General features: G+C 43.1%; 1 protein-coding gene across 1 annotated transcript; it reads right to left on the reverse strand.

Annotated features, from left to right (window-relative positions):
• Window positions 1–8,158: 8,158 nt before the first annotated feature.
• Window positions 8,159–25,628, reverse strand: LOC110085303 (kelch-like protein 24). The gene is made up of 4 exons (XM_020805323.3): window positions 18,981–25,628; window positions 16,723–16,801; window positions 15,744–15,971; window positions 8,159–14,021 (listed from the first exon to the last, which is right to left on the reverse strand). The coding sequence occupies exons 1-4, from the start codon at window positions 19,057–19,059 to the stop codon at window positions 12,515–12,517; spliced, it is 1,893 nt and encodes a 630-aa protein (XP_020660982.3). The 5' UTR covers window positions 19,060–25,628; the 3' UTR covers window positions 8,159–12,514.
• Between the last annotated feature and the right edge of the window lie 46,461 nt (window positions 25,629–72,089).

Here is a 72,089-nt window from a genome sequence, read left to right on the forward strand (position 1 = left end):
AAGTGAAAGACATATAGCTTCTTCTGGAAATTCCACACACTAAGCCATGGGAAATGCTCAGACTAATCTCACCAGACTCTATTTATTCCCCAGCCACTCCATTGACTTGAAAAATCAAGTCCAGACACGGCAAGAAGAAGGTGGTATGTCACTTATCAGGCTGGTCTTGTTCTAGAATTATTTTTGCTTTTTTCTATTAGGCCAGCTGCGCTAGGTCTTCATTACATTTAGGACTGACTGGGCAAAAATCCTTGTGGGTAATTTCAGAGGTACAATTCAAGTTTGTAGGATTTTGCCCATTGTGTGTGTGAATGTGGGAGTAGAGATGGGCACGAATCGCCAGTTCAGGAGTTTGTGCCAGTTTGGCAGATAGCTTAACAGGTGGTTCTGCGGTTCGGTACCCCACCCTCTTCAGTAGGCACCCACTCAGAAGCAGTGCCTGGAGGAGGTGGGCAGGGAGGCGAGGATGCTACTTCTGAGTGGTTGCCTGCTGAAGAGGGTGGGGTGCTGAACTGCAGAACATCTGCTTGGCTGTCTGCCAAACTGGCAGGTCGTGCCCATCTCTATGTGGGAGGCATGACTGACTCATAGAAACATAGAATAAGATGGTGTCGTGTTCCCCCAATGTCCCCTGTTTGTTTTCCCTCAAACACAGGTCCACCTTCAGACACGATGTACTATTTTATCCCTTCACACGCTGCCACCAGTGGATCTTTATCCACTCTGTACCGAATAAGGTTCTTAGACCCGGGCTGCCAAATATAACAGGTTTATATATTGTTTGATTGGTAAATCACAGAAGTAAAGTCACAGATGTTCTTTTATTGTTCAGTCATTAAACTTGGACAGGATTACACATTTGCTTGTTTGTATTCATTCACATTAACCACTGTATCTTATGACTGTCTATTTTCTATTACTTTTATCTCTCATCTATTCTCTAACAGACGCCAACTTTCCAATCTCCGTCTTAACCTTCCAAAACCTCTTCTCTGACTCCCCTCAGTCTCCAACTGTTCTCCTGACTCCGCCCCTCCTGTCCTGCCATAGGCTCCTGCCCTAGAGCTCCATATGATGGACAGGCGTGACTTGGGCATTCTGCCACAGATGGTTTGGAAAGGACCTATGAGTCCAATCCTTTACTCAATACAGGAATCCAAATCAAAGCAGATCTGACAGATGGCTGTCCAATTTTCTCTTGAAAATGGGCACTCACCACCTCCAGTGATAACTGATTCCATTGTTGTATTGCTCTAACAATTAGGAAGTTTTTCCTGATACTCAGCTGAAATACGGCTACCTGTAACTTGAGCCCATTATTATGTGTCCTGGAGCTGTCCTGTCAAACTGTGGGATGGGACACATTAGCAATTGGTTGCTATGACTTCCCTTTTTAATCATCATCATCCAAACTAATAGATACCTTAGGCATAACACTCCAGACATAGTGGTAATAGAACGAAGAAATGTCAGGATCATTGACAATGCAATTCCAGGAGATGCCAGTGTTGAAAATAAAGAATTGGAAAAACTAACGAAGTATAGAGACCTGGCAATCGAAACATCTTGCCTCTGGAAGAAACATACTTCAGTGGTCCCCATAGTCATTGGGGCTTTGGGAACAATATCAATACATTTCACACAGTGCTATAAGCAGTTGCAGATCTCAGAAATCATAATATCAGAGCTCCAAAAACCAGCAATATTAGGAACAGCATACATACTACGCCGATATTTAACAGATATTTGGGTTTTTGATTAAAAGTTGTATCTGATATATAGTGCCAGTCAATGTTTTTAAAATTTAGACTGTGCCTGGAGTTTTTGAATAATAATAATAATAATAATAATAATAATAATAATAATAATAATAATAATAATAATAATAATAATAATAATAACCCCAACAGGTAGGTTGGTAACTTTCCAATAGCAAAATTCTGGAACTTTGAAGTTTGGCACCCTGGCTAAAAGTCACAGTTACCCTGGCCTAATTATGTCTCTGCTGTTCATGCCCTCCTCTTCCTCCCCCCCCCCCCTGATTCCTCCCACAGTGCAGCTTAAGAGCCGGTGAGTTGCCTTGTTTCTTCTTTACTGATGGCCTGTTCATTCCGCTACTTGAGATGAGTAGAAAAAAATGGCCATGAACCCTATGGGGCCTGCCTACCTTCCCATTTGCCTCAGATATACTCAACTGAAAGAAAGAGCAGGAGGCAAGGAGCAGCGGTGCCAAAGCAGCAACAACAAATGGGCATTGTCCTAGAAGAGGTGGAGCAGGTTTCCACCAGAAGGCCCCTAGCTTCTCCAGGATGTATCATAGCCTGACCATGTCTCTGCCAGCTGTTTTAAAACTGTATGCCTCCAAGAGAGTCTTTGAGGCCAAGGCAGAGTGGGAAGCATAGCCTTCCTCTGTCTCTGGGCTAGATGTCTTGGGGGGGGGGTCTGTAGTATAGTGACAATCCCACTGCCGCCTCCAGTGCTGCACTGCCTGAGGCAACCACCTCAGCAAGGATAATGGGAGGGCCATATGAGGTCCACCACATCCTTGGCTGTAGCCAACCAACTGCCTAGAGCAGGACCCCCAAGACCTCATAGGAGGCCAGGAGCATTTTATATGGTGAGGCTCCCTCATTGTTTGGAGAAAGGGGCAAACATATTTTTATGTAAAGAAGGGCAGCCTAATTTTGTACACCTTCCTGTTTAGATTTCAGGCTGAGGTGAGGTCTTCTTGTGAGACGAGACCCGGATCAAATGTCCCCACCACCCCGGCCCTCTTATAGGGCCCTCCTGAGCTAGTTTTGATTCCGCCAGTTTAACATGGCCGCCGAAAACTTTGTGTGACTGAATAAAATCTCACCCTCTTTCTTTGCTTTGGCGATGTGGAAAAAACATACTATGAGTCCACCAAGAGCCAGAAATCTGCTTTTGTCCTTTAGATGTTTCTTAAAGATCACACTGTTTCCCCTTAATTGCAGCACGGCTCTTAATTCCCCACACTCATCTTCAGAGGATCGGAAAAAGTCTGCCAATAAAGCTGGATTTAGCTTTCCCTTTGGCAAAGTTTAACCTTTTCCCTATTGCATTGCCGGCTACGCTTGCACATAGGGGTGTCCTTTTGAAATCCAGCAACTCAATTCGGCTGATGTATGGATCAGGCAGCCAAAGAAATCAGTGAAGGTTGTGTTTGCTGAATGATTTATGATCTTCATGGCAATCCGATGAAGGCTCCTTTTGTTCATTTCCAGGACCCCCTTCCACAGGTTATAGGCATATGCAAATCATATTCTTGCTGTTCATCTCTCTCTTTCGCCATGCCTACAAATGTTGGGGAAAACTTATGCTTGTACCTGTAAATAAACTCAAGGGTTATCAGGTCAGGGGTTACCTTTAATTTTTTATACAGCAGAGAGATGAAATAGGTTAGGCCCAGAGAAGGGGAAAGTCTATGCATTTCATTTTATCTAGCATTTGATTTTTTTTAAAGACTTCCAATGGAAACTGCTGTTCTGTCCCCCTATTCTTCCCTCTCTGATTACAGTCATGGCCAAAAATATTCGCACCCTTGCCATTCTGTCAGAAAATGCAACCCTTCTCTCAGAAAATGGTAAAGGTAAAGGTTCCCCTTGACAATTTTTATCCAGTCGTATTCGACTCTAGGGGGCGGTGCTCATCCCCGTTTCCAAGCCATAGAGCCAGCGTTTGTCCAAAGACAATCTTCCGTGGTCACATGGCCAGTGTGACTTAGATACGGAATGCTGTTACCTTCCCACCGAGGTGGTTCCTATTTATCTACTTGCATTTTGCATGCTTTCGAACCGCTAGGTTGGCAGGAAGGTAGAAAATGGTAGTAGTGGCAAATGTTTTGGTACTCACATGTTCATGTCTTTGGTTTGAGTTGGAACAACACACACACACCAAAGAGAAGAAAAGTCAGATCTGATACAATCCTACACAGAAACCCAAAAATGCACTGGCCAAAATTATTGGCACCCTGTCTAAATTCTAAGAAAGAATTGCTTTTGAAGCATGCGATGCTCCTTTAATTTGTATTTGGACTCACCTGTCGCAAGTAAGAGGTGTGGGCATTATAGTAATCACACTGGCAACTAGTTAAGATAGAGAAAAGTTGACTCAACCATGTTGTTTGTGACACTGAGCATGGAGAAAAGAATGAAGTTGTCTGTGGATTTGAGAGAAAAAATTGTGGAAAAACATTGATAATCTCAAGGCTACAAGTCCATCTCCAGAGATCTTAATATTCCTGGGTCCACTGTACGCAATAGCATCAAGAGGTTTACAGCCCATGGCACTGTAGCTAACTTCCCTGGATGTGGATGGAAGAGCAAAATTAATGAAAAATTACAACGAAGGGTAATTCAAATGGTGGATGCAGAACCCAGATTAATTTCCAAACAAATTCAAGCTGATCTGCAGACACGGGATACCACAGTGTCAGCTCGCACTATCCGTCACCATCTGAATGAAAAGGGACACTATGGAAGGAGACCCAGGAGGACACCACTGCTGACACAAAGGCATAAAAAAGCAAGATTGGAGTGTGCCAAAACCTATATTACAAATCCACAATCCTTCTGGGAGAACATACTGTGGGCAGATGAGACAAAAGTAGAGCTTTTTGGTCAAGGACATCATGGCACTGTTTACAGAAAAAGAAATGAGGCATTCAAAGAAAAGAACACAGTCTCTACAGTCAAACATGGTGGAGGTTCAAAGATGTTTTGGGGTTGCTTTGCTGCTTCTGGCACTTGATTGGGTGAACGGTATCATGAAATCTGATGATTACTAAAGAATTTCAGGGCGCAACATAGTGGCCAGTGTCAGAAGCAGGACAATGACCCGAAACACACTTCAAAAAGCATTCACAGATGGTTACAAACAAAGCACTGGAGAGTTCTGAAATGGCCAGCAACGCGTCCAGATCTGAATCCCATGGAACACCTGTGGAGAGATTTCAAAACAGAAGTTGGGATAAGGCATCCTTCAAATCTGAAGGCCCTGGAGCAGTTTGCAAAAGAAGAGTGGCCCAAAATTCCAGTAGAGAGGTGTAAGAAACTAACTCATGGTTACAGGAAGTGATTGATTTCAGTTATTTTTTCCAAAGGGGGTGCTACCAAATATTAAGTTAAGGGTGCCAATAATTTTGGCCAGTGCATTTTTTGGTTTCTGTCTGGGATTGTACCAGATTTGACTTTTCTTCTCTGTTTTTCATGTGTTGTTCCAACTCAAACCAAAGACATGAACATGTGAGTACCAAAACATTTGTAACTGCAACAATTTTCTGAGAGAAGGATTGCATTTTCTGACAGAATTGCAAGGGTGTCAATATATTTGGCCATGACTGTATGTACCTGCCAAACAGCTGATCAGTGGGCTCATAGGCAGAGAAAGCAAGCTAGGCTGCCGGAACGGAAGCCAGCATTCTGGCAGCCTAAGCCTTTACTCTCTGCTTATGTGCCTGCCAAACAGCTGATCGGATGACTGGTAGGCAGAGAGGGAAGGGCTAGGCTGGCAGAACGGAAGCTGCTGCTATCTGCAAAGGTTTGTTTAATGGCTGAACAGGTGTTCAGCACTTCAAAGCCCCGACTTCTCCACTTAGGGCAGCCCCCAGAGGAGGCAGGGCAGGGAAACCAGGCTGCTGCATCCGAATGGGTACCTGCTGGAGGAGGCAAAGCTTTGAAGCACTGAATGCCTGTTCAGCTGATAAACAAACCAGCACGAACCACCGAACTGGCAGTTTGTACCCATCTCTAGCGAGGAGTTTGTTAGGAAAAAGAGATGGCAGTAAAATTGTTGAATGTCTGGAGGTTTGGACCTAGAAGATTAAATATTTGACTATTCAACTGGTCTATAAGGATAAAAGGCAATTTCTGATCTGTTGTTTCCACACAAAGTCCACACTCCTCCCACCCACCCCCATCTCAGTTCTTTTCATACCTAATATAAATTAATTTGCAAATTTGGGTAAATTTGTATTTTTTTAAAAAAACAGAGTAAAATAAACAAAGTGATCTGCGGTTGGTGGTTGTCCTTTGTGCATCCTAGTACTGACTGTTGAATAGAAACAGTCGCAGTTCAGCAACCCTGATCATTTGTGACAACAAGGTTGGTCTAGCGTGGCCCTCTGGACATTATTGACTGTTCCTCGCTATTGACTATGCCACCTCTGACTGATGGTGACGGTATCCCTGCTACATTTGGACCGCCTATTTGTGCCTTAATTCTTTTATACATAGGGGAGATGGGAAGGTAACATAGAATAGACTCATCGTAGGGTTGGAAGGGACTTTGGAGGTCTTCTATTCCAACCCCCCACCCAGGGCAGGAGACATCATAGCATCCTGGAACTCAAACCATCCCAGATAAATGGCTGCCCAGTCTTTTCTTGATAGCCTCCAGCGATTGGGCACCTACAATATTGGGAGGCAAGCTATTCCACTGCTTCATGGTTCTCACCGTCAGGAAATTCCTCCATATTTCCAGTTTGGATCTCTTTCCTGCTTCTTCCTTATTTCCTACTTATTTCCAGGTTGAAGCTGTTTCCTGCTTCCTCCCAGGATGCATAATATCTGGCCACATGAAAAACAGCATTTTCTTCTGGGCTTCTTGAATTGTCTTAGGGCTACCTCTAAACTACCTCCCTTTTCAGGGTTTAGGGTCCAAAATATTTCAAAACATGGAGATGGCCATGGTCTGTTTCTGATCCGTTAGGTGATTCATGCCTTTGGGTTCCACTTCAAGGGATGCTGATGACATCATATCCATGTTCCTTTGTGCAGGGTGGATGTGAAGAGGAGGGAGTCTATTTGGTGGATCCTTTTTATGTTCTGTTTGTTTTTGCTGGCTGGGGAATCATGTTATATTAAATAGTGGCTTCAAAAATGAAAGTTTCTGAATAATTCATTCAGCATGGCAAGAAGCAACGAAAAGGAAGCATTCAAACTTCTGTTGCCAATCAAAACCTGGCTTGGGATTCTCTGGATTTTAAAGTTTTTCACTTTATATGTGTCACCAGAAAGTGAATAACTTTTTAAAATACCCCCCTTCATTACTCTTTGAAGGCTTCAACATCTTGGTGATGGGGACCAGCTAGTAAAAACAAATGCAATTATTTTCATCGGGTGGCACATACATTTTTAATTGGTTGACATGGCTAAATCATTGACAGAATAGGGAACTAAAACCAGCAGCAATCTTCTAGCGTACATTTGATTGCATACCCTCGTGGTGATGGGATCTCTTCCGGCTGCTGCTGTGCAGGAAGCACATCAAAGCCGACGAGCAAAGAGCAGAAGCTTCAGCTTTTCTGAGTTAAAAGCCGAAACCATGAAACCATCACAACGGGTATTCAATTAAGGTGTTTCGCTTATCAGCATACATACCAATCAGATACCTCCAGGGGATTTTTGCAAGTCTGTTGTTCAGAACAGTTGCACTGCTAGAGTCTCGTTCTTTGGGTCTTTAATAATTGTGCTGTCATTCAAACAAATTCATGTGAGGAAAAAAAAGCCATAGGACTTTTGAGGATTGTTGGGAATGATAGTGCAGGGCTCCTTCTGTATTATAGGCTCAGCTACCATTAGGCAAAGTGAGACAGCTGGCTGAAGTCACAGACAGTGGCAGCAGGATGGAAGTATTTGAGGAAAGAACTCCTCACTCAATTAAGGATGTGGTCACACCAGCAAAATGTTTTCGAGTTACTCCTTGTCAATTTTGACCCTTTTTTGCAGTTCAGATGATGCAAGGCTATTAGCAATTCTTTTGTCCCCCCTCCGTGCTATTTCTGCATCAAATCCAGCCTGCCGAGAGACTACTACTAACTCTGCCCCCAAAAGTGGAATAGTTAAAAACATATGAAGCACTATCACAGGATATATGTCACGTGCCCACAATGCACAACCATACAGAAAGCAGGAGACGTGAAAAAGAAGGGGGGGGGCATTTCTCTATTCTGATCTCAGCCTAACTTTCCTTGAAATCTGAAATAGCGGCTGAGGTCTTCTGGTGTAACCAGAATGGTTGACAATGATTTTTGGATATTAAAGTCTTTCCAGCCCTATCTTATGGCTTACAAAAACTTCTTCAGGATGAAAGGGATCCTAAAAAGCCTCAGAACCTTGGGATTGTGGTGGTGGTCAGTTTTTAATTTTGAAAAAAAAAGTACAAAAGTGAATACAAAAAAATCTCATGTCTGAAGAAGTGGGTTTGTCCATGAAAGCTCCTATTAAAATATAGCAGTGTTTAAGGTGCGACAATGTTGTGTCTTTTGTTTTTGTTTTTGTTTTGCTTTTACCTGACCCACAAAAAAATATGTGTTCTACCTGCTGTCAAGTCATCGCTGACTTCAGGCAGTTCTAAATGGATTTTCAAGATATGCAAGATATTTAAGGAGTGGTTTTACTCACAGTGAGTTTCCATAGCCAGTTGGGAATTTGAACCTATGTCTCCTGATTCCTAGTCCATCATTCTATCCACTACACCACACTGTCTGTGCACAAAGAAATACAGGTGAGTCTAGACCTCTGATCCAGCCGGAGTCATATGTCCTGCTTTACAAAAGATAGTTGTCTACGTGATGGTTGGTCAGGGGTCAGCTATGTGTTTTGATGAACTGAGAGTCATAGTGAGGTCAGAATAAATGATTTTGAATATCAAGTTGCAATTTACTTGCTAGTTCTGGTCTCAGATCATTCAGAATACATTCTCTAAAGAAAAATTCTGAGAGGTTTCCTTTGCACACTATCTTAGAAAAAAGACAGCGAGACATTTGACGAGATATTTTCTTCATTTTCCTTTCATAGAATCATAGAAAAGTGAAGTTGGAAGGGGCCTACAAGGCCATCAAGTCCAACCCCCCTGCTCAGTGCTCACAGTGTCCTAGGTCTGAAGTTTTGTGTCGGATACAAAACAATGCCCAGACTGCCTATAGATAGTCCCCTTTCCAGGAAAGTATTGGAGAATTACCAGCCTCCTGTAGTATGCTCACTGAAATATTTCCCTCTTCCCAATTTCCTCTTTGTATGAAATGAAAGGAGAGTTTTGGAAGACCATTTTCTCACAGGGCAGAATCACTGTCTTGCCACTGTACTAACTGTGGTTTCCCCACAACAGCAGAAAAGGTGGGATACATAACCTCTGCCAGGTGAAGTATACCTTTATAGGGTACACCTGCAACTTCATAATCATCCTTTGCATGTTTTGTTCCAGAGGAGAAGTAGCTCTGATTTCTTTCTGCAACATTATGATTGCAATTTTGTTCAACTGCAGGTCTTTTCAGGGAGCCCTTATTCATAAACATGCTCATCAGTGGCCAACCTTTGCTTCCCAAAGAACATTGCACACAATCAAACATTTTTGGAAATAGTCAACAAAACAAAAAACTCCCATATAATCTGTTTGTTATGCACGTTGACTAAAGCTCTATGAAAGCCTTCCTCATCCTAATTGTCTTTGGGATATTTTGCGCTATAATTCCCATTGCCCCAAGCCACTAAGGCCAATGGTTGTGGATTATGGGATGTGTACTTGACAGCATTTCAAAGGCACAAGGTTGAGAAAGCCTCCTCTATGAAATGTTTTGGTAGGATTTTTTTCTGATGTGAATAGCTTTTACCATAGTGAAAAGCTGTGATATGTGCCTACCAAAGGAAGCAAAGGAAACAAAAATACAGTGAAATCTAGTAGGATAATCTCAAATGTGACTGTTATCTGTGAAACAGGGATATAGAATCTCTCTCCTGTCTCTCCAGATTACCTTGCCTGAAACTTAATAGATTCCCATTCTAGGTAAATTCTGGACCGAATCCTAAAGCAGCGATACAAAGTAGATGGTTCGCACTCTTCCCAAAGAAACCACCATCATATCCTTTGGGGAGCTACAGAAGGTGACTTTGTTCAGACTGTGGGACGATGTGGTTCTCCAGATGTTGTTGGATTTCAGCTTCAGGCAACAGAGCCAAAAGTCAAGATGATGGGAGATCTAGTGCAACATTACCAAAGGGCATTATGTTAGTTAGCTGAATGGGTTTAATGCAGATTTTGGGCATGCCATTGATGCCCATCTAACCCATCAGATGGCCTGGATTCACAGATATAAGGTAGAACATGCAGCCACTATTTTGGACAATGGTTTTCTTTTTCTTTTCTGTACAAGAAACCGCTCCTTCCATGTGATTAGTCAACGGATGAAACCACGCTCAGTTCGACAGGATCTCCACAATATGTAAGCCAATGATTCAAGCTCTAATGGCTAAATGTTGGCAGAGATGCTTGCAAAGAGGGCAGGCAAAGCAAACAATGAAGCCACACAAATATACATTGGCTGCGGGATTACAAAAGCTGGAGTCTAAAAAAAGTCACTTTTTCATATGGTCACCATATGTTGGAGATGAAAAAAGGAACAAAAAGAAAATTTCACTCCCTAATATTATTCATATTACTGTATTTCCTGCTTCAGAGGAGCTTGGACTTTGTGACCTTTGGAATTCCTTTCAGCTCTATATTTATAGAATTATGTGAGTGCATAGTTCTAGTTTCTGGGAACGTAGGTTGAGAACTAAGCTAGGTGCTAGCCTGAGGAAAGGAAGAATTGAGGAAAACGAAAGGAAGAGAAAGAGGAATATAAATTATTAGCTGCTGCTGCTGCTTCTTCTTCACCACATTAAAATTGTTGAGATTGTGATTGCTGTCAAGCTTAAATTTCCAGGAAGAGGTTTTAAACAATGATAAGAAAATTATGATGTCCTTCTTGAAGAATTAATTCTGTATTTGTCTCGGTCTGGATTTTAAAAGTGCTTACTCAGAAATATGTTACATTAATTGGTTCCCCCCCCCCATTAAAAGTGCATAGGAGATTGATATAGCTGAACCTATTTGGAAACAGAGATGGGCAAAGTAATTATTTTGGACTATAACGTCCTTATTTTGACAGTAGTATGGACAGTGGCTATGCTGGCTGAAGGACTCTGGCTGATGAAATCCAAAAAATGAAAAAAAAAATTCTGCTATGAATTTCAACCCTTGTATCAGTGTAGTCCATAGTACTTAAAGAAAACAACATCCAATTGTTGTGAGGACTTGAAAAGGATTTATATTGAGGAGGAGTGGAAGAAAAATATCGGAGATGTTCAGTGGACTGGCACGGCCTTTAAGATAGACAGATAAAAAGCCAAATATGGCAAATAAAGGTAAATAAGGATATTTTCTGGTTTTAATAAAATATTGAATCTGCATCCCTGAAAGAAGACAAAGCATCCTTTACAATGTATTGGCGAAGGCTTTCACGGCCGGGATCTAATGGTTGTTGTGGGTTTTTCGGGCTCTTTGGCCGTGTTCTGAAGGTTGTTCTTCCTAACGTTTTGCCAGTCTCTGTGGCTGGCATCTTCAGAGGATAGCACTCTGTGCTCTGGTCCGTGCTGTCCTCTGAAGATGCCGGCCAGAGACTGGTGAAACGTTAGGAAGAACAACCTTCAGAAACTGGCCAAAGAGCCCAAGAAACCCACAACAAGCATCCTTTACACTTTGTTCTACAGATCAAATGACAGTATATCACTTGTGGGGCATTCTTATGGCATTCCCATAGGTCTGTAGAGGTCCCCCCATCAGTAAAAGCTGATAACCAAAGACAACAGCCATCCCATGAGAATATTAGCAGAAGTACCTCTGATTGGCAAAATGTCATTATTTCTATATTTGTGTAGACTAGCTATTCCATGGCTCCCTTTTCTCCATTTTAACTTGAAAACTCTCATGTAAAAAAAGGGGGGGGGAGTTAGGCAAGACATATGGAGTGGCCCAAGAACACAAAGTCAGCTTTCTGACTGCTTGGTGAGTTCAACCTGCCTTTCCTACACCAGGTGAGTGGTTACTGATTACTCTATGAATGATGGCAAGACTGATAAAATAGTGGTAGGAAAACAGTGCAACAATTGATGGAATTAATTTGTATCATATGCATTTTACATACTAAGGATACCCAGATTTGGAGACAGGGAATACATCTATCCTGGACTCACATTCTCCCCTCTTGCTTTAAATGATCCGAAGGCATCACAAAGTTTCCCTTGCTGACATTCAGCGGGTCAAGAGCCCTGTAGTGCCTCTTTGGGAGGCAGATGTTGAACTGCTTTGACTTGTATAGTGGATGGTCAGGACATAAGTGTAATGAATAAATGCACTAAAGCAATAATTTGCAGCTGAGCTAAGGAGATGGAGATAACGAGTCCAAAATTCAAGCAAAGCCTCAGCTGTTTAATAAGTGTATAGCAGAGATGCAGCTACTTTCTAATCAGTGGAGAGGATTAACAGAGGATGATGCTTATTCATGTACCTTCTCTATCCCATGAAACCCAACGATTTCAAGGATAGCATCCATCAAAGGAATGGGAGTTGGAAGCAGATGGAAGTCTTAGTTTAGGCAAAGTCATAGACTTCTTTCATTGGAAGTCCATTCCTGGAAGCAGAAGCAGAAAGATAATGACTTGGAAGTACTTTCTTATTACTTTCCACCCCAACAGCAGTTAAGGCCACAGCTCTCTCTAATGGAAGAACGCTGCTGTCCTTTTTTCTTGGCATCGTCCACCCCAACCACAGCTGAGGTTGTCGTCATGTCCAACAGAAGGGATCGGATTGGGGTTTTGGGCATCTTAAGGATTGCACAGCTGAATATTTTTGTTTCACAGCTGACGGGGATTTCCTCAAGGCACTGGGTCCAGCTCGTGTCCTCCGGTACCCAGCTGTAGTTTGTGGTGTGTAAATGCTCCTCCTCTTTGCCTGCTATCAGATAAATCTTGCCTTGCCATTCCACGGTACAAGCAAAAGCTAAAGCTACAGGCAACTCCGGTATCATGACTTCCCAGCTCACTCTGCCATTTTCACAGAGGTAAAAGCTCCCTTTGGTGCAGTAAGGAGCCTCCTCTGTAGGCAATGTGTCACGGGATAGAAAATTGCCACGACCCTCTGTGTATCCACCAAAAACATATATCCCAGTACCAAAAGAGACAGCAGCTGCTCCGTAGCAGGAAAACTCCATAGGTATCTCAGTCCACCAGTCGGTACTTGTGTCATAGATCAGGAGGCCCCGATAGGTCCTGGAAGATTTCCCCCCAATGAGGTAAAGCTTATTTCTGAGCACAGTTGAAGCAGGGTACATCAGGGCAAGGGGAAGGTTTGAAATAGGGACCCACGCATTCTCCACCACACTGAAGGCTTCAGCAGAAGAGAGAGGACCTGTGTGATTGCAGCCTCCCAGTGCATATAGCTTCTGGTTGCAGGCTAGGAACGGATGCACTGCCCGAGCTATGGACATGGAAGGGAGCTGCGTCCATTGGCCAGTCAAAGAATTGTACTCATGCAGAGTGTCGACAAAAGTGGTGTTGTCCTTCTGACCTCCGGACAGGTAAAGTCTGCAGTGAACAGCTGTACATCCAGAATAGCTCAGGTACTTCAGAGGTGGCAATTTTTCCCACTTCTCTGCCTGAGGGTCAAAACAGTGCAAGCTGAAATCTGAGTTGCCATCAAATTGGATCCCGTTTTCATCGACTTCCACGCACACAAAGTAGTCATCGTACATGCCCTTTCTGAGCCCCCCACTCTCCTGCAACCTGCCTGTCCCATCCAGCAATTTCCACCTGAGGCGCACATGCTTGTAATAGTCTGCAATGTCTGCCTGGACATCAAGGAGTTCCTCGTGAGTGAGGAGTGGAAAGCGGACATGTCCAAGGAGCTCCCTAAGCAGGGGGAGACGGTCAGAGGTTGCGGACTCCACCCAGTTGCGCACAACCTGGTATACGTCCAATTCTGATGACACCTCCAGGCTATCTGAGGAGATGAGGTCAATTAGAGCCACATATCCCAGACTAAGGAAAGCATCCTGTTTGGAAAGAGGTCCAAAATGTTGCTTGATGTAATCTGAGGATGCCCGGATCAGAACTTGGTAGTTGTATTGATGAGCCAGACCATAAAGGCTGAGACAATTACTCATGGAGATGTTCTTTTCAAGAAACCTAGAGGGAACAACACAGAAAACACAGAATCACTCATTTTAGACCGGGACTACACAGTCAAATACCTCAGGATCTGCTCAAGTTATAAAAGGATGAATTTGAATTTTGTTTACAACTGATCACACAATACAGAGGTCAATTTGAACCAGTCTGGCCCTTTTTGCTCCTGATGCATAGCTTTTTCTTTGCCACCGGAGGCTTCTACTTTTTTCAGTCTGGAATGGTTTGAATGGAATTTTCCCCCTTGTCATCATTGTTTCCTTCTGCAAAAGATTGGGACATGTCTGTGGATGATCTTGTGGTGATGTAAACAGTTGGGGTGTGATGTTTTGGAAATGCAGGAACACCCTTCCCTGCAATCTGTCTCTTGATTGTCCCCATTTTTTTAAATAAACAGATCTACTGTTGATTCATTGTACTGATATATTGATATATTCATTTAGTGCAACATCCTCCCTGAACAAATAATAACAAATATATAATTGAGAACTAGTGCATCCTTCACCAAACCAGTAGAGATATATTTCTTCCAAAGTTTTGATTATGGTGCCCCATCACCCTTCCAAAATAATATTATTTCTTGTTTGGGTAGACGTCCTTGACCTCTCAACAATACAAAGTTCAAAAAATCTTGCCACATTTCAACAAACTTATTCTCTTTTAACAATCCCTTTCAAAACGTTATATTCCATGTCAACTTATCATTCACTCCCGTTTCCCAAACTTCATTATAACATTAAGTAAACTGAGTTCAGAGGGATGTGGTGGCGCTGCAGGTTAAACCACAGAAGCCTCTGTGCTGCGAGGTCTGAAGACCAGCTGTCGTAAGATCGAATCCACGTGACGGAGTGAGCTCCCATCGCTTGTCCCAGCTCCTGGCAACCTAGCAGTTCGAAAGCATGTAAATGCGAGTAGAGAAATAGGTACCACCACAGTGGGAAGGTAACGGCGTTCCGTGTTTAGTCGCGCTGGCCACGTGACCATAGAAACTGTCTATGGACAAACGCTGGCTCTATGGCTTGGAAATGGGGATGAGCACCGCACCCTAGAGTTGGACACAACTGGACTAAATTTCAAGGGGAACCTTTACCTTTACCTAAACTGAGTTATTGGAAAAGACCCTGATGTTGGGAAAGTGTGAAGGCAAGAGGAGAAGGGGATGACACAGGATGAGATGGTTGGACAGTGTCATCGAAGCCACCAACATGAATTTGACCCAACTCCGGGAGGCAGTGGAAGACAGGAGGGCCTGACGTGCTCTGGTCCATGCGGTCACGAAGAGTCGGACAGGACTTAATGACTAAACAACAACAATAACAGCAACAACAAAACTGAGTTCTAAACATCCAGGAAGAGGTCCAGGAGACTCCCTAGCTAGGTCTGCCTTCATTTTTTGGTGGTACAAGCAGGCCCAAGAGGGCTATGGGTGCCTAAAATTGGCTCCCAGACCTGCCTACATTGCTTATCCCCATGGAAAGGTGTATGGAGCTAAGATGCATCGATTTATGTGTAACACTTCGGAAGCAGGGCTTTAGACAAAATAAGAACAGAGATGTATTTGGGTCAGGTATCTGACTAAAGCCACTTTCCCTATTCCAAATTTGGTATTTCCAAATACACTGTTCACGGCATATGTGTGTTCTGCAGTGTTTGATATGCTGAGATTGGGAACTGGAGCTTTGAGCAAAACCTGCAGGCTTCGAAGGGAGTGATTTGCATTACCTTCCTGCTGTTTCTTTTAGGGGATGGATCTGGAGTTTGCTGGCGGCAGCAAAAAGCTCCTGAGCAGTCTCCGGGGTGAATTGCAGCTCCTCCGTGTAGAGATAATCTAGCAGGCTGTGGATTGTAGAGGCAGCCACGTCCGTGAGTTGAATCTCTCCACTTTGGGATTCGTTGCTGGAATTGATGAAGACATCTCTGAAATAGGGGCTGACTGATGCCAACAGCATCCTGTATATACAAACCAGAAAGATTTTTTTTTTAAAAAAGAGGGGGAATCAGATTAGAACATTATCTGTTCAGTGACCTTCTTAAAGGACATCTCTTCAGCTCCTTTTACATGATTGACCATCACTCTAGATGATTTCAGATTTAAGGCTGAGTTGACATCGTTTTGCACAGATTCCACTTCCCCCTCTGGGTATTTTCAGAAGCTAGTGCTGGCTGATCAGTACTCTATCTGTTATTGGCTCTGTCTGTTATTGATGACATTAAGTATAAATCTGATACTTGGCATTAGGTAAAATCCAGGGATGTTGGCAAGTCTTTGGATTTGAGTCCCACATCCGAGAAAGAGAATCCTGCTACTTGAGTCCCCCTGCTACAATTCGGTATTGAGTTAGGCTGTTTTAGACTGCTTTTAGTACAGGAGACCTTCAAAGGTGGCTCATGATTAAAATAATAATAGCCATTTGACATGTAAAACAGCAACCCTGAAAAATTCCCATCTAACATAATATCCTGAACAGCAGATCAAACGAGAAACAACAACCTTCCTTAAGAAGAAGCGGCTTAGAATAGCCGTGTGTCTTTTCAAACCAGTGGGGATTGCCTGTTAAAACCAGTAAACACATGATGTGGGAGATAGCTCCGCGGGGACCATGTTCCAATTTGTTTCTCATGTTCACTGACCTAAGAGATCTTATCAATGGGCACATGAGTATAGAAAGACAGAGGCTACATGGTTTACAGAGTCAGTCACCTATGACAGGGAAAACGCCTTCCTTCAGCACACAAGGTGACATCACAGAGTTGTTGGGTCTGGTACAGATGTTTCAAGCCTAGGAAAATAAAAATAAGGGAAAAAAGAGAGATAATATCTGTTAGTGTCTTTCTTTTTTTCTTGCCCTTCTACGCAGCTAAAAACACAGAGAGAATCATAGCATTGTTGAACTACAAGAGTGCTATGATCTAAAAGCATTAAAGCCATTTCCTAAAATGATTGGTCGTCACCCAATTGTGAAAAGTACACAACGTAGGCAGCAGGCGAGTCCCTCCAGGGAGGGCATTCCTCAGATGATGATGGAGGGGCCACAACTGAAAACATCCGCGACCTCATAGCCACCCACTTCATCTTACCTGACAAGGGTACCACAAAGAAGGTTTCAGGCGTTAGTCAAGTGAGATTGCAGCTGCATTAAGTAATAGATTCCCCTTGACATATCAGAACAATTGGTGGAGCATGATTTACACTCGGAAAGTAATCAAATCGAGTTTATCTATTTAGATAAATGGGAAAGCTTGTTTTTATTATAAGAAATTCATTGTGATGGGAAAAGGAACATGAAACCTAGTTCTAATAAATGATGCTAGAGATACTGGAAGTCATCATGCTTGAGCTGGACTTCAGCAGGGCGACTTGCCTTTGCCTCCTTCCCCGGATAACGCGAGACTTGTGGTCTCATGAGAAGGACATAGGGGGAGAAGGTGGGAATGTTAGGTTATTTAAGGGACATTCCCCTTCTCCCCACCCTCTTCCTTTCCTGGCACCCACCTGCCCGTCCTTTATTCTAGTGTGAGTGTATCTGGTCGCCTATGGGGCCGGATAGGAATTTTTGACCTGCATCCTGACTGGCATTTGATTTTTCACCTATTCCACATTGGAACAGGTGCGCTGGTGTGTTAAGAGGTGGAAAATTGGTCACACTTGCAGGTAGTGAGGATATAACAGGTTTGGTTGGTGACTCCTATTGTAATCTCAGGTAAGACATAGCCCATCTGACCTCCCAGCTCTGTGGATCGTGCGATTACAGTGATTGGGGGGAAGATGCGCTGGAGCCACACCTGGACCAGCAGTCAAGAAGGAGAAGCTGGCTTGAGGCTCGGGGGTGGTCAAATTGGGGCCGGTCGGGTTGTCACTGTCTTTAGAAATGCGAAAACTTGGGGCCAGGGACTCACCCATTTGTTGCTTAAGGGGTCCTTTGAGACTCTGTTCTTAAACCTGATTCTGCATTACGGCAGGCCCTCCTTTGCCGAAGGATGGCAACATTGATTATGTTTAATAAAGTGTGGCCCATGATTAACCCATACTTCTTGTCTAGGGTCTTTATTCCGGGGTTGGGAGGGCAATGGCTGTCCATTCCTTCTCTAAAGCAAAGCTAAGAGATCTTCACTTCAAAGGAAGAGCCAGAAGAGTATGAAAAGAAGGAAGTAACAATAGCATTCCTAAGAGCATTGGTTTAGACAGAAGGAAGAACAGAAGGTGAGAGCTGGTAAAAGATAGGGCACAACCCTGGGGAGGCTCCCCCTCTATTCTTCTCCATGAAAACATGGTGTCTGTAGTGCAATGTATGTTATTGCACCCTTTCACTTCCAACGAATGTGGTGAGGTAGACATGGGAGGCAAAAGTCCGCATAGTCAAAGTTATGGTTTTTCTAGTAGTGATGTATGGAAGTGAGAGCTGGACCATAAAGAAGGCTGACTGCCGAAGAATTGATGCTTTTGAGGAGACTCACTGGAAGGACAGATCCTGAAGCTGAGGCTCCACTTTGGCCATCTCATGAGGAGAGAAGACTCACTGGAAAAGACCCTGATGTTAGGAAAGTATGAAGGCAAGAGGAGAAAGGGACGACAGAGGACAAGATGGTTGGACAGTGTCATCGAAGCTACCAACATGAATTTGACCAGACTCTGGGAGGCAGTGGAAGACAGGAGGGCCTGGCGTGCTCTGGTCCATAGGGTCACGGACACGACTTAATGACTGAACAATGACAAGACATTGGAGAAGACATTGTATGTTGTAAGCCGCCTAGAGTGGTCACAATTGACTAGATAGGCGGGGTATAAATGAAATAATAAATAAATAAATAAATAAATAAATAAATAAATAAATAAATAAATAAATAAATAAATAAATTGTTCCAGGTTACCTGGTCCTAAGCTTACTCCCCACAAAACTCGGTTTCTGACAACAACCTCTCGCAGTTACCATCAGTCCTGTCAATCTTGAGAAGACATACCTTGACATAAATGGGCTTCATGGGACTGGAGTGGTTTGTCTAGGCCATCGTCTTCATCACTGTCTCCCAGGGAATCCATTATTTCAGCCTCTAAAGTAGGCTCAGGAGCCACCTGGAAGTTTCACCATGTTCCCTTACCTGGGGAGCGAGGAATAGAACTAGAACTTCATTCAGTCTAACATAAATCTGAATTTCTGAAAATGATTTGGGGAGCTGGGCAATTGCTGCTAAAAACTGAGAAAAACGTTACCCACATCTTCTAATCTTCTGTGAGAAACTCCACATTCACTGCTGATTTGGGGTTTCTCACAGACATTTTAGTGATGATTTTGACATTCAAGCAAAATACAGTACTTGAATTTTAAAATATGTACTTCAAAATTAAAAACAGGTGTGTCCTGAGTTAAAATATGGCATTTGTTAATTGAATGTACTTTTTTCATGTTTGGGTTCTACAAAATAATCCAATGAGTGAAAAATGCTAGTATTCTCATTCTTAAAAACATTGTTCTATGCAGAAGGCAGATCAACTAAATGAGAGCTATGAAGGATAATCTAGGAAATATCCTTCTATTTTGCCACCTGTTCCTATAGCCTGGGGCAAATAGGGGATAGTCCTCTGGATGGATTGCAATACCCAGCATTCCTAATCATCAGCTGCCCTGACAAGGCCAGAAAAAAGAGGCAAGTATTCTCTGGTACCTCTTAGTGGTCAATTCTGACATTGCATCCTGGAAATATTTATAAAAATACAAAGTGACACACAAAACCCAACATCAAATAATATTTCCCACACTACTATGATTGATAAGGGAATGACATAAAACTTGAACAATTCCTGTTAAAATGCTTTTACAATTTCTTAAATGCCCTTTAAAATAAAAATTTGAAATTAACTACTCAGGTGTTACTCATTTCACCTATGTAAAGTAAGTATTACCTGTTTCACCTAAAAAAGCTACTTTGTAACCACCACTGACATTACTTATTACCCCAAACATAACTCATTACAGGTAACTATTGCTATAAGTCATTACTTCCAGGACCTGCTACCAAGGCTGGATAGCTCTGGTTTAAGTATCTAGATGTTCCATAGCATCCCTTCCAGCAGTGCAGTTCTAAGATGATGATGATAATGTGAGCTTCCTATTAAGTTGTCTCACTGAGGAGTTTGAAGGAGGTAGGTAAGATCTACTACAATATCTCTATTTCGTTTGTTGTGTTTTTAATTATGCCATTCTTTGTAGATTTAGAAAGCTTTCTTTCTTTTCCCAGTTGTCCAACAATGGTAACAATAAAACTATTTTCTCTTTCCTAAGTCAAACTACTTGGAGGATAAAAGCTAAGGGGTTTTTTTGGGGGGGGGGAAGAGATTTGGAAGCAGCATAGTTTTGATACTAGCAACATATTCCTGGGCTGAATGTGTGCTCAGAGGCACCCTTGTTCCTACGTTTCCACCCTACATTTGCTTCTTCATTCAGCATCTTGTACCTTGAATCCCAATACAGAGGATCTCAAGGTACTAGTAGAAAGCAAAGTTTATCCCACAAGCAAGTCCGTTGTCTTCCCACCTCGGTTTCCAGCTTCAGTCCCAAAGATAGGGTTCCATTTATTTCTAGACTTGCATAGTCAGGAGATGAAAGGAAGAGAATTGTTGGCTTTCTCTTAGTTCCAACTGTTCCAACTGCCAATGGGTGGTTCTTAAGGGGGCAGGCACCTCAGGTATATAAAGCTGGATGGATGATCATTACTAGCACAAAAAATTTAGAGAGGTCTTCCTTGGAGTTACAGGTTCGGTGCAATAATTCTGAATTTTAACCCTTCATCATTAAGACATTTTTTTTTTTAATTATAGGGCTTGCAGCAGTAAGAAATAAGAGGATGCTAGCCCTTGAAACTATATAGATAGGCTAGGCTAGTAGGATATCTACTTTCGCATCCTTTGAGAAAACTCTAGAAAGTGTTGACATAAGTTGGAATTGACTTGACAGCACACAGCCGATCCATCCATAGATCTATGAAGCCATTAACTAGATGAAAGCACAGAAGATGTTTTTTTCAGCTAGAGACTGAATTCGCTGTCAGAAAAGTTTGCAAGCAATTAAACACCAGTGGTGGAAGAGATGGGAAAAATGATTTTGAAAACAAAAAACAAACAAACAAAAAAACAAAGACATTTTAACTTAAAGCTGTAACGGCAAGTAATAGGAAAGCTATAGGAGAGTGATTTCAGCCTTTTAGAATCGGGGAAACGAGAATAGGGGAAAATTTGAATAATCTGAACAGTCAGGTTGCTGTTTATTATGGTTGCCCTGACTGCACAAGTAATCGGTTATGATGTACTGTCATGAGGAACAGGCCCAAAATGAGAGGAAAACACTTTCTGGTTCTCCATGGGCACCTATATTTCTATAAATTGTTGCTGTCACCATGGGCCATGAAGTTGAGACTCTGACATGTGGGTGACCTTATGAATAAGTGACCTTCAAAATCATCAACAGCCCTGATAGCTCTTGCAACTTCAAGGCTGTGTGTTCCTGTATCAGGTCAATCCATTTCATATTTGGTCTTCGTTTTTTCCCAGTGGCCTTCAATCGGTCTCCTTCATCTTAATCTCAGTCTTCGAACTGCAGAGCTGGAAGGGAGCTTATGGATCATTATTGTATTTCCCATGTCTTCTCCAGAGGTGTTCAAAGTATAACAGCTCAGTCATTTTTGCTGTTAAGATTAGCCGTGTTTGCTTGTAGAGAGAATTTTAATAAAATAAATGATTTATTTGATGTTTATTTGTTTATTCATTTAGTATCATTTCTCTTATTCCTTTTGAGAAAGGCGGCTCACAACATAATAAATTTACAAAAAAAGGGCCCTTGTTTGTGTGAAAAGCTGTTGCAGAAGAGGGTTTGAGGAGTGGGGAAGTACATAGTGGCGTCAAGGAAGATCTTGACTCCACTATATACTTATATACTCACTTATATATAGTGACATACATCACTATATACCCACCTTTGCAGCCGAGCCCCTCCAACCCTGCTCTTCCTATGGGATTGAACTGTATTTAAACACACACGGAGTGACTACTGTGTTATCTTAGTGTCTGTCTCTTTGCCAGACAGCTTTCTTTTAGTCTGATGCTGGGATGCTGCATGAAAATGGAAGAACATTTCAAAATCGGTGAACTCTGGACATTTCCAGCAACAACAAAGAAACAGTAATTGAACAGCCAAAAAATGGCAACTCATCCTTTTAGGACTGTGACAATTGGCTGAAATGTAAGATGCCACGAGGGCTCCCCATTCTTACCCCATCACCCCTCTAGGCTTTCACTAGTATATACAGTATCTCGAAAACAGTGGAAGAGATGTCCTTTACTTGCCTTTGTATCTCAAGATGTTTAAATGGAATGGGTCACAAAATCTGAACTTTGTGATTGTAAGGCTGCCGGGACTGGGGCTGAGAGATAGCATGGCTCATTGAATCAAGATGCGACCTTTGAATTATAGAGAAATTAGTTCCCTGTGGCTGAAAGTGAACATTGTGGTGTCACAAACACAACACTGCTAATAATGACTGTAGGGGACACTTAAATCAAAACAGAAAGGAGCATGGATGGGGAGCATGAAGCCTGTGAGGAAAAGCAGACTCCCCCACCCCTTCCAATCTCTACTTCTGATTTTAGGTGAATCATATTCATTTCTAGATCATTCTAAAAGAACTATCCAAGATGGATGTCACAGAAGGCAAGGGACTAGAACTGCCCTGCCATGTAATCTAAGCAGAACTTGCAAGTCATAAATTAGAAGTAACATACTTATTTTAAGTATAGTTATCTTTGAGCAACAAGTATAACTAGTAGTTACCCTATTGCTTTATAGGTGTAATGAGTAACGCTAAGTTACTTTTGGAAGTTATTTTTGAAAGGAATTTAAGACATTTGGGCAGGATTTTTTAAAAAGGTTTTATAGCATTTTTTAAAACAATCCAGTATGGCAAGGGATATATTTGGTTTTTTTGTATTTCCAAGGTTCAACATTAGATCTGGCCACTAGAGGGAACTAGACAGTCACCCCGCATATTTTTATGGCTCATTGGTAAGGAAGTCAACACTTCAACAATGGGGAATACAAGGAACTGCTTAATCAGAGTGATGTTAACAATAATGGGCATCTGGCTGCTAAGATATAAAGACTAACACAGTAAATGTCTTTTAAAATGTAATGTTCCAAACTCTGAATATGGCCACTGATTGTAGTTAGAGCAGTATAAACTAGACTGGAACAATTTCTGAGCTTTTTCACCTCAAAGCTGTTTTATTTGGCTATATTTCAAGTGAAATTCTTACAGTATTATGTTTGTCCTTGCCTGCAGAAATGCCTTTTAATGTCATTCACTTCGAACAGGCCCTATTTTTTAGCCTGTCTTGAGCCTACATTAAGGAAATTGACCAAGTGTTTCCTGGGAGTCTGAAGTCTTTATGGGAGGTGCTGTCTTGCTTCCATTAGGGCATCCTCAAAGAACTATACCTCCCACAAAGACATGTAGGCCTTGAAGGCAGTTTCTTTTTTGCATTGTATAGGAAGTAGGCCTGAGACAGCCCGGAAGATAAGGTGAGTGAAATGTAGGTGTCTTTAAGTGTGTGTCGGTGGGAAAGAGCTTCCAGAATTCTGTCTGGGTAATTCTTGGAGGATTCTGGGAGTTTGAATCCGAATTTTAAAAAAAGACATACCCCCTAAAATCTGTAGCAGTTTGCAATATTAGGCAATTGCCCTTTTCCTGGGAGTAAGCCTCAGTGAACTTTGCGGGTGGTACCTTGATGCGCAGGCAGAGTACAGAGCTTCAATGAACGATCGTGAATCCGATAACCACCGTTATTTAATTAGCCTCACAGTATCAGAAGTAAAAGATGTCAAGCCGACTGATGAGAAAGGCGGCGTAGAACGGGGTTGTGATTAGACACGGGAGCTTCGTAGTTGTATCCCAGGGGATACGAATACAGAGCTCTGCACCACAGATGCCATGGTGGGCCATTCCTGCCCCCACCAGAACCACCCCAGTGCACTCGTTGGGCTCCTAACAGCACTCTCGTGTCCTACGGTGGTGGAATTACACCAAACATGGATGTAGCCTCACTGGCGCTTTCCTGCTACTCTTCACGATCAACTGTTCCAGCAAGGAGGCTGGAAGAGAAGTCTCCCTGCTCAGCTGCTGAACGGTCGATCGAGGAGAGAGGCAGGCAGCGTTGGTGGGGCTACGTCCGCCATTGGCATGATGCTGCCGCCATTGGATGCATGTGCTGCAAGGAACCCAGTTCTGAGTTATGGGAATGGACTGGCATGGCACCCGTGGTGTCAAGCTTCATATTTGTATCCCCCAGGATACGAATACAAAGCTCCCATATCTAGTTGGGATCTTCTTTACAAAAAGATTGTGTTGCGTTCCATATTGGATACCAAAGAGAGCTTCATCATCCTTCCCAGAAAACCTGGTTTTTGACTCCCTGGGGCTATTTCTGGGATCTGTTTGGAAGGTTAAGGAGATGAGATTATAATGGAGTGTGGGCTGGAGTTTTTTAAAAATATATATAAATATATATTAAAATAATGGGGTAGGGAAGAATTCAGATTAAGGACACAGTGGTTGTACTCCACACACCTCCGGTAAGTCTTTAATGTACCCACCCAACTTAAACAGCAATTTAAAATTAATGAAACTTCAATAAATTACATTTGGGGGGGGGTTTTCACCAATTGTGAAATAATTTGTTCATCCTTTTTCTAATCGCTTTCCTACCTCTTGGAGAAAGTGGCCAGCTGCAGAGTAGACTGGAAATGAGAGCAAGACTGTAGGAAACTGGAAGGCATGGTCATTTTCCCACCATGCAACCCTGAGTCAAGAGACATCCTAAGCCCTGTGGTATAGCGCTGGTCCAGAAAGAAAGGGAGTCTAGGCTTCAGGCGGAGTTTAAAGCACTCAGAATGATCTGTTCACATTTCAGGACTTTCCATAGCCAATAAATTGGTAGGTCGGGAATAAAGCTGAGCATTAGTTGTCTCACGAGGACTCAAATCAAAGCATCCAAGGAATGGAACGTCCCTTAACCATTTTAATAAGGGTTTTTGTTTCTTACGACCAACGTTTTGTTTACTTCATCCTCTTACTACCCATCTTCTCAGACAAAAATATAGCTTTTAAAGCCAAGATGCTCAGAACAAGACACATGAAATGGGACACACAGTAGCATAGGCCCAAATCCTGTTGCTCAGTGTAGTAAATTGCACTAGAGTAGACCCATTGTATTGGCTGCAATTTGCGTAAGTTCCTCCATTGATTCAAATGGGTCTCTTCTAACTGTGATTTACTTGTATGATAAGTCATGATAGGTTTCTGAATTTTATCTAAACCTTTTTCTCATTGTTTTTATTGTTAATATTTTGTCACTTTGTCAGCCCTCCTGAGTTGTGGCTCTGCTACTAGTTGGGCACGATAAAAATCTAAGTAAATAAGCCACAGTTAGAATAGGCCCATTTGAATTAATACAATTTACAGAAGAATTGACTCACTAAATCCCTATTGATTCAGCGGACCCAGTATGACTTACTACATTAAGCAACAGGATTTTGGCCACAGAAAGAGGAGGACAAGCAAAGCTTGGGAAAAAGTTCATTGGGTTCTCAGTTTGAACAAAGGTACGTGAGGATAGCTGTTGTAGCAAAAGCTGTCTTGGGTCCTTTTGGGGAGAAAGGTAGCATAGAAATATTTTGAATAAATATAATAAATAAACTAAGGAATTGCCAAGGGAGGGACGTGGTGGCGCTGTGGGCTAAAACGCAGAAGCCTGTGCTGCAGGGTCAGAAGACCAAGCAGTCGAAAGATCAAATCCACGCGACGGAGTGAGCGCCCGTCGCCTGTCCCAGCTCCCGCCAACCTAGCAGTTCGAAAGCATGCAAATGCGAGTAGATAAATAGGGACCACTTCGGTGGGAAGGTAAACAGCGTTCCGTGTCTAAATCACACTTGCCATGTGACCACGGAAAGATTGTCTTCGGACAAATGCTGGCTCTATGGCTTGAAGAGCGGGATGAGCGCCGCCCCCTAAAGTCGGACACGACTGGACAAAAATTGTCAAGGGGAACCTTTACCTTTTAAGGAATTGCCAAATTAGTAGGAGATTGACAGCTAAAGCCACAATGAAAGCTAAAAGCTCTCCTGGAAATTTGAACCCCTGAATCATAGGCAGACCTCAGATCAACCTCACCAGATTCTGTTTCTTCCCCACCCACCCAACAAAGCAGCTGCTTCGTGTCCAAGTATGACAAACTTGTGTGTGAGTTGTGTTGCTTACCAGACAGGCCACGTTTCTTGCTTTTTAAAAAGGAAACTGTGCTAAATCTTCATTAAATTTAGGACTTAGCGTGTATGTGAATGTGAGACAGAGGGCTGACTCCAGAATTTTGACCGAATAGGTCAAAATACTACTCTCTCCATCCCCATCCATTAATTTTTTTAATGCCTGTTGTGGGCTGATTTAGAGCAGATTCATGGAAGAGCAAAAATGAGGCAAGGGGCAGAGTGCATGGCTCTTTGGGTGAAAGAGAGAAGGAAGAAAACTGATACGAGTTCTTCCTATACACTGAAGACCCAGAACACTTCTAGAATCAATGGCTTTCCAAGTAACCCCCAATCTTAAGTCACAGCTCTTTGTGTTCCCCATTTGCAGGTCCACCAAACCAGCAAGGGCTGGGTCAGTCCTGAACTTTACAGCAAATATTTAATACAAGCCAGATTGCATGGTGCTTGTGCACCCTTGTTTTTGATTACTTAAACATTTTAAACCAATGGTACTAACATGCCGTCCAAATGAGTTTTCATGTTTTGCCCCAGGAAGGTACTTCCTTGGCATTGTTTCTCTCCAATCTCCTTGTACCTCTTCTTCCATGTAGCTGATTCTGCTTTGCAGCAAGCTGAATATATTTCGCTCTGCTGGTCAGATCAGAAGCTATGGATCAACATACAGGTGGTACACTTGTGGAGGCAATGAACCAGCAAATGGCCATTCATGGCAGCCATGTTGGCTTGATATAATCAAAGGCAGTTGGACCTGAGGCGTAGCATTTTAGAGTTGCTCTGATGTGGCTATCTATGCTTGATTGCTTTCAGAATAAATGATTAAAGAAGGTGAGATGTGTATCAAATATTTTGATACTTCAATACCAGCATATTTTAGATTTTGCATCCAGAAGACCCTTAATTCATGCAAGTAAACATTTGTTCTCCATATTTCTCGCTGTGTCTTTCTAACACAGGGTTGCTTGGTGATTTGATTTCCAATGATACTTACATTTTTTTTACAGGATGTGGAATTTTAAACATTGCAATGGCAGGAGATAGTGTAGATAAATTACTAGCAGCATGACATTAACACCAACACTGATATCTGAGGAAGCGGACTTGTCCACGAAAGCTCACAATAAAATATAGCCATTAGTTTTAAGGTGCCACAATGTTTTTGTCTTCTTTATTTTTTCTTTTGTTTTTGCCTGAAACACTGCTGTTAGTATTAAAACAAATGTCCCCTTTCTATGCTCAAAGCCCTACACATCTGTTATCTCTACAATGCTCACAACAGTGTAGACAAAATATGGACTTTTAGATATCGGTGGGTTGCAAATCCTTTCTGTCCAAGCCAGGACAGACGATTGTGTGGAATTCTGGGAATTGTAATCCAAAAGCATCAGATGGGCTACACTTTTCCTGCTCCTGTTGTTGTTCTGTGCTGTCAAGTCAGGACCAATTTACAGTGACCTTAATAGGGCTTTCAAGGCAAGTGCAGTGGTGCCTCGCTTAACAATTTTAATTGGTGCCAAAAAAATTGCTATGGGAAAACATCGCTAAGCGAAATGCATTTTCCCATAGAGATGCACTGAAAATCGGATAATCCGTTCCAATGGGAATGGATTGCCATCCTTAAGTGAAAATCGCCATAGGAAACATCGCTAAGCGAAACGCGGTTCCCCAATTGAAATGCATTGAAACCTATTCAATGCATTTCAATTGGGGGGATTACAACAAATTCAAAAAGAGTCAGAACAAAGTCAAATTAGTTTAACAAAGGGTTTATTAAGTGCACTTAGGATTCCAAGCATTCTAAACCTTTTAAAAACATTTTTAAACATTTAAAAGACAGCCAACACCAGGCTGTCAAAACCATCGTTAAGCGAAACAGGGGGACCCAAACTGCCATCGCTATGCGAAGCAAGGTCCCAAACATCGCTATGCGAAAATCGCCCATAGGAAACATCATTAAACGGAGTGCAAGATCGCTCTGGAAAACTAATTGTTAAGCGATTACATCGTTAAATGAAGCAATCGCTAAGGGAGGCACCACTGTATTTAAGAAGTTGTTTTACCAGTTCAACAATCCCCAGTGAACTTCCATGGCTGAGCAAAAATTCAAATCCAGGCCTCTTGATTCCTTCATTATTATCGCAGCACTAGTAACTGATCTTCCGCCAACCTCGCGGTTCGAAAGCATGCAAATGCAAGTAAATAAATAGGGACCACCTCAGTGGGAAGGTAACAGCATTCTGTGTCTAAGTTGGTAACAGCGTTCCGTGTAACTGATACATCGACCCAAAGAGCACTTTCAAAGTTAGTGAGATAAGTTTCCATGGCTGAGGGGAGATTGGAACCTAGGCATCATGAGTCCTAGACCATCATCCTATCCACTACACTTCATTGGGTATGTTTCTCACTCCACCCTAACAAACTCTGCAAGGAACACAAACACTATTATCTCCATATGACGGAAGAACTGGGTGGGGCTGAGCCTAAAAGTACAAGAAAGGATGAGAAAACCAGTTTCACTTCCACCACATTAGAATTTGAAAAAAATAATTTGTTCTTTCTGTCCTGAACACAAGGAAAATTGAGCATTCGGGGAATTCTTCAACAATGAGATGGAACAAAATTCTTCTTCATTTCTACTACCCAGATTAAAAAGATACAGCTGTTACTAGTCTCGAGAACCATGTTGCACCTGCTGGACATTCCGGGATTAAAGAGAAGCAGCCTGTAAGAGAAAAAAAGAGGGGGCCACCCTCATTTGGCACTAAAATATTTGAATATTTGAAGAGCCTCATTTTTAAATGCTAGAAATATTGGTACTTCTCTCTGATTTAATAGGGAAATCTGTAACAATTTTAATATCTATACATTGCTTTTGGATGCATTATTTCCAGTCTGTGGGTACAGGAGTTCGAAGACTCTAGAAAGCAGAGCTTATACAGTGGTGCCTCGCAGAACGAGCGCCCCGTAGAGCGATGAATTCGCTCTACGGTGACGCTTTTGCGATCGCTAATGCGATCGCAGAGCGATGGCCCCAATGGGCGAAAATCGCAGAGTGAAGGTTGGTAAGCGGTTCGCTTTGCGACCCGCCGATCAGCTGTTCCGCGGCTTCAAAATGGCCGCCGGAACAGCCGAAAGGGCCGGGTGCAACGTTTTCGCGCGCTTGGTAAGCAAGGGGAGGGCGTGAAAATGCTGCCAGAACAGCCAAAATGAGCACAGTTTTGGCTGCAGTACTGCAGTTTAACCAGTGCACCACAAGGGCCCCCTCCCACAATGATATCTACACTTTCATCTTTGAGGTAAAGAAAATGATGGCACTCCCTTCCCTTCCATGTTTAAAATTTGATACGACTGGTCGTTGAAGCTTTTTTTTTTTTGGTGTTGGGGTGTGTGTGGCAGAGCATTCTGTAGTGAACGTGAATGAAGCAGGTGAACTTCAGACACACAGGAGAAGCTGAAGGGAATGCACTTTTTCCTCCAACATATTACTGCCCCGTCCCAGCATTTTGTTGCTTGAGGCAACTGCCCCACTCTGTCTAATGGTAGGGCCGTCTTATTGGGGAAGACGCAAGTAAATTCGCTCAGAAAGGAAAACATTGAAAATATTGAACCCCCAAATGAATATTTTATGTTTTCTTGACTCAATTCACCCCACTGTTGATGGTGTTCCAGGAGATGTGGGCACCATGATATTGGTGCATAAGAGCAGAGGAAAATTGGGGAGCAAAATGGAGATCAGCAAAGGGAAGAAGGATACAGCTGGTCAGAGAACAACTTGACTTATGCTGCAGCTTCTCAATTATATGAAGTTTCGCTGAAGTTTACAAAGAGGAACCTCCACATTTCATAATTGGGGGAAAATGGCAGGGTTGGTCCTGGCATTTCAATCCCAATCACAGCTTGTGGTGCAGCGGGTCACGTTCCTAGGGGTCCAGCAGGCGAAAGTCCAAGAAGCCAGTTTAAGGTCAGAAGTCCAGGAGATACAAAACAGATGCCAACTTGTCAAAGCCAAAACACAAACTGTAGTCAGAAGTCAGAGTCTGAAAGCAAAGTGTCAAGAGAACAAGGTTCAAGATAGGCAGGAGCATGGACACAAACCAGAGAATTGATTTGTTGCTTCCACGAGCTTCCAAACCTCTGGGTACAAATTATATAGCAGCAACTGTCATCTAATTCCTACAAACATTCCAACCTGTTAAAACTCAGGGCTGGTCGACCTAATGTTCCTGTGAGAAACATTCATGCGACCCTCAGATCTCTGTGTTGTGAGTCTCTGCCGAAGCTTATCTCTCACTCTGGCTAGTGGGGGAGGAGAATCTGGCGGTGATTCAGCTGTCTGTTATACTAATTGTCGAGCATTTTCCTCAGCTGTAATTAACTCCTCTGATTCCAGATCTTCTTCAGCTGAAATCATGACACAGCACTAGCATCTGGGCAGTTCTAATTACCCTGTTTCCCTGAAAATAAGACCTAACCTGAAAATAAGCCCTAGTATGATTTTTCAGGATGCTCATAATACAAGCCTGACCCCAAAAATAAGCCATAGTTAAGTGAAACTCCGCACTCCACCATTGTGCAGCAAACAGAAGATGATATGACTGTATTTGAACAAATGTAGATTGTTGTACATGAAAAAATAAAACCCTGAAAATAAGCCCTACTCTATTTTTTGGAGCAAAATTTAATATAAGACCCTGACTTATTTTCGGGGAAACACGGTATCTCTGGCGTTATCCTTGGCTTTCTGTTAAGCAAATCTGATTTGTGCCATATTGTGTATATTACGTGCTTCATTTCAGGGGATGGCGAAGCATTCCCTGTGTATAATTCTGCATATCCAGTTCAAATTTGCTGAGTGCATGGGACTCCTTCAGTACAGAAAATTCTATATAAATGTAAAATATCCCATAATTGTTTATTATTATGCAATGCATAGCAAGTGCCCCTGGGACGTTTTCTCCAGCACATATGAAGAGCCGCTGCGTGGCAATGTTGATATCCCCAGCCTTGTGTTGCGTCTCAGCACAGCTCAAGAACTTTCACACATATTACAAAAAAAAAAAAAAATTAGATAAAGGCATCAGCTCTCTGCATGCATAGCATTAAATGCTGTTTGTGTCTCGCTTCTTTCATGAGTTTTGGAATGGAGATTTGGGTCCCTATAAAGCGAAAGGCCTCTTCCCTCAATCGCTTTCCTCATCATCATTTTTGGTTCCACTTCACTGAAAATTACCCCATGGGGTGACAGAGTGGAGTCGTTCCTTATGAATTTTGTGTGTCCTGTGCTCACATGTATACGGGGGGGGGGGGAAGGATGTGAAATTGGTTTTTTTTTAATTCTTATTTGGGAACGCGTCTCTAAGAAATGTTGTAAGTTGTACAGCAAAATTCTTTCTGCTGTTACCTAGGCAATCACAGTGACCCAGAATGTCATTTAGGATCCCAGTCCAGTTGCAGCATTTTGTAACAGGGTTAGCTTAGCTCCAAGAGTGGCTTCTTCTTGTTGTTGTTGCTGCTGTTGCTGTTACTGTATATGCTTTCAAGTTGCCTCTAACTTATGGTGATCCTATGAATGACAGATCTCCAAAATGCCCTGTCCTCTACAGACCTGCTCAGCACTTGTAAACTCAGGGCTGTGGCTTCTTTATCATATTTGGTTCTTCCTCTTTTCCTGCTCCCTTCCACCTTTCCAAGCATTATTGCCTTTTCCAGAGAATCCTGCCTTCTCAGGGGGCGTGAAAAGGATGATGCCAATTTTGCTCCCAAAGAAAGTTCAGGCTTGATTTTTCTCTAGGATCCATTGATTCGTCCCTCTGGCAGTTAAAGGTATCCACGTTTTCCCCCTCTCCAGCACCATATTTCAAACACATCATTTCCCCCCATCAGCTTTCTTCACTATTCCACTTTCACATTTGCACATAATAACTGGGAATGAAATTGTGTGGATGATCTTAGCCCTGACCTCCAGTGACACATCCTTACACCTGAAGATTATCAATAGTGATTTAGGCTTTGGTCATTTCATGGCCAGACTACTAGGTTATATGGAGAAAATGAAAATGACAGATGGCAACTGCTTTAGGATTATCCTAAACAGTAGGTTTAAAGACAGCAAGATGCACCACCTTCTCCAATGTGAAGACTGTTACGAGAGCCATGCAGGATGAGACCACACCACCTATCTATGGAGGCATCCAGCTTCACCAAGGTGTCCCACCAGGCCATCCTCTCTTATAGGTTCCTTTAAGGTTTCCTTCACTCAGGGTGTCACTGCTTGGGGCTTGCTATCCCATTGTCATCAAGGATGTGCAAGGAACCCCATGATGGAGAGTCCTGCAACCTTGAAGGGTTGTTTTGCCATTCCTGTCGACTATCTCTCCAAAGGCAGAGGCCTGGGAGCTCAGGGGGGGCACTCAAAATCTTCCTCCTCTTTTGTGATCTCTTCTATGTCTCTCGTTCCCATCCCTTTTGCCCCCGAGGAAGGGCTTTCAAGGGGGTGGTGGCCTGTTTGTGTTGTTCAGCTTCCTCCAGTGGCAGACGTAATTGCCCCAGGTCCCTGGTCCACAGGCCCTCTTACTGTACCCCCCCACCCAGAACTTGTGGTTGATCACAGTCATGGCTCCCCCTGCCTCCACTTAACATGCTTCTCAACCTGACTCCTCCTTTGTATCCTTCCGCACATCCTTCTTCCCTGGCCTGGTCTCCTCTCCTCCTTTTATCCCCCCATTTGCTCCTTCTCCTGTAGGGGGCATCTATCCTGTTCTAGAACCTTCTCATCCTTGCCCTTACATCCATCCTCACCTTCCCATTCAGAACTAGCTTCTACTCTATCTACGGGGGAGCTGGCTGTGAGAAAGTCTTTCCTGGAGGTTGAGAGGCATGGAGGTGTCCTCATTGCCATCCTCACACTCTCATGGCCAGAATTATGTTCCCACACCTGTTGACTCCTATGGGGATCCAGCATGTAGATGGGAGGCCAATAGCATTCTCTGTCTAGCATTTTCCTAATTCTAATATACAGAGGAAATGTGTCAGAAAGAAATATTTAGAATGTACCCTTCCTCCAGTGCTGCTCCTTCTGAGATCTCTCTTTTCAGCTGGACACTTGGAGACTTTGTTGACACCCTGAGAACTTAGAATGATAAATCATGCAGTTGGAAGGGGTCTGTAAGGCCATTGAGTCCAACCCCCTGCTCAGTGCAGGAATACAAATCAAAGCAGATTTGCCAGGTGATTGTCTAAACTTCACTGGATAGCCTCCAGTGTTGGAGCACTCATTACCTCTCAAGGTAACTGGTTCCATTGTCGTACTGCTCTGACAGTTAGAAGGTTTTTCTTGGTATCTAATCCAATTACTGTAGTCTAATTCACATAAGAATTACTAATCTCCAGTGACATAAACTAATGTACACTGCTGGATAGCTCAGTGGCTTAGGTCTCTGGTTGCCGAGCCAGAGGCTGGGAGTTCAGTTCCCCACCATGACTCCTTGACAGGGGCTGGACTTGATGATGCAGAAGGTCCCTTGCAGTTCTGCAGTTCTAAGATATTCTAAGATAAACCAGTTTAAAACCATATGTCACCACAGATCAGTAATCCATGCATGTGTTACATGAAACTAAGGGAAAGAAGTGACAGATGTGTGGTGGGAAGAAATATAGCTTTTTGTTGTTGTTTAGTTGTGTCCGACTCTTCATGACCTCATGGACCAGAGCACACCAGGCCCTCCTGTCTTCCACTACCTCCCAAAAATTGGGTCAAATTCATGTTGGTAGTTTCGTTGACACTGTCCAGCCATCTCGTCCTCTGTCGTCCCCTTCTCCTCTTGCCTTCACACTTTCCCAACATCAGGGTCTTTTCCAGGGAGTCTTCTCTTCTCGTGAGATGGCTAAAGTACTGGAGCCTCAACTTCAGGATCTGTCCTTCCAGTGAGCACTTAGGGTTGAATTCCTTCAAAACAGATAGGTTTGTTCTCCTTGTAGTCCAGGGGACTCTCAAGAGCCTCCTCCAGCACCACAACTGAAAAGCATCAATTCTTTGGTGCTCAGCTCTCACTTCCATACATCGCTACTGGCAAAACCATAGCTTTGACTAAGCGGATCTTTGTCAGCAAGGGGATGTCTCTGCTTTTTAAGATGCTGTTGAGGTTTGTCATCACTTTCCTCCCAAGAAGAAGGCGTCTTTTAAGTTCGGGGCTGCTGTCACCATCTGCAGTGATCATGGAGCCCAGGAAAGTAAAATCTGTCACTGCAAGTCTCTCACTACAAATTTGTCACTAGAAGCAACCTAAAATAGCATTTGCCTTTTTTCTCTTCCTCTTTTCCTGCTGCCTTCCACTTTTCTCAGCATTATTGTCTTTGCTAAAGAACCTTGCCTTCTCATGGTGCACCTCAGCTTTAGGACAACCTCAGCTTTAACACTTTTGTCCCCAGAGATAGTTCAGGCTTGATTGAATCTAGGACCCTCTTGTTTGTGTTTCTGGCAATCCAGGGTATACGCAACACTCTCTGATAGCACCCCATTTCAAATGAATTTTATAGGACAGTCTAAATCTCTCTGCAAGAGATGTCCCACTAGCCTTTTCCTGGGGCTGATTTGCATTTTGAATCGAACGGTAATATCACTGCCAGCCAAGCCATCTGTTGGGGAGTTTATTACCACATGTAAAGCAAAGCCTTCCCATTAAATCCAGAATAAGAATGATAAGTAGTTCAGTCCACTTCCTTGCATTACCAGTATAGATTGGTGTCAGCTGAGTAGATGAACAGCTGCACAGGTGATGGATTTTCTGAAAATACACAATATTATTTGAGGGAAAGGATAGCACCTCCCAAGTCTATCTGTGCCAGGAGTATTGCTGAAATTAATGTCTCGGGGGAACTCAAAAATCCATTCTTTTCCATTCAATGTACAGCTCATTAGACTGTGCTGCTTACCTGATATACACAAGGTCTTGCCCATATTATATTGGTTGAAAAATAGAGGCACATGCTAGAATAAAAAAAAATGTAAAAATTCAGACCCACGGACATTTGGAGGCCAGTGTTAGGAAACAGGAAAAGGGCAGCAGGGATGGGACAATTTTAAGGTGTGAATTGTTGTTGTTTAGTCGTTTAGTTGTGTCCGACTCTTCATGACCCTATGGACCAGAGCACGCCAGGCCGTCCTGTCTTCCACTGCCTCCCGGAGCTGGGTCAAATTCATGTTGGTCGCTTCAATGACACTGTCCAACCATCTCGTCCTTTGTCGTCCCCTTCTCCTCTTGCCCTCACACTTTCCTAACATCAGGGTCTTTTCCAGGGAGTCTTCTCTTCTCATGAGATGGCCAAAGTATTGGAGCCTCAGCTTCAGGATCTGTTCTTCCAGTGAGCACTCAGGCTTGATTTCCTTTAGAATGGATAGGTTTTTTCTCCTTGCAGTCCACGGGACTCTCAAGAGTCTCCTCCAGCACCACAATTCAAAAGCATCAATTCTTCAGCTGTCAGCCTTCTTTATGGTCCAACTCTCACTTCTGTACATCACTACAGGAAAAACCATAGCTTTGACTATTCAGACTTTTGTTGGCAGGGTGATGTCTCTGATTTTTAAGATGCTGCCTAGGTTTTTCATCACTTTCCTCCCAAGAAGAAGGCGTCTTTTAAGTTCGGGGCTGCTGTCACCATCTGCAGTGATCATGGAGCCCAAGAAAGTAAAATCTGTCACTACCTCCATATCTTCCCCTTCTATTTGCCAGGACGTGATGGGACCAGTGGCTAGGATCTTTTTTTTTTTTTTTTTTTTTTTGATGTTGAGCTTCAGACCTTTTTTTGAGCTCTCCTCTTTCACCCTCATTACAAGGTTCCTTAATTCCTCCTCACTTTCTGCCATCAGAGTGGCATCATCTGCATATCTGAGGTTGTTGATATTAATTCCGGCTTGGGATTCCTCCAGTCCAGCCTTTCGCATGATGTATTCTGCATACAAGTTAAATAAGCAGTGGGACAATATACAGCCTTGTCGTACTCCTTTCCCAATTTTGAACCAATCAGTGTTTCCGTATCCAGTTCTAACTGTTGCTTCCTGTCCCACGTATAGGTTTCTCAGGAGACAGATAAGGTGGTCAGGCACTCCCATTTCTTTAAGGACTTGCCATAGTTTGTGGTGGTCCACACAGTCAAAGGCTTTTGCCCAATCAATGAAGCAGAAGTAAATGTTTTTCTGGAACTCTCTGGCTTTCTCCATAATCCAGCGCATGTTAGCAATTTGGTCTCGAGTTCCTCTGGTGTGAATAGCAAACCTTAATTCCTCCAGGTTGATGAACTGCCATTCCCATCATGTCTTGCCAATGACCAGCCTTGATAGAGCCCATATGAATTAGAGATCCGGAGGCCCCCCTGCCCTATTAGGGGTAGCTCTATGAGTCATGTTCCTATAACAGCAGGCAAATAAAATAAAATTTTAAAAAGATTATATAAAAAAGAAGATGCTGTGGCACCTTAAGGACTAATTGCTGTATGTTAAGGTGAGCTTTTCTGGAGAAGTCCACTTCCTCAGTTTCTATTAATGTTCCAGTGCAATAAAAGCAACTTGTGAGTGCTGCCAGCCCTACTACTGGTGGGACTGGGAGCCAATGGACTCCATGGACCTTAGGTTGTAGGGATTATCAGTACCAGTATCTATTTGAACAAACTTAGCAACAGATACAGGAGCTACAACTCTAACCCCTTCTACGCACCTCCTGAGGGGCTGAGTTCCTTGCACTACCCCTTTCAAGAGGGGCCCCAGTCAACCTCCTGGGAGGCCTTGAGAGGTTTTGGACCTGATAAATGGAAAGGAAGGATGATCTGAACCTGAGCTGGAGACTCTCCAATGATAGCTGGTATAGCCGGGCGAGGGAGACCTGAGGGACTGCTCAGCTTCTTCTGGAGCCTCTTCTGCCTTTTGCGCTGGTGCTTGCATTGCCAGCACTGTGACTATGTTGGTGTGGGTGCTACCGCTTCAGTTGGCTGGCGGGAACACCAAGGTCTTGTCGGTGGTGGTGGTGGTTCATCTAGTTGAACTTGTACAAGGGATCCTCCTCCCAACAGCCTTCTACTTGCCCGAGATCTCCACCTCTCTTTCAGTCTCTCCTGAAGCTGCTGTTCCTCCTCCTTTATTTCCACCAGTGCTTCTTCCTCAGTCCTCTACAGGTGTCAGCATTTTCATGGACATCTGTCCACCCTCTCCCTTGCTGTTCAGAGCCCCAGGAACCAGGCTTCCCTGGGGCTGCAGCGCAAGAAAAGACACACACACACACCCAGGGCACCAGTAGTGACCCCCTCACAAGATCAAATGGACCATTGTTTAATTTTTTTTCCAAACAATAAAAAAAGATATTTTTCAACAGCAAGAAGCAGCCACAGCTCGTACAGTCAATCAAACAGCAATTTTTAAACCCAAGAGCCAATAATATAACAAAACATCAGAGCAATCACTTAAATAACTTGGGAAATATATTTTAGAAAGTTTCGATTTGGTATCTGAAAACTAATAATGGAGTTGCCTGCCCTGTTAATTTGGATGAGGGGTGGAGGGTGAAAAGACAATCAATTTTGTATCTACCTTTCTCCATGGAAGTACCCAGCAGGTCTAAAAAAGTCACCTGGTCAATTTGACAAATTTTATTTTAAATTTATTTTGACAGATTTTATTTTACATTTCTGTTCTGTTACATTTCAATTTTACATTGCTCTGAGGTACCTTATAAAGAATATGTCATAAACAGTAGCCTACAAATACTGTACATACAAGGATGGTAAAAAGTGTTCTCTGTGGAATACTGAAATAAATAAATCTTTGCGACCTCTAGTATTTCCTGCTATTTGTCCAATTCCTGTTATTAATCCAAGAATTTTTTAAAAAGCTTCTTTGTCACAGCAGTTCGTGGCCACCTGATTAATTAGAAGTTCTATTATTCATTAACAAAAAATCCAGGCTAAGCCACACAATAACAAGGAGACCATGTGGAATTAATATTACTGAAAATAATTGCTGAAGGCTTAGAATTCAGGCAACGTGAGTGTTTCTCGAACATTAAAGCTGCTGTCAGTAGACTCAGAAACATTCGAAATCTCAGCTGTTCCATCAATAACGCAGAAACAGCATTGCACAGAAATAACAGGAATGGATTTTTGCATAAACACACATATATCTATGAAATGTTTGCCTGATGGAGGTCATTTAAAAAAAAGGCAAATGAAACTGGTTAGAGTCACTGAGAAAAGGATGATGCAAGAGGCAGATTTAAGGAGGATGAGCAGTGGAATACAAAGAGTTTCAGATTATTCACATTACAGCAAAAGCACTTGAGGTAGATGGTGGTATATCGTTTATTGTACCTGGTTTTGAGTCTGAGAGATAAACAAGGCAAATTTGTCCTAAAGGAAGTATCCAGCAGGAAATTCTCGGTTTGTGCTTTCTCCATGCTGTCATGAGTTCAGCCGAAGATCCGGAACCTGAGGGGTTAACTACAGCTGAGGAGAATGCTGAGCGATTAGAAGCACAGACAGCTGAATCACCACCAGATTCTCCTCCCCCAGTAGCCAGGGTAAGGGCTAGACTTCAGCAAAGACTTATGACGCAAAGGTGAGAGGATTGCCTGAATGCTGCCCGCAGAAAATCAGATCAGCTAGCCCTGAGTATTGACAGAATGAAAGGCTTCCAGCAGTTCAATGACTGTTTTACTATATAAGCAGCTCCCAGATGGCTGGGAAGCTTGTGGAAGCACCAAGTCAATTCCTTTGGCTTATATCCACGCTCCTGCTCATCTTGGACCTTGTCTTCTGGACCCTCGGCTTTGGACTTTGACTTCTGGCTACGGTTTGTGTTTTGCTTCTGGCATTTAGGTATCTCTTTTGCATCTAGTGGACTTCTGACATTGGGCTGGTTGATTGGACTCTTGCCTGTTAAAACCCCTGGGAATGTGACACATGCCCACTTTGTCCTCCAGCTGCCCTTGTGAAACATCCGGGATGATGAGAGAGGTCCTGAAAAGCATATGAAAGGCTGGGGAAGGCTGCCCTCTTACATTGAATTTCATCCCTTCATTCATAAGGGGAAAAGGTAAACACTAAAGTAAACAAGGGTGTGGGGAAAGCAATGTCCCATTACAGGTAAGCATTAGAGATGGGGTTTTCATGTACGAATATGAAACACAGGTGGTGATAATGAGGGTCGGGCCCCCTGGGGCCAGACCATCCACTCACAATTCAGCGATCCTTCATATCACTCTGCAGCTCGCAATCAGCTCGTCACTCCTGGCAGGAGGCAGGATGACAAACCTTCCTGCCAGGTCAAAGAGGGGCTCACTGATCGCGAGCTCTGGAGTGATACCGTGTTTTCCCGAAAATAAGACAGGGTCTTATATTAATTTTTACTCCAAAGATGCATTCGGGCTCATTTTCAGGGGATGTTTTATTTTAGTTATGTCATCTTCTTCTGGTTGCTGCAATGTGGCACAATGGTGGAGGGAGGGGTTTCACTTAACTGGGGCTTATTTTTGGGGTAGGGCTTATGTTACGAGTATCCTGAAAAATCATACTAGGGCTTATTTTCAGGGTAGGTCTTATTTTCAGGGAAACAGAGTAGGAAGGATCACAGAGCCAGAGGCAGCAGCAGAATTGTGAGTGGACGGTCTGGCCCCAGGGGGCCGGACCCTCGTTGTTGCCACCTGTGCGGGGATATTCGTATACGAATATGAATACCCCCATCTCTTGTAAGCATACAAAAATGTCAGCCCAAAGAAGCTTCTCTCTGCTCTCAGTTCAATGCCTGTCAGGACGAAAACAGATGTGGTGTTACTAATGGAATGGTGTGTATATTTCAAAATCTTTTTTAAAAAATTCACCCAAGAGAAGCGAACCAGACTGGGATCAGACATATCATAAGGGGGAAGGTGTTATTTTCTGGAATTCTTTGCTGTGGGCCGAATCTTAATTCATAAGCCACCCTCTGTGAATTCTGTTAGCATTAGGAGAAAAATGCTACATTTTAGCACAGTGTTTGGTAAAAGGGAGTTGTCACCCACTGTTCTTATTGGTGACAAGAAAAGCTTACTTCTTCATGAAAATAGAAGCAAGAGATTCTGAGATGGATCAGGACCATGGGAGTAACAGAGAGTTAAAGCCAGAGTCCTCATACCAAAGGGTGCCTTTAGCAGGCAAATGCTCCCACTAGAATCCTTGATTTATTTTCTAGGGTAGTATACATAGCAAAGCAAAAGCAAAGCGTGCTGCTTATATACCGCCCCATAGTGCTTCAAGCACTCTCTGGGCGGTTTACAAGTTAATTATGCAGGCTACACATTGCCCCCCCCCCCTGGCAAGCTGGGTACTCATTTTACCGACCTCAGAAGGATAGAAGGCTGAGCCGGCTACCTCGGATTGAACCCCGGGTCGTGAGCACAGTTTTAGCTGTAGTGCAGCAGTTTAACCACTGTGCCAACTCTGTTGTAATTATCATCATCACCACCATCATCATCAAATTGCAGGACTGGAATGGACCCTATGGATCATAGAGACCTGCCCCTGTCAAAGAGGCACAGTGAGGAATTGAACTCCCATCCAAACCACTGAGCTATCCGGTAGTGGTGTCTGCTATGCACCCAGGAAGGGACTAGGAAGGGCAGCAATGAAGGAAGCAGAAAAGATCATCAGGGGAATGATTCGTTTGAAATGTGGTGCTGGAGGAGAGCTTTATGGATACCCTGGACTGCCAGAAAGATAAACAAGTGGGTCCTAGAGCAAATCAAGCCTGAACAATCTCTGGAGGCAAAAATGCTGAAACTGAGGCTGTCCTACTTTGGGCACATTATGAGAAGTCAGGATTCCCTGGAAAAGACAATAATGCTGGGAAAGGTATAGAGTGGCAGGAAAAGAGGAATACCAAATATGAGATGGGCTGACTCCCTAAAGGAAGCCACATGCTTGAGACTGACCAGGGCAACTGAGGACAGGGGCTTTGGAGAGCGCTCATTCATCAGGTCGCCATGAGTTGGAGGTGACTTGATGGCACATGACAACAATGCATGTGGATTATGCCAACATATCATTGGAGTTTGCAAAACCAGAGCAAGGCGGTTAATGATAGGGCCTTTAGGAGCTCACCAGTTCGTAGGTTCACCATAGACTGGGAGAGACCCGATGGCATGTAACAACCGCCACTATATAGCTTTGTCCAATAGAAAAATTCCTGCTGACCATCTTGTCCACACCAAGCCCCCAAATCCAAATTAGCCATTCTGGTGGCAGCTATTTACTGTATTTTTCTGTGTATAAGACACCCCCATGTGTATAAGACACCCCCACTTTTCTAATCCAAAATTAAGAAATCTAAGTGGGGCTTAGCAAGTGTAGGGGGAAAGGGATCAAAGTGCTGCAGAATCGCTTTGATCCCTGCTTTCCCCTCCCACTCCTTTTTGTTCTCTCCTCTGCTTACTTCCGTGTATAAGACGACCCTCAATTTTTAGTCTAATATTTTGGACAAAAGTATAGTCTTATACACAGAAATATATGGTACTTCATCCCACTCTCCATTATTAGTCATTTGAATAATATAACACCTGTTTAACTTTCAGTACACAAAGATGCATCATTTCCAACTTGTTTGCATTGGCATCCTTGTTCAATCTCTCTCACTCAGTTTCTGAATTTGTCAATCACTTTCTCTCGTGGTTTGTCTCTCTTTGCCTCAACTACCCAAACAATGAGAAGGATTTTTTTATTAGTCCCTTTTCCGTTGGAAATCTCCACAGATCCTTTGGAGCAGAATCCTTCTGCCTTGAAGTCAAACAGATGTTGCTTTGGCTAAGAGATACGTTATGCTTTTTTCTTTCATCGATTACAGCCTCAGTGGGGCTGTGTCTGTAGAACAGAGTCACTTGCACTAAAGAAGTAGTTTCCAGGAAGTATGTAATCGGAATCTACTTGTATTTCGCTCAGTCAGTTTCAGCGCTTCCAGACAAGCTCAGGATCAGGAATCATAGCCCAGGCTGGCTTCAGTTAACTGTGGTCTAGTAGCTTCTTGGCTAGCTTACTGCAGGAAGCATATGAAGACTGTTTGGAAATGGTGACAGGTCATTCTGAGCATATTAAATGTCAAGTGCACTGGTTGCCAAGCTATTTCTGCGACCTATTCAAAGAGATTTTATTTATCTTTCCATCCATTCAGAGAACCTGGTGGGCCTCCAACTCATACCTACCTACCTATATGTCAAGGCTAGAGATGAGCATGAATGAGAAAAATTGTGATTTGGTTCGTCGTTCGTTGAGGTCAACAAATCATAAATTACAAATAAGCAATTTTTTTTCTGATGAATTGATGAATCAATCTGTCAATTCATTTTTGTGTTTAAACTCCTATAAAAAGGCTCCCCAGGCTCCTACAGACACAAAATTTGCAGGGCTGCTTGCCCTGACATTTTTCTACAAGTCTGGCTAGTTTGGTGAAGTTCGGATTTCAGATGTCTACTTTATACATCCACAATGAGGGCCCCTAGAAAAGTGACCTTTAGCAGCTGCATACCAAGAACTTAACCAGCTTCTGAAATAGAGGGCACAATCCTGTTACTTACACCTGAGGAAACCCAATCTTCACCAAGCTTGGAAGGATTGTAGAGGAGAGTCATGTGAAGCTTCCCTGTGATTTTGGCGTCTGTAGGTGCCTGGGGGGAACATTCTGAGAGAGTGTTCTTTGTGGGTTTATAACCTGGACGTCTGAATCCCAGTCTTCACACACTGGGGGCCATTTTATGGCCAAATGAATCAATTAATCAAAAATCGCTAAAAATTCATTGATGCATGATTTGTCGGGAGCATTGATTTGTTTAAGTACAAATTGATGAATTAACAATTTTTGAATGAATTTGGTGATTTGTGTTTAAATTTGTGTCCATCTCTAGTCAAGGTCTTCAGTAGATGGCCTCTTATGGCTGCACCTGCCATCTGAAGTAACACTCATGGCTATTAAAATAATGATGTTCTTGGTGTTGCCTCTCTAGTTTTGAAACACACTCCTGAGAAATAACTGTGGTATTGTGCCTTTCTGTCCAAGGCAGAAACCTTTTCATTATCCCAAAGTGTTTTACATGTAATTTGAAAAAAACTTATTGTAAACCATCCAGGGAATATGACTGAAGGGCAATGGCTTTCAAAATCTGTCAGTTAGTCAGTCAATCCATCCATCCATCCATCAAACAAATGGTAAAGCTCGTGCTTTGCATCCTGTAGGTGCCATATTCACTCCCTGGCATCTGAAGACAAAGGTCAGAAAACCTTCTGTCTGAATCTTTGAAGAGCCAGTCAATGTAGAAAGGACTGGGCTACCTGAATCTATGGTCTGACTCAATATTAAGCAACATTCCATGTTCCTATCTCCACTGTGTCCTGGATTTGGACAAATCCTAAATTCCAACCCAAATCAGCCTGATTTGGACCAGGGTGTGAGGCTGAAGTAGAATGGCCAGTTTCAGTTTCAAGGTAAAATGGAGGAAATATACAAACCAATCGGATCTGAGGCACAAAGTAAATCAGATGGAGCATAAACTAGTTTAGTCCAAGTGTGTTTTTAAAAGGAGATTTAAAAGGTGCCTAATTATCAATTCCCTGAAGCACGTTGTCTAAATTTGGCAAGTAACACTTTTAGAAAAGGTAGCCGTGTTGGTCTGTGCTCACATATTAGCCAAAAATACAAAATAAGAAAGAAAAAAAAATGTGGCACCAAAAGGACTAACTGCTACGTTTTAATGTGAACTTTAATGGACAGATCTTACCCAGACGAAGAAGTGGGCTTGTCCATGAAAGCTCACATTATAGTAGTTAGTGTTTAAGGTGCCACAATGTTTTTGTCTTCTTTATTTTTTGTTTCTTTTGTTTTTGCCAAAACTTGGCAAGCTTACCTCACTATTTGGGTACTCAATATGGTGCAGTGGATAGAGTGGTAGACTAGGACTTGAGAGGCATGGGATCGAATCCCTGTTGTTGCTATAAATCAGTAATAACTTGATGGCACATAACATAACTCCACTATGTAGGAACCATCAGGTCTCCAGGTTTTATGTACACCAGAGCAAAAACACAAATGTTATCACTGTTTTGGTGTTCTAAAACATTGACTATGCAAATTCATAGATCAGTTCAGATGTGGGGCACATATGTAATTTATTTATTTATTAGATTTATATACTGCCCATCTGGAACCTGTCTACTCTGGGCAGTTTAAGTATAATATGAAAGTAAACTAAGAAAACATCCAGATTAGCCCAAGATGGGAAAGAAGAAGAAAAAGAAGGAGAGGGAGGGGGGGGAGGGAAAAAGTGGGAGATAGGCTAGGTAATGGCTGTAGGTAAGGCCTGCCTGTCTAAGGTTAGTCTTGAAGGCCCTCAGCGAGGGAGCCAGGCGGATCTCTACTGTTAATAGCCTGGCTGCTGTGTTCTGGACCATCTGAATCTTCTGCATCAGTCTCAAAGGAAGCCCCATGTAGAGAGCATTACAGTAGTCTATTCTAGAGACTACGCGCACATGGACCAGCGTGGTGAGCACCACACTGGTCCATGACAAGCTCAGGATCAGGAATCATTATGATTCCAGTCCTGGAACATAAATAGTTCCGGGCTGGATCAAGACACATTCCAAAGCCCAAAATGGGCCTCCAGATTGAATCAGAGGGTCTCTGTGCAGATCTGATTCTTATGCAGGGAGAAGGTTCTGCATTCAATCCATGGCGATACTAGTTATTTAACAGTCAGTAACAGTGGTCTTTCCGGTGGGTGTGGTCAGCTGAAATGTTCCTTATGCTATGTAAGAGGCAATAGAATTTCAGCCAAGGTTTGAGGAGAATTTTGCCTCTGGTATTCTGTTCTCCTCTGACTCACCCCTGTATCATATAGATTAGAGTATTGAAATGGACTAAGAAACCATTTTTGTTGCAGCAACAAGAACGTAGTGACTTTGTTCAGGTCTTTACATTAGTAACTGGAAACAAACATCTTTTTAACTTGTTTATTGACCCTCAATGATCTCCTGCTGGTATATTTCCCACGAACAAAGATACAGATTTGGGTCAATAGAAAACTAAAGAACATTCCTCCATCATTAACCTGTTTTATTCTGCTTTTCTTCTCCCTTTCATGTGCTTTTTTACAAGTAGGGAAAGCAGGAAGTTAAAAGGGTCCTCCTTATTGGTTTTTCTTCAGTACTTCCCTAGCGGAATGCCAAAGCAGACATATTAATGGAGAACAATCAGTTCAAATGTTCCTCATTCTCTGAGGATATGTGCCATCCATTACTGTGGCAGATAAAAGAACACTGATTAGAGGGAGAAATCTTCAATGTGGCATTTTTTTTTTAAAAAAAGTTCCTTAACCTTTGGGGAATTCTTGTGATTATAGAAATCTTTTATTTCGACATCAAGAGGTTAGGATGAACACTCTGTGACTTCAAAATGAAAGCTGGACTGTTTCATTCCATTCTTATGATACCAAACACCGTGTTGGAAACAAATGAAAAGCAAATTTCAGGTAACACCAAAAAAGTCTGACTATAAAGAGACTTTGGTCTGGTTCAAATAAGGCTTGGTGTAAAGCCCAAAGAATTATAGAATACTTGAGTCGGAAGGGGCCTATAAGGCCATCGGGTCCAACCCCCTGCTCAAGGCAGGAATCCAAACCCAAGCAGATCTGACAGAGGTTTGTCCCATTTTCTCTTGAATGCCTCCAGTGTTGGAGTGCTCAGCACCTCCTCAGGTAGCTGATTTCATTGTCATACTGCTGTAACAATTAAGAAGTTATTCCTGATATTCAGCCTAAATCTGGCTTCCTGAAATTTGAGACCATTCCTATGTGTCCTGTACTCTGGGATGATCGAGAGGAGATCCTGCCTTTCCTCCGTATAACTTCCTTTCAAGTATTTGAAAAGTGCCATTGTGTTCCCCCCCACCCAGCCCAGTCTTCTTTTTTCAAGGCTAAACATGCCTAGTTCTTTAAGTCTTTCCTCATAGGGCTTGGTTTTCAGCCCCTTGATCATCCTTGTTGCCCTCTTCTAAACTTGCTACTGTTCACTAGATGAGGCCTAGTTCTAACTGAATTGGCTTGATTTGTGTGAGGTTCTTAAAAAGCAGAGACATCACCTTGCCAACAAAAGTCTGAATAGTCAAAGCTATGGTTTTTCCAGTGGTGATGTATGGAAGTGAGAGCTGGACCATAAAGAAAGCTGACCGCCCAAGAATTGATGCTTTTGAATTGTGGTGCTGGAAGAGACTCTTGAGAGTCCCCTGGACTGCAAGGAGAAAAAAACTATCAATTTTGAAGGAAATCAACCCTGAGTGCTCATTGGAAGGACAGATCCTGAAGCTCAGGCTTCAATACTTTGGCCATCTCATGAGAAGAGAAGACTCCCTGGAAAAGACCCTAATGTTGGGAAAGTGTGAAGGCAAGAGGAGAAGACAACAGAGGATGAGATGGTTGGACAGTGTCATCCAAGCGACCAACATAAATTTGACTCAACTCCGGGAGGCAGTGGAAGACAGGAGGGCCTGGCGTGCTCTGGTCCATGGGGTCACGAAGAGTCGGACACAACTAAACGACTAAACAACAACAAAGTATGAGGTTCACAATGAAGCCGATTTCGTTTTGGGATAAAGGGAAGTAAATTTCTGAATCAACTTATGTGTGGGACAAATAAAATCAGATGAGGGATGGATTACTCTAAACTTTTAAAGAGCAAAATTTAGAGGTGCTCAAGTATGCATACTCATGAGGCTATCTGTTTAAAATCTGGCAGATGTTCTTCAGTTTTTAGAGTCTATGATGATGTCATGTATATAACTACTATACACTTCATATGCATCAATACAAAACAAAAACAGTTGTACCTACTTTGATGTTCTAATGTAACTCAATGGGGGGTGGCGATGGTGGCTGGTAATCCGTATTTAAAAAATTGACACTGAATTTGGGCACATATTGCTCCAGATCGTCTCACAATCCATTTCAAACTGCCAGATTGGCTTCTGAGTTGAATCAGGAGACTTGTGTGCAGTCCTATTTCAAGCGTTAATGTTCTGCCATCATAGGAAGCTCCCTGCAAAGTAATGATTGATAACATAATTACTTTTTTAAAAAAATGTTCATTGCTTTTTCTATTTATTAACAGTTATTAGTTTAAGAGAATGACTTTGTTGGTCAAATATAAAATGGATGAATTTGAAGATTTTTTTACTGCCTGCATGATGTGCAAGGCTGATTTAAATTGGTCTAGCCTTTTTTCTGCCAAAATGGATTTCTTCCCCTGCCTCTAGAAGACTTCAAATTTTTTCATGCTGGGAGGATTCAATTGGGCTTTTCTCTCTGCAGATGTTCTTGTAAAAATGGGGGCATCTGTAGTACCAGCGCTCACCTCTCTCTACAAAGCCTCTCCCTCCCAAGCCACTTCTTATTTTAAATAGTTCCCAACCCAGGTGGGCATGATATGCAGGAAAAGATGGGGTAACATGGAAAAGCAAAGCACCATGAGTATGGTTTTGCTGTGAAGCTGGTTTTTCATATAAATTTTCTTAGGCTACCATAATTCTGAAAAACTTTTATATAAACAAATAACATGGAAAAAGTACTTCATAGTCACAGAAGACAGAACGTCAAAATCTGGAACAGTAATTTTGCAAAATACATCATTTATTCACACAACTCAGAATAATTCCATTCAGGATCACCCCCTTCCCGCCACTCATTCTTCACTCCTATCCTTTACTTTCGAGTAGTGCACATTTATTTATTTATTCGACTTGTATGCCGCCCACACTCTGCAAGAGTCTCCAATTAGTCTTCTAGTTCACATAAGAATTACTAATCTCCAGTGACATAAACTAATTTAGACTGCTCAGTGGCTTAGGTATCTAGTTGCAGAGCCAGAGGCTGGGAGTTCAGTTTCCCACCATGACTCCTTGACAGGGGTTGGACTTAATGATCCAGAAGGTCCCTTCCAGCTCTGAAATTCTAAGATAAACTAGTTTAAAACCATTTGTCACCACAGATCAGTAATCCCTGCATGTGTTAAATGAAACTAAGGGCAAGGAGTAGCAGGTGAGTGATGGGAAGAAATATAGCTTTTTGTTGTTGTTTAGTTGTTAAGTCATGTCCGACTCTTCGTGACCCCATGAACCAGAGCATGCCAGGCCCTCCTGTCTTCCACTGCCTCCCGGAGTTGGGTCAAATTCATGTTGGTCGCTTCGATGACGCTGTCCAAACATCTCATCCTCTGTCGTCCCCTTCTCCTCTTGCCCTCACACTTTCCCAGCATCAGGATCTTTTCCAGGGAATCTTCTCTTCTCATGAGATGGCCAAAGTATTGGAGCCTGAGCTTCAGGATCTGTCCTTCCAGTGAACACTCAGGGTTGATTTCATTCAGAATGGATAGGTTTGTTCTCCTTGCAGTCCAGGGGACTCTCAAGAGTCTCCTCCAGCACCACAATTCAAATACATCCATTCTTCAGCAGTCAGCTTTCTTTATGGTCCAGCTTTCACTTCCACACATTGCTACAGGAAAAAACATAGCTTTGCCTATGTGGAATGATCTTATCTTTCGGCTGTCCATGTGAAGACAAAAGACATTTATTTTACAATCAAAGGGGACTGGGTAGCCATCAGAGGGAACCAAAACAGGTTGTATGTGCAGCTGTGTCAGCCCAGAACTGTTATATAAATACACATTCTGGAGGTTCTGGAAACCCTGCTGGTCTGGGCAGGGTTCGTTGTTTTCAGAGTTTGGGATAGTTGCTTTTTTGAGAGTAGATGGTCCAGAATCTTCCAAGCCATCATATTTGGAAGATGTAGATATCTCAAATACATAAATCTTTCAAGCTCTGTTTCTGGTGCAGAAAATTTAGCTGGCAGAAAGAAGGTGTGATAATGTATTTGTTGCAACAATGAAAAAGCAATCCGTATTTAGTACAGACCTTTCAATATTTCGCAACAACAGAGCTTATTCTTTGCGCCCTTAGACTTCTCCCCCACCTATAAACAGAGTTTGGAAGAAGACTCATTTTCAAACTGTTGGAAAAAAAATCCATTTAAATCAGAGCTGAATGGATGGTTATCGAAAAGACAGAACCATTTACAAGAAAATATGTTTCTGATTTGCAGTTAATGTGCTGTGGAAGGCATATAGAACGAATGGAGCTGTTTGTGAGCTGGGGGACCGTCAACGGCTTTTGCATAATTTCATGGTAAGTGAACTGATTCAAATTCAGTCTTGTTTGGCCCTTTAGAAATCTCTGCCCTTTTAAGGGCTTCCCCCACCCCACAGGCAGTCTGAAATGCTTCCAGAGCCACATTCCTGCTTTTCCCAGATAAAATCCTACTTTGAAAACATGTCACCAACCTTGTGGCCACAAAATGCCGGTGTAAATATTCATGGCGTGTACTCCCTCTGCCCTATGCATGAGGGTCTGGCATGGGAGCAATTACCAAAATGCAGGCACGTTTCCTTGATCCATATCAATGATCCAGTTCTAGCTGCCTTCACCTGTCTCAGCTAATACATCTGAATTCACAGTTGGTCAAGCCCTTGTATGGTGAGACAATGACAGGGCTAGTTCACAACAACACTGTCATAAACTGGGTCGGGGCATCAGAAATAATGGATTTTAATTACTTGAAAGGTACCTATCCCCTTCCCCAGTTCAGGTTCTGAGTCTCCCTAGGGACCTTTGACCTGGAGAAACCTTTGTAGCCTCAGGACGGGACAGGGAGAATCTTTAATAGTTAACAAATCACTGCAGGATCAGTGCCACTGGAATCGGGACCAGGGATCCAGAGCTGTTCTTGTCAATTAAAGCCTCCAACCTCCATTCTGAGGCTCCCAGATACCAAGGGAGGGCATCAGGTTTATTCTGGTTTAACAACACAAACAGGATTTTGCCCATTAACTGTTATCCTGTTGCCAAAACATGGAGTGGAAGGAAAATTATAGAAGTATCTCCCTCCCTTAGCATCACCACAAGGGACGTGGTGGCGCTGCGGGTTAAACCACAGAAGCCTCTGTGCTGCAAGGTCAGAAGACCAGCAGTTGTAAGATCAAATCCACATGACAGAGTGAGCTCCTATTGCTTGTTCCAGCTCCTGCCAACCTCGCAGCTTGAAAGCATGCAAATGCGAGTAGATAAATAGGTACCACCATGATGGGAAGGTAACAGTGTTCTGTGTCTAATCGTGCGGGCCACAGAAGATTGTCTTTGAACAAATGCTAGCTCTATGGGTTGGAAACAGAGATGAGCACCACCCCCTAAAGTTGGACACTACTGGACTAAATGTCAAGGGGAACCTTTACCTATCTCCCTTCAGCTCCAGCAGGCTCCTAGAGCTGATTCTCGCACTGGTTATGAGATCAGTTATGGAACTGGTCATGCAATGGGGAGCTGGCCAGAGTATGTAGGGATGTTTAACATGACTTCTGTTTAGCCCTACATTTAGGCAAGACACCTGGGCTCTCAACAATCCAGCGGAACAGGACTGCAACCACTAGGTAACATTGTTTTGACTTTAATCTGACCCAAATTGGCTAAACCTAGTGAGTTTACTAAATTATCACCCCAATTCCAAGATGGAGGGTTTTCAGTGTCCCCCCCCCCCCCACCAAGCAGAGACATATCCATTTCAAAGAAAGGCTAAATGTTGTGTGTGTGCAGGGCCTGTGCCTCTTTGTTGGAAAAATTGGGCTGTGAGAAACTCAGATATAACTTTAAAACAATAGCCCTAATGCAGCGCATCTTTTCTGACTTCCATCTAAGAAAGATATGCCTAGTAAAATCCATCTTGCCATGAACTTTTAGGACTTTAGGTTTTTCACAGTGGTTCAAGCCTGACAAAGCTTGCAGATGGTACTATTTTTAAAGTGGTCTATAAAGGGATTGCCTATTCTTGCATTTGTAGGATTCTACTCATTATTATTGGGAAAAATCATCTACAGCTACTGTAGACAGTAGCTAACCTCGAAGGAAACAGGGAGGACTGGAGGTGGTGATGGAGATGATGGCAGGCGATGTCATAATCCCGACTAATCAAAAAGTCCTGGTGTTTCTTCTGTTTGAACTTTGGTGGCACCATGTTTCTTTTCAGGAATCAGGCTTTTTCTGCTAATAAGCATTCTTCCTGGGAGTAAAGGGAGAATTCTGGTTTTGCTTCGTTGTCTTTCCCCTTTCCTCAGTATAAAATGTAACTCGAGTAGGCAATCCAAGTGGGGCATCAGGTTAATCCTTGAAGGTGCAAATAAGAGGCCAAATATGGTCCCACCTATCCAATTAAGTCTCCCGCCAACCTAGCGGTTCGAAAGCATGTAAATGCGAGTAGATAAATAGGGACCACCTCGGTGGGAAGGTAACAGCGTTCCGTGTCTAAGTCGCACTGGCTATGTGACCATGGAAGATTGTCTTCGGACAAAACGCTGGCTCTATGGCTTGGAAATGGGGATGAGCACCACCCCCTGGAGTCGAACACAACTGGACAAAAATTGTCAAGGGAAACTACCTTTACCTTATCCAATTAAGTATGTTAAGGTTACTATTTAAGGGCAAGGGAAGGAGAGTGGTATGCACAGTTAAAGAAGAAAAAATTCTGAAGCCAGCTATACAGATTTAGCTAAAGTCTTCCACTGAGTAAGCTAGCAGAGCAGTTAGGACTTTCCTTGCTGCTTGACACTGCATGGAGCATCTCCTGTTGGCCAGGATGGATGGAGAGAGAACTCCAAAGAGATGTGTGCTAATGAGCAGAGGTTCACAAAGGCAAAAAATGCCCAAGGAAAAAGGTAAATTCTGGCAGATTTCACCTTGAGAAGTGAGTCAGAAAGGGCTCAAGCCTTTCTGCCAGACTGCATGGCCAACCAATGAGCCTTTATATCCTGGACTCCCTTGTTGGCAGTGGCAAAGAAGAATGGAAGATAAGGGAAAGCAAGGAGGAATTGAATTTCCTTCTCCAGGGAGGTGAAACTATTATGGGCTGAGTGGTAAAAACTCCTGCTCTGGCCTGGTTAGTATGTTATCACCTTGATATAGTGAGCTATGCTTAGAACAATACGTTTGTAAATTCAGGATGCAACAAATGGATTCTTGCTAATCTATTGGCACCAGTTAAGCTGGTGAGATGATATTCATGAAATAATGTATAAATATATCTCATGCAGCAGCTTTCTGATCTAGTACAGCAAGTCAGGAGCCATGCAGTTTTACTGGCAAGCAGTGGGTTTTCCTTTAAAGCAATGGTTCCCAACCGTGGGTAACCCAGGTGTTCTTGGACTGCAACTCCCAAAAAAAAAAACCCCAGGCAGCATAGCTGATGCTGAAGGCTTCTGGGGACTGCAGTCTAAGAATACCTGCCCAGGGTTGGGAACCACTGCTTTAAATGATGAGGATCCTAGTTTGACCCTCTTGGCCTCTCTAGATGGTCCTATCTCCCTACCTATGACTCTATCATTTGGTGGCTTCCCAGCATTTAATATGGTTAATTTTTCTGTTCTAAAATGTTGAGCTCCTTCTCTCAAGCCTTATTTGCTTGTGCGGAAAAGCTTTAGGCTAAAATAAGCAGGTTTTGTTTGTTTGTTTGTTTTAGTTCCAGACTTTTACCTTTGGCATCTGGATAAAACCCCTGAATCCCTTTCTAAAATTGAATGAAAGGGGAGGTTCATTCAAGGAAGTTCCCATGGTTTGAAAATATTCTTCACCTTTGCTGTAGCTGCATCTCCCCTGGCTGAAATGCATATTTGAATGACGTAAACCTTGACACAAGTCCACATTGGCAGGGCTGCACTAACCATGCCGAAGAAGCTAAACAAAAGCTTCAAATGAAAAATCTGAGATCCTTTAACATTCAGTATCCTCCATCTGTGCTGTTATTTGAAAACAAATGCTCTCAGCAGGAAGGAGTTGATTTCTTTTAGGATAAAATGCTACTGGAACCCACAAGTATGCACAAGAACATCTTTGCACATTATTAATAGATGTGACCATTCTAGTTTTGTTGACCATTTTCTCTAAAGACCAAAGTGCCAAAATCAATACACTTTCTATTATCTTTTTGGGGACAATGAGATTGTACTTTCCCTGGTAAAGTGCTGCTCATTGTTTTGTTTATGAGCCCAACGGAAATCTCACTAGAAGAACAAACACATAATTTATATACGATCAAATGGACTGAATGTTGACCTGTTGGGAAAAAATAACGTTAGTCTTTGGAAGCGTGGAAGAGATTGGGGGCAATGTTCTTATTAATTTTTGATATCTCAAAGGAAATACATGTTTCTCTGACATGCAAGAATATATTTTGAAGGCAAATTTGTTATCTTTAGTAGGAAATTCTGTTGGTGAAAACAAGAACATGCTTTTTTCCTTATTAATTGATGTTATTAGGCATGAAACTTTAGGATTTTTTTAAACTACAAATTCCATAATTTTCCATGCTAGGAGCTCCACTGGACAGACACATTAGTGTGGCTAACCTGCAAGAATGGTCTAAGCTGGAGGGCTTTGTGGCCAGTTAGGCCTAGTTGCCCCATAGCTTCCTATAGAGAAAGGAACTTGCCCCATTGCCAGAAATTCCTTTTGATTTCAAGTATTTGTAAGAGGCCAAATTGTCTCCCTGCTTATTTAACTTATATGCAGAATACAGTACATCATGCAAAAGGCTGGACTGGATGAATCCCAAACCGGAATTAAGATTGTGTCTACATCCTAATCCCAAAGAAGGGCAGTGCCAAAGAATGCTCCAACTATTTATTTATTTATTTATTTATTTATTTATTTATTTATTTATTTATTTATTTATTTATTTATTTATTTATTTATTTATTTATTTATTTATTTATTTATTTATTTATTTATTTATTTATTTATTTATTTATTTATTTTATTTTATTTTATTTTATTTTATTTTATTTTATTTTATTTATATCCCGCCTATCTAGCCAACTCAGGACCACTCTAGGCGGCTAACATCATCAGATAATAAAAGTATACATACATACAACAGCGTAAATAATAAAAACTTTTACAAAAATGACAACCAAGTGCAGTGGAAAAGAAAAGAAACATCAGGAATTGTCTGGAGGAAAGGCCTGCCGAAACATCCATGTCTTCAATTGCTTCTTAAAGATACCCAGTGAGGGAGCCCCGCAAATCCCAGGAGGTAGATTGTTCCAGAGGTGAGGAGCCACCGCCGAGAAGGCCCGATTTCTTGTCTTCTCCTTCCGGGCGTCCCTCGGCATTAGGCTCCTCAGCCTCACCTCCTGGCTCGCTCGAGTGACACAGGTAGAACTTGGTGAGAGTAGGCGTTGCCGTACAGTTGCACTCATTTCACACACTAGCGAGGTTATGCTCAAAATCCTACAAGGTAGGCTTCAGCAGTATGTGGACCGAGAACTCCCAGAAGTACAAGCTGGATTTTGAAGGGGCAGAGGAATTAGAGACCAAATTGCTAACATGCGCTGGATTATGGCGAAAGCCAGAAAGTTCCAGAAAAATATCTACTTCTGCTTCATTGACTACGCAAAAGCCTTTGACTGTGTGGACCACAGCAAACTATGGCAAGTTCTTAAAGAAATGGGAGTGCCTGAGCATCTTATCTATCTCTTGAGAAATTTATATGTGGGGCAGGAAGCAACATTTAAAACTGGATATGGAACAACTGATTGCTTCAAAATTGGGAAAGGAGTACAACAAGGCTGTACCTTGTCTCCCTGCTTATTTAATTTATATGCAGAATACATCATGCAAAAGGCTGGATTGGATGAATCCCAAACCGGAATTAAGATTGCTGGAAGAAATATCAACAACCTCAGGTATGCAGATGATACCACTCTGATGGCAGAAAGTGAGGAGGAGTTAAAGAACCCCTTAATGAGGATGAAAGAGGAGAGTGCAAAAAATGGTCTGAAGCTCAACATAAAAAGAAACTAAGATCATGGCCACTGGTCCCATCACCTCCTGGCAAATAGAAGATATGGAGGCAGTGGCAGATTTTACTTTCTTGGGCTCCATGATCACTGCAGATGGTGACAGGAGCCACGAAATTTAAAAATGGCTGCTTCTTGGGAGGAAAGTGATGCCAAACCTAGACAGCATCTTAAAAAGTGGAGATATCACCTTGCCGACAATAGTCTGCATAGTCAAAGCTATGGTTTTTCCAGTAGCGATGTATGGAAGTGAGAGCTCGACCATAAAGAAGGCTGAGCATCAAAGAATTGATGCTTTTGAATTGTGGTGCTGGTGGAGACTCTTGAGAGTCTCTTGGACTGTGAGGAGATCAAACTTATCCATTCTGAAGGAAATCAACCCTAAGTGCTCACTGGAAGGACAGATCCTGAAGCTTAGGCTCCAATACTTTGGCCATCTCATGAGAAGAGAAGACTCCCTGGAAAAGACCTTGATTTTGGGAAAATGTGAGGGCAAGAGGAGAAGGGGACGACAGAGGACGAGATGGTTCGACAGTGTCATCAAAGCTACCAACATGAATCTGACCAAACTTCAGGAGGCAGTTGAAATACAGGAGGGCCTGGCATGCTCTGGTCCATGGGATCACGAAAAGTCGGACATGACTTAACGACTAAACAACAACAAAGAGGCCAAAAAAGCTGAGACACTACTGTATCCTTCCAAAATTGGGCCAGAATTGTCTCTAGTAGTACTGTATGATCACATAGTGTTGTTCCCAGGGAGTCCATAGGAAAAAAAGATTGTTCTGCTTGTGGGCCCAGCCATATCTTTTAGGCCCCATTACTCCCTGAAAGGGGTTTTGTCTTCTTTGGTTAGCCAAATTATATATCTACGTAAACTCATTCTGGGTTATGTTTCCTTGGTCACTAAACATTTATTTTATTATTTCTGTATTTTATTTTGTTTATTTTATTTATACCCTGCCCATCTAGACTGGAGTCTACTCGGGGCGGCTAAAAACAGTACAAATAATAACAGTATAAAATAGCAGAACAACAATAATTCAAGAAGAGATGGCAATGGATAAATGAGGTATTGACAGCAGGAAAGGCCTGCCTAAGAGCCAGGTCTTGAGCTGGCTCTTAAAAACACCCAGTGAGGGGGCCAGACGAATTTTCAGGGGGAGATTGTTCCAAAGGCGAGGGGCCACTTCCGAGAAGGCCCGATTTCTTGTTCTTTCTCTCCAGGCCTCCCCCGGCATTAGGCCTCTCAGCTGCCCATCCTGGCTAAAGTGAGTGATTTGGGTAGATCTAGGTGGGAGGAGACATTCTGCCAAGTATCGAGGTCCTAAGTCGTTTAGGGCTTTATATGTCATCATTAACACTTTGAAACCAATGCGGAAACGAACAGGCAGCCAATGCAGGGCAGCCAGAGTGGGGGAGATACGATGATGCTTTCTCACCCCAGTGAGAAGTCTGAGCGCTGCATTTGGCATGTAATTAATAGTTGGAGTTGCATATTTTGTAGTTTCTTAGCTGAATGGGAACTTCTCTAACAAATCCCTGTATTGTTTTTCCTTTGCTTTACTGTTGTTATTATCATTCATGCTAGATCTGGCATGATTGAAGCAGCTCACAAGCCTGTGACAGTTGGCAATTAATTTCCTGAACCGAGTGAAGTTTATGTGTGGGGAAGAGGAAGGCAGCTGTGAGATATTTATTTAAATAATATAATCCAAACAAGCATGCATTTATTTCCATGCTTGTTCCATGGTGTTCACTTGGTGGAATTCAGAACAGCTCTGTTATTTTGTTGTTACCTTGCCAAACCACTCAACTATTGCTCTAAGATCCATGGAGCCAGCAAATTAAGCAGCTGTACAGCTTCTTTCTCCCAAATTGTCCAGAGTTTGGAAAATTTAGTCATTGAGCTATGATTCCTAGAATCCCCCAACCAACCCATCATGTCTGGGAGGTTCTAGAAGGTATAGCTTGAAAAAGGAACCTCTTCCTGCTTTGAATCTGTGGTATAATTTATTGCATTTATGTTCTTCAAATACAGTAGGACCCCAGTATCTGCAGGGGATTGGTTCCAAGCCCTTGGTCAGATACTGAAAAGCGCAGATTATAGCAAATGCTATGCATTGCGTGGTCTCTGGCTTCTTCTAGTGGCCAGTTCTGATAATGACATTGTGGAAATATACAGTATTTTGCTTGTGAATGTGATAAACAACATGGTCTCTGTCTCCCTCTAATGGCCAGTTCTGGTAATTTCATGTTTTAAAATATATACAGTATTTCTAGGGTTTTTCTTTTACTGCTTTAAAGGTAAAGGTTCCCCTTGACAATTTTTGTCCAGTTGTGTTCGACTCTAGGGGGCGGTGTTCATCCCCGTTTCCAAGCCATAGAGCCAGCGTTTTGTCTGAAGACAATCTTCCGTGGTCACATGGCCAGTGCGACTTAGATACGGAACACTGTTACCTTCCCACCGAGGTGGTCCCTATTTATCTACTTGCATTTGCATGCTTTTGAACCGCTAGGTTGGCAGGAGCTGGGATAAGTGACGGGCGCTCACTCCATCACGTGGATTCGATTTTACGACTGCTTGGTCTTCTGACCCTGCAGCACAGGCTTCTGCGGTTTAGCCCACAGTGCCACCACGTCCCTGCTTTACATATTTTCAAACCACGGGTAAGTGAATCATCGTTTAATGATCCCACAGATAAGGGGATCCTGCTGTATGCAAAATGAGCTTCTCTTCAGGCCAGAATTCAAGAAGTTGTGACTCTCCAGATGTTGCTAGAGTCAAATTCCCTTCCTCTCCTACTAGATTGGCCACTAGTGACAAATGAGGGGAGCAGTAGTTCATCAACATAGAGAGCCCCAGATTTCCTTCCCTGAATTTGTGTGCAAGTTTTAGAGCAGAGCAGCCCAGAAGCATAGGTTCACTGAGCTGAAGAGTGGCTGTGTGGGCTTGGTAGCTCATAACCCGGCTTGGTACAGTGGATCATCTTCAACAGATGGCTGCCTGCCTCTGCTTGATGACTCTAAAAGGTTCAAGCAGTACTTCATAATTCTTAGTCCAGATTTCTTAGTAATTTGCTGTAACTGTATATAGGCATTCTTTAGCACGTCTAGCCAACCCATGAAGATAGAAGTGCTCTAATGCCATCCTCTTTATCATAAGGTTGTTGTTGTGAAAACTAATATATCTGAAGAGGGAAAGTTCTTCTCTCCATACAGACTCTCTGTGCAAACCAGCAAGTGGGAACATCAGGGGTCTGGGTCAGGTAGGAGCTCCCCAAAATGGAATCAGCTCTCCTTTTCAAACTGACTACCTCTCACATGAGCAAAAGCAACCAAAATGGAGTGGCAGGATGAACGCACTTCTCCGCTTTTGCCACTAAAAATCTTAACTTGTTCAGCAAAAGAGAACCCAAGGACTGGAGGGAGCTCTTGCAGAAGAAAGCAGGGTCCAGCCTTTCCAACAGCGACAGAGCAAGGTGTCCACCTCAAGGCAGCAGATCCTTAAGTGTCATATGAGGGCAACAACTAAGGATTTATTGCCATTGTGTTTTCATTGCCCGGAGTGAGGCACCCTCGACTTATGAACTTAATCTGTTCCGGATGTCCGTTCGTAAGCTGAAACGTTCGTAAGTCAAACCAAATTTCCCGATAGGAATGCACTGAAAATTAATTAATTAATGCGTTGGTATGGGGGGGGGAAAGGTCAGAAACTTAAAAATGAAAGAAAGCCACTTACCAGGCCTTGGTAGCCACCCAAACTGCAGGAAAAACAGCACCAAACAGCTAAAAGCCGGGAGCCTGGCAGCCATTTTGTGCTCTTCTCCTGATCAGCTGGCTCTGAAGAGGCTTCCTGAGGCTTGCTCAGCACTTAAAAAGGCAGGGGAATGAGGTTGGAAATAAAAAATTGCTGCTTTTCCCTTGCCCCTGGGAGGCTTCTGAAAGATGGGGAGCTTTATTCCCCAGCCATTTTAGGTGCTGAGCAAGCCTCCAGAAGCCTCTTCAGAGCCAGCCGATCAGCTGTTAGGCGGGGAGAGGAGGGGGCAGGAGCGGAAAGGAGCACAAAATGGCTGCCAGGCTCCCTTCTGGGTATCCACTTTTATTTTATTTTATTTATTTATTTCTTTGATTTATACCCCGCCCATCTGTTCTAAAAGACCACTCTAGGCGGCTTCCAATATAGTAAAAACAGTGAAATAATACAAAAAAAAAACCACAAACAATTACATAAATCATATTGTAATAAACAGAATACAACAATAGAATAGAAAATACATAAGGATTTTATACATAAAATACATAGCTGTTTGCTGCTCTTTTTCCTGCAGTTCGGGGGCTACCAAGGCTTGGTAAGTGACTTTCTTTTATTTATTTATTTTTAAGTTTCTGACCATTTCCCCCCTCAGCGGAGAGCAGGGGAGGGAGGGGGGACACTTTTTTTCTGTTTGTAACTGGAGGGAAGTTTGCATGTTGGGTTCCCTATTTCCCTATCTGAGCGGTTGGGAAGCTGAATTGTCCGCAAGTTAGGGCAGTTCGTAAGTCGACTCCTGGCTTCTTCCGTCTCTTGGATGGCCTTAGGGAGAAGGCACCTTGATTTGGGTAGGGCTGGGCTGGGCTCTATCACGTCCAAGCTCAAGGCCTTGGGAAGCTCACCTTTATGCTGTGTGTGGTCTCTGAGGCTTATTTCAAAAACAGGGTTCTGCGAGGTGTAAAAATTGTAAAGCTCACAGCCTAACTTTTGCTGACAGCCTAAAGTTTGCTAACTTTAAAACACGCAAACATTGATAAGCAACAACAACAACAAAACCTGACTTTTACACAAAATATTATTCTAACTGGCCTCAAGGCCAAAACCTTGCATCTCAGCTGGCCCGTTGGCAACCTTAAATGTTACATATTCTTAAGGGGGACATCATGATATTTTCCTGAATCATTTACATGCACCCATGCGCACGCTCACACAGAGAGTTCTGTCCCTTTTTCTTTCTCTCTGGTGGAGGATGATTTTTTTTCCCAGACACGCATAGATTACTTCTGACTGGCAGTCCAGTGTGCTTTATTCACTAGCAAAGGGACTGACTTGCTGAACAGAACAAAAGTGTAGCTTTTTAAAGGTATCACCCACGCCAGCGAGCCATATCCCTGGTGGCTTTCACCCATCTGTCAGCTGCTGTCAGTGGAGCCTCTTTTGTTTAGACACACGAGTTCTGTTTAATAGCTGTTCTCACAGACCTGCAACTCTTCCTGATCAGATGGCAGAAAGGCATTAAGCAGACGTGAAGCCCGTGCACCCCACCGCACACCAGAGTGGATATGGAAAACAGTCCCTGTATGGGCAGGCTTATCCTTTATGCTAATAGTTAAAACACATTTTCTTACCTTAGAATATTGATGTTACTTTAAAACAAACCCTGCAAATGATACAGAACCTAAGAAGCTGCCTCCAACTGAGACTGTTTGTTGGTCTAGTTTAGTATTGTCAACTCTGATTGGCAGTAGTTCTCAAGAGTTTCAGGTGGATTTCTTCTTTGTCTTACTTGAAGATCTGTAGTGTTCCTTGCTGGTCTCCCAGCCATGATTAGCTTCTAAAAATCCAAAGAAATCAGTGTGATTACAGTGCTATAGTGACATTTAGTCCAGTTGTGTTCGACTCCAGGGGGCAGTGCTCATCCCCGTTTCCAAGTGGCAGAGCCAGCGTTTGTCTGCAGACAGTTTCCGTGGTCACATGGCCAGCGTGACTAGACATGGAACACCTTTACCTTCCCACTGTGGTGGTACCTATTTATCAACTTGCATTTACATGCTTTCAAATGGCTAGGTTGGTGGGAGCTGGGACAAGCAACGGGAACTTGCTCCGTTGCGTGGATTCGATCTTATTACAGCTGGTCTTCTGATCTTGTATCACAGAGGCTTCTGTGGTTTAACCACGACCCAATGCTATAGTCACAGTGCTATATGGACCTACTAAACTTGCATGTCAATGACATTGTCTCCTAGATCTTCTTTTCTTTTAACAGAAAAGGAGGACACGTTGCCACAGACCCTGTCAGTTTGTCTGAACCACTCAGCGCTTTTCCAGTCCTGTCTTTGGCATGATGTATTCTGCATATAAGTTAAATAAGCAGGGGGACAATATACAGCCTTGTCGTATTCCTTTCCCAATTTTGAACCAGTCAGTCGTTCCATATCCAGTTCTAACAGTTGCTTCCTGTCCCACGTATAGGTTTCTCAGGAGACAGATAAGGTGGTCAGATACTCCTATTTCTTTAAGGACTTGCCATAGTTTGCTGTGGTCCACACAGTCAAAGGCTTTTGCGTAGTCAGTGAAGCAGAAGTAGATGTTTTGCTGGAACTCTCCTTTAAGGCCTTTTAGGCAGGACTTCCCCTTTATTATTTGATTTATATTTTTATTTTTTCCAACTTGAATAACTCTATCACTGGTGTTTAATGTTGTTATATTTTATATTGTTATTGTATGTGTTGGAAGCCACCCAGAGTAGTCAGCTGACTAGATGGGTGGGGTATAAATGCAATAAATAAATAAAATAAAATAAATAAACTCTCTGGCTTTCTCCATAATCCAGCGTATCTTAGCAATTTGGTCTCTAGTTCCATCCTTTTCCATATGATTGACCCTCAAATCATTCTAAATTGCTCATTTGGGTTAGACATAGGAAGTTCAGTGTTATATACTGCTTGTTATAGACTTCTCCATATAGTCACAGGCTTGTTGGATGTCTCAAGGTCCTGTATTGTACCCTATGCTTTTCAACCTTGACAGGAAACATGTTGAGGGAAGTCATTTGGAGGTTTGAGCTGAAATACTGTCAATTGATAGATGGCATGTAGCTCTGCCATTCCTTCTGCCTAATGGTCCTGGGGATCTCTTCTAACTGTGTCTGGAGGCATTTTTAGGCTAACTGAAGGGAAACATGACACCAGAAATGGCAAACATATAGTGGGTAAGAAAAATGATCAGTATTCTGTTCTAAATAGAAGAGCATATCTGTTCACAGATAGATCCTTCCCCAAGGGACTGGATGCACAATCTGGGAGCGTTCATGGACATGGCACTAAATAAGGGAGTTAAGATGGTGACCAAGAGTGCCGTCAAATCTGAACTGACTTCTAGAGACCCTGAGAGGCTTTTCAAGGTTATGGAGTAGTTTTATCAGCATCACTTCCCCAGTGAGCTTCCATGACAGAGGTGGGAAATCAAACCCAGATCTCCAGAGTCCTAGCCAATTACTTTGTCCATTGGGCTCCTTTAAAGATGTTGGCAATCCAAAATAAAGAACACCACCTTTCTCCTCCTACTGTGGAGTGAGGGATTCATTGCCTAACTGACTAGCTGACTAATAGACAAGACATGCACAGGCTGATAGAAGGCTGTGGTATTCCAAGTCAGATTATTTCTCTAGTTGAGTCGTTCTTGTCTTCTCTGATTCAAAAGTAGCTTCCACCTTATTTGGCACAGGGTTTGACCAGATTAGGATGTTTCTGAATACAGAGCATGTCTTGTAAGAATGAATTATGACTCTCCCAAAAAAACCTACGGATGCCATACTGTACACCGGGGTGGGCGAAGTGCATTGCTCCAGCATTTCTTTCACTATTTATTTGGTCAAAAAGTCTTGCATCTCTACAAGGAGCACGGATGGAAACCTTGCCATGTTCTCTGTGTCCCCAGCATCCCTACACTGCTAGTTGGCTCGAGCCATGTCATTCCACAGTGCCTCCCTTGCTGGAAGTTTTAAAAAATGCTTTACTTCCACTGCTTCTGAAACCTACCAGTTATTGACTGAAATCCTGTGGCTTAGTGTGAGAAAAACTGTAATTTTTACGTTGCTTCTATCTGGCAACGGCTGCAGATAGGGGTGCACACATGCACCAAGCCAGTATGGGAGTATGCTCCAGGGAATTGCAGCAGGAACTCTGTATTTGATGGGTGGGAACAAAGTGAAAGTTTAAGCCCATGTTCCTTTTTTAAAAGGGAGGTAATCACATATGAGTCAAATCTCCTGATGGCTAGCAGAACGCTTGCACTAACTACAAATAAAAGGCAAAGGAAGTATAGAAACATTCTATGCTTATAAAATCTAAGACAAGGAACACCTGTGCTCCAGAATGAAGGATTTGAATGCTCAGATAGGAAAAAGTGCACAAAGAGATTTTATTGGAAAGTATAGAGTGGGACTATGCAGTGAACTCAAGAGAGCATGTGAAGAATCCCCGAGAGTTCCCAGCCCTCCTGTTCTGGGTGGTGATGGTGGTGGTGGTCAAAGAGTCTCTGAAAGCTCTGGAGGGCCGGTCTAGAAGGAGAGACAGATGGTCTTTGGACCTTCATTGGCTCACAGTCTCTTTCTGAAAGTCTCCAAAAAGTTACAGGGGGCTTCTACCTCCTCTATGGGCTCATGGCGCTCCTCGGGTATCAGGAAGGGGCACCTCCTCAGCCACACAGTCTGGCCAGCCTCACCACAAGCAGGGGCCACTTTTTTTGCCAGTCCAACAACTCCTCTGAGAGGGCATCCCGATGAAGTCACCAAATGAGGCTGGCATGTGGGGTGGCAGAGCAGAAGGGGACCCAGGGATCCCTCCTTAGTCTTTATCAGGAGAGAAGCATCAGGGGAGGGGACGCCTCTCGGCTTGGCCTCTTCTCTCCCCTGCAGCTTTGACGGGACTCGTTATGAGCCATTTGGCTCTTAACTAGCCATGTTCTGAATAATGAGCAATATAACAAGTCGTTACAAAGTTGTGGTAAACTAAATTAAGAAGCATTTACAAAGTTATTTTTGGCATAAACAGTTCCTTTAAAAAGGCATCTTCACAGGGGTTTTCCAGGTATATAACGTTCTTCTAAACCTGATTACCAAGTTTTGCATTTTGTCTTTATGTAAATATTTGTAAAACACAATATCAGACTTAGCCACAAGAGACTATATTTCTGGTTTATTAGATGCTACTAACAATATTTCAACATATGAACATATAAGCTAAATAAATAAATAATTAGATGCTACTAACAATATTTCAACATATGAACATATAAGCTAAATAAATAAATAAGAAATACTGTAAAATATATAATGCCGCTGGAACACATAAGAGAATCAGAGGAGGGATGTGGCTTGAAGATTCTTTCCAATTTAGGAAAGCTGGTCATCTGTCAGGTGTTGCCATCATCAGAGGAATGGAAGCAGAGGCTAGGCGCTCATTGAGCAGAGACCCCGGTGTTTGCACGTGGCATTGCAGAGTGCATAATGTGCAGGGGGTTGCACTGGGGGGGGACAATGGCAGGGAAAACTGGAAGGAAGGAGAAGCAGAGAATGCTTTTCTCTTTCAGCCAGAGGGGCGTGGGGGGGGGAAACAGTGATGAGAGCTCATGGGAAGCAAAGGAAAAAAAAGAAGAAAAGAGATAGAAAAGAAAGAGGAAGATACTACAATTGTGCCACGACTTATGCAAAACCTACCCAGAACAGTTTTTTTTTTGAAAACGGCACCTTACCTTACCAGACTGTCCCAAGCTGATGCTGCCAATGCAGATGGTGCCCCCCCATGTCGCTTCCAGCTCCAGAAGCAGCACCTCCCAGAGGTGTGCTGGGAGGCTGAGCGCCGGGAGGCTGAGCCTGGCAGGGGCTATCCATCCGGCCACTCACTGGGGGCTTCCTCCGGCCAAGCTCAGCCTCCCGGCGCTGGGCCACCGCCACCGCTGTCATGAGGCAAGCAGCTGGAGGGAGCACCACAGCCAGGCTCAGCCTCCTGGTGCTGGGCCACCGCTATTTATGACCATTTCGAGTGACGACCAGCTCCGGGTGCAAAATTTTGCTGCAACATGCGGCCGGAGCATTGACTTCCGAAAAGACATCAGCAAAGTCCTTGTATTCCAAGGGTATCATGGGACTATCTGTTGACCCTACTGCAGCCAAGGTAGCCAGCCGGTGGACCCAGATGCAGACACGGGTCCCTGAAACGCAACTCCCCTTGTGTCCAGTCCATTAGGGGGTTATGTGTTTGGAGCCAGGAAAGTCCCAGAATAAGTGGGAAACAGGGCATGCGTGCAACATTGAATTGTAGTTGCTCCTGATGGTGTTGGCCCTGGAGAATGACCGGATGGGTTTCCTGCATCACTGGGCTGGAGTGGAGGAGACGCCCGTCTATGGACTCAACTAGGGCCGGGGTCTCTTCATCCTGTATGGGGATCCGGTGCTGTTTCACAAAGGATGTGTCAATGAAACAGCGGTCGGCTCCAGAATCGACCGTGGCATGAATAAACGGCCAGCGTCCATCCGGCAGGCAGTTTCAGTGGTACAAGGAATGGACCCGGGATGTTAACATAGGGTTCAGGCGACCCAGCTAGGTGCCCCACATCTGGGGGTCCACTGAGACATGTGGCAAATCTTTTACTGACGGTGGTAGCACGGAGCCGGGGTCACGTCGCTTAACCAAGCAGCCGGAAGCAAAGCGTCCTGTTCTCCCACAGTACAGGCAGAGATTCTGTGATCGGCGTCGTGTTTTTTCCTCAGGGGTGAGGTGTGGCTGAGCAGCCTCTAAGTGCATGAGCTCAGAATCCTCTTGTCTAGTGTTGGTGGGCGTCGGGGGTGGCTGCAAGGGACGGGAACCGTCCTGTACTAGGCATCGGCTCTCCGGGCAGCCATCAATGCGAAGGCATGGAGTGATTAGTTCTTGCGGCGTATTGGGTCGATCTACACGTGCCAGCTCATCTTTTCTGGAGGAAGCACAGGGCACTTGACCTGGGAAGCAGCGTTGGCTTGGAATTACAGTTGTTGCTGCTGAAGCTGTGCCACCGTTTGAGTAAGAAACAGCACTTGAGTAAGCACAGCATTCAGCGGATTCAGCAACCTTCGCTTGCTTCTCCATCCATCTTGTGGGGGGAGTGTGGGTGGAAGCTATCACATTCCGGGGATTTCAACAGCAGAGTCCGATAAGCCAGTCCCATGTCAGAAGTTCAGAGAATGCAGAGCCGATACCAAAATGCCAAAGCCAAATCGCAAACCGTAATCCGAGGTCAGGGTCCAAAGCCAAATCACACAACGTAGTCCAGGGTCAGAGTCCAAAGCCAAGGGTCCAGGGAACAAGGTTCAAGGTAGTCAGGAGCGTGGATGTGAGGCCAGAGATTTGCCCCCGGCATCGCAGATGTCTCTCACGCTGGCCTGGGCTTCTCCCACGTGGGATCTGGTGCACGTGGGGCAAGCTCCCTCAGGCCCACACCATAGCTGGCGCTGACCTTGACTGGAAAGGTGGGCCCGGTGGCTTTGGGCATGCGGCAGGAGCCAAGGATTGGGAATGGAGGGCCCGCCGGCTGGCAAAAGGGACGTGGGTGTCCCATAACCTCTCCTGGTTGACTTGAGGGTGGAGGGAAGGTTTAATATACAGTGGTGCCTCGCTTAACGAGTGCCTCATTCAACAATGAATTCGCATAACGATGGCCTTTGCTGGAAATTTTGCCGCCTCACCTAACGATGTTTCCTATGGGGGATTTTCGCATAACGATGTTTGGGACCTTGCTTCACTTAACGATGACAGTTTTAGGTCCCCTGTTTCGCTTAACGTTTTTTTGACAGCCCTGCTTTCGCTATTTTACAAATATTCTAAAATGTTTAAAAATGTTTAAAATGCTTGGAATCGTTAGTGCACCTAATAAAACCTTCGTTAAAGTAATTTGGCTTCGTTCTGAGTCTTTCTGCATTTTTGGTGATTTTTTTTCACCATTGAAATGTATTGAATAGGCTCCTATTGGAACGGATTAACTGGTTTTCAATGCATTCCTATGGGAAATGGTGTTTCGCTTAACGATGTTTTCACATAACGATGTTTTTAATGGAACCAATTAACATCATTATGCGAGGCACCACTGTATTTCCGGCAGGTGTGCCATTCGAGCAGCTCTTGTTCCTTGAAGGCCAGGAAAGGAAGCCTTCCCCTGTTAAAAATGGAGACAAAAAGGCAAGGACTGATAAGAAGAAAAACTAGGAGGGTTAGGCCTTCCTAATTTAACATGATGTTAGATACACTTCATATGAAATCTCAGTCAAGTCATTTAATAGGGCTAAGTATAGGACTGCAGGAACTTCATGGGAACCCCGAGAATATTTTTTTTTATACAACATGGATCTAGTAGAGAGAAATGAAAGGATTTTTAAAAATTATGCCTTTAATTTAGAGTAATCATAGAAAATTTTAGTTATTTCTTTAGCAAAAGGGTACAGACATAATGAAGAAATCCATAAAGCTAATAAAATAGAATTACATTTTAATGCACCAGTGCCACCTTCACCCTCAGGGGTAGCATCAATAATATTTTAAAATTTTGAAATAAAGGGGTCACCCAGCTGTGCAAACACTTTGCTTAAAACCACAGCCTGGGCATACGATAATGTTGCTGTAGTTATTTAGTATGACAAGGAGTTAAAGAAAAGATCACCTGCTACATCCTCGAAGTTTGTCCCAGTTTTCTTGACATGCGGTCACATTGTAAACCGGAGACTGCTAGAGGAGAAACAAGAGGGGGAAAAATGAATCATAATCAAGAACTCAAATTGAGCCCAGTTCCTCCCAGTTCCCACAGCTATAAATACTGAACTATCCAACAAACAGCAACAGAGCATGGACAGAGTTCCTACTCCAGTCCTCTGAAGATGCCGGCCACAGAGACTGGTGAACCGTCAGGAAGAACAACCTTCAAAACACGGCCAAAGAGCCCGAAAAACCCACAACAACTATCAAATTAATTAAATTATTAAATTAAACAATTTATCAAATTAGCAATTTAAATGATCTTAAATAAAATGTTAAATAAAAATACATTTGTTTCAAAAATAAAAATAGAAATAGAATAGAACCAGCATTATACAGCAACTAACATAAACTAAACAAGACATAAGAAAAGTAAATTAAATGAAAATAATAAAGAAAATAAACCCAAGATTCTCCCCCACAACTATGGTTAGGGACTAACCATAATCAAGATATCAAATTGAGCCCAGTTCAATCCCAGTCCCAATACTGACCTTTTCCGAAAGTTTATACTGTACCCACAAAGTCCAAAGAACAACAAACAAAAAGTACAAAAGGTCGAGCAACATGGTGAACCAACTGGTGCTGGCTACCAAACTCGCTCGCTCTGAAAGCCTGCCTCCAGGCTGGCAGATTTTTAGGGCACCTCTGCTGACATCACAGATTGCATCACAAATGCCCTTTGAGGCACCCAACAAGCCTGGTTTGGTTGAAGGCTGTGCTCACCAGGGGACAACTCCCTCCATTGTACCCATGGCATCTTCCCACCCTGCCGGGACTGGCCTTAAAAGAGCCAGCAGGGGTCCTAATAAAAAGGGGAAACCTCTTTTTTTTCCTAATTGGCTGATTGTTTCTGAGTTCTTGGAGAAGCAGTCCAGGCGACTAAAATGCCCTTATTGACGTGAATGAGATTTGAAGTCCTTCAGAAAAGATGTTAGAAATCCACTTGGCTGCTGTAGCTTCTATTCCAAAACGTACTCCCCCCCCCCGCTTAAAGTGTTTGTGTGCTAATTAAAAGTTAATTGAAAGTTTTTGAAAAGCAGGCTGATTGCAGAAATGAACTGCAAAATGGGAAAGATTGCAGCACTAAACTCTGTCCCTCTCAGAAGAAATCAGGAGGTGCTTTATATACAGTATATTGACTCTCAATGTTCAGCTAGAAGGAATTCTGAATTTTTATATATGTATATGTATATGTATATGTATATGTATATGTATATGTATATGTATATGTATATGTATATGTATATATAAATAAAATTACAAAATTCCTTCTAGTTGAACATGGAGAGTGAATCCCTCTATCTGACTTGGGTTAAAGCACTTTCACTACAATGCCCACCACTGCATGAAGAAACCTTCCCATCAAGGGACAACCAGCACTGCATGACTGGGCAATACTGGGCAATTTCCAAAGGGGGGGGAGCGGGGGATGGACAAACCTGTCCCTCCCCCCCCCCCCCGATCGGTTGGTGAAACAAGGAGTCTTTCAATGCCCTTCAAACCCTGCACTGGGCATGCCAAGCGTGGTACAGTAAACCCTGGCACCTGGGCATTTCCTTGAAAATGCACGCGTGTGTTATAATGGTTCAAAGAATACAGGAAACCTACAGGACTAATTTCACAACCTGCCTGACGCAGCTGGAAGGCTGGAATTGGGAGGTGGAGTTTGTGGGTTGCCTGCAGTTCTCGTTCAGATTAAATTTATCTATCTGTGGGCTAAGAGGCTTAAAATAAAACAATGTTCTCTATATACCATGTTTAATATAATAAATATAAAAATAATTGCAACGAAACATAACTACGGTGACACCCCCCCCCCCCGGTTGAGAATCTGTGGTCTAGATTTTTTTGGCCCCACAGCTTTCTATGGGGCTTTCTGCCTTTTTTCATTCTCTTTCCCAGGATTTCTTAGCCAGCAAAATCTGTTTCTTCCTGTGAAATGTGGTGTGTCCTTCCTTAGTTACTGTGTCATTCATCCCAACGTGCAATGGATAAACTGCAGGACTGCAGCCAAAACCCTGCTCACCACCCAGGTTCAATCCCAGGGAGCCATCTTCAGGTTATTGCCCATCACACCTCGCCCAGGAGAAACATGTTTTATATGTCTGGAGGATGGATGTGCCCATTTGCCTAACACAGCAGTCTTATCATTTCAAAGGTTTGTGGCACAGTTTATGAGAGTTCGTTTTTTTAGATTGCAAAACCGAAGCATGGGGGTTTTAATTGCATAAACCCTTTAATTGCAAGCACCAAAAGTCTCCTGCCAGGTGGGCAGAAGTGTTTTGGAAGCTGAATTCCGGTATGCAACATATTCCCGGCTCCAGTTCTAGACTCGATCCAGAGCCAGCTCCTTGTCCTAGGGCCAAAACCAAGTGTCTTGAGATTCCTACAACAAGCCAAAGGATGAATTTTGAATAAGTGCTGTGCAGCTGCCGGTCTTTGAAAATCAAGGAAACACAGACAAAAAAGTGTTCCAGGAATGATTTATATAATTGTATTGTTCCTTCTTTTTTGGGCGGGGCCACGCCAATTGTACAAGTTCTGTGCTCTGCTTGCTGTAAATGCATCCATAAAGATTTGGCAACACCTGCCAGAAATCTCCAGAAGTCTTGGTCTGAGAAAGTGGCAGTAGGCGGCTGTCCTGCATTGAGGTTGCAAAAATCTTCGAAACAGCAGCAGTCCGGCTGTATCCAGCTCAGAGGGAATGCATTCTTTGGAGCACGATTTTTGGACGGTGATGTTTCCCAAAAAAGGGGTATCCTGTTATTAGAAGAGAGTGTAAGAGACGTTTTCCCTCCAATAATGCTGTTTCATGAAGCTGACCCACTTATTGTGGATGCTCAGAGGCCGTTCTTAACCTAAGAGCCATGTTGAATCGCTTTCTTCACCTGTCTAGCCCAGAGTTCGGAGAGGCTGGTGTTCTGGACTACAGCTCTCAGAATTCCCAAGCTGGGGAATTTTTGGGAGTTGTTCTACCCAAAGGTACCATCCCAAGTTCTGATGCAGTTTGCATTCTGTTCACTCACTAGATGACCAAATGCCACATAAACCTACCAGCGGGACGGGAGTATACCTGGATCTTCTGAGTCTCGCAGAAGTGACAAAACTGGCACTTTACCAGGAAATTCAATATGGGACTTGTTAATTAGCCACTATCCACCACTTCCATTTACACCACTATGTGGGCCTAAATGTTCATTCACATTCCAGCAATGAAAAGCATTGGCGGGGGCGGGGGGGCAGACGACTGCACATATATATTGGACAGCAGAGACTAGCATCCAAAGGAATAGTGTGCTGGTGCACACTATTCAGTCACTCTTATGGTAAGTGGGAGCAATAAAAGAAACTACACATGATCTATCTTGGGGGGTCTTCCGGTTCCGGTTTGAGGGAGGAACAGCGTTGATATCAAGCTCTGCTCCCTTTTTAATCTTTAATCCTTATTTTTAATACCTACAAAGTATTCAACTGCTCAAGTTGTTTTATTAAAGAACTTTGCTTACCGGTGGTGCCTGGAGCCATAGAGAGGAAGAAGCGTTGAGTCTCCCGGGGGAGTTTATCAGCAACACAATGTTTGGAAAGGACTGAGACTCTTTCAAGGAAAATTCAAGGCCGGGCAGGAACTACGCTGCAATACTGTGAGTTGTTCAAAGAAACTTTGATGTCAAATATTGGGAGTTGCCTGAGCTATCTGATAAGGAGACACCACAGAAGGCAAGGTAATAAAGAAATAAAGAAACCACACTAGGACTTGTGCTAGGTTTTGCAGACGGCTCTAACTTTTCTGGCTGCAGCTGAGATTCAACAGCACGTACAATCACTATCAATGGTTGTTACTAGAGCCCAGAAAGCTCGTGCTGGAAGTAACAGTGCTCCCAGAAGCAAAAGTCAAAGAGCTATACTAGACTTCTGTGTGCCTTTAACCTCCATTAATCAACAGGACTTTTCCAGTTCCACTGGGCAAAGGTTTCCAAGGGAATATGTCTCAAGTACCCCATCTATCTCAAACAATCAAAATTTGAACATGACCACCAGAGATTCCCAAAGAAATGAGGTGGCTGAAGACCCTTTTGGCTACTTGATTGGTAATTGGTCAGTGGACCCAGGATTGCAGGAAAGGTCATCAATTTTATCAACAGACCTGCCTGAGAAAAATCCAAATTTATCAGACACCGAGCCAAGGAATGTATCTATAGAAGAACAGATAGACAAATCTTGTGGGCTTGAGAATGAGGACATCAAAATTATCTACAATCAATTGCGGGACCAGTGCTTCCTA

This window comes from Pogona vitticeps, chromosome 4 (assembly GCF_051106095.1).
Source record: "Pogona vitticeps strain Pit_001003342236 chromosome 4, PviZW2.1, whole genome shotgun sequence".
NCBI classification, from domain to species: Eukaryota; Metazoa; Chordata; class Lepidosauria; order Squamata; family Agamidae; genus Pogona; species Pogona vitticeps.

Excerpts from the sequence above, each read along its gene's own strand:
- LOC110085303 (XM_020805323.3), bottom strand. The coding sequence starts at position 19,059 with ATGGATTCCCTGGGAGACAGTGATGAAGACGATGGCCTAGACAAACCA. Across the intron at positions 15,972-16,722 it reads AGGCGTTTTCCCTGTCATAG|GATGCTGTTGGCATCAGTCA; the intron begins GTGACTGACTCT and ends TTGTATATACAG. Across the intron at positions 14,022-15,743 it reads CTAAAAGAAACAGCAGGAAG|GTTTCTTGAAAAGAACATCT; the intron begins GTAATGCAAATC and ends TGTTCCCTCTAG.